A 70003-nucleotide genomic window follows, 5' to 3' on the forward strand; every position below is an offset into this window, starting at 1 on the left:
TAATGGGTAATCCACTCAATAAGCAGGTGATAATCCTCCTGGTTCTTTAAACACTTTTTGTAAGTTCATGTAATTAATTATCCGGTAATATGGCATAATTAGAATAATTATTGAGTTGTAAATTAAAATATTTATTTATGCCAAATAAATTCAAGAAGTGTGTTAAAAATATGTATTTTAGAATATCGGAGAATTTAACGATATAAAATACATATAGAGTTTGAATAACACAGGAGAGCAAAATAAATACAGACCGGGATAAATGGGCTTGAGTTACTATTTTAGTAACCAAATACACAATATATATATACACACACACACACACACACACACATATACATACACACAACTTACCAAATAAGAGAATGAAGAATCGAGAGAAAAGGAAAAAGAAGAAAGAAGAACTCCATTCCCGTCACTTGTGTAGCGGCTACGGAAAAATCACGATATCTTCTCCGTCCGGCGTCGAAATCTCGATCGGTCTGAAGGGGTGTCTTCCTAATATCCTAGGCTTTGATTCAAGACAGAAATCGCGAATTTTGAGCAAGGATACGGGTAGATCAAAGTTGTTGTTCCGGTGCTCTGTTCTGCGCAAATTTTTTCAGTTTTTGAGTTACTGCGATTTTTGTAGTTTGAATTTGTATAAATGACCTAAATAAACTTTGTAGTGGTTTAAGTTTTCTGTTTATAGCCGCTAGAATCATCAAATTACGATAAGAAACAGATTTGTTATGATTTTTCTACCAAATGTGCCAAAATCAAATTCTGCAACTGTGCTGTGCAAGACACCTACTGTAATTTGAGTTTTTGTCAATTATGCGCTCGGATTCTGGACTTGTGATTCAAATAATAGTTGTAGAGCTATGTGTATTCTTCGTAATGATATAAGATTTGTTAAATTCCATTAAGAATTGAGCAAGTTATGCTTGTTTTTCTGGAACTGCTCAGTGTATGAGATTCTGTCCGCGAATTCGGAAGTAGCAGTGTGTTCTTGAAAATTCTGAGAATAATATACTGAGATTCTGAAGATGGTTTCAACTAAATAAACTTAGATAATTGAGATTATCTTTCATTTCCAATTGGCGGATATTGATTTGAGTTAATATTGAGAGAGTTATGAATTTTATGCTCTTTTGTGCCAAATCAGACATTGGTGTGGAATGTAGTTTTCATAATCGGCTTATTGTGGTTTTGTTTAGGCCAAGAGTCTTGAAGTGAAGTTGATATTGGATTGTCAAGTTGGTATAGGTATGTTACAATTCGGTAACATACGACGGTAAAATATAAATTATGTTTAATTGTCATTCTGTGTTACATGGATCGTGTTTATGACTTGTTGACTATTGTAAATTGTTAAATGCCTTCGTTGTGATCCATGTTTATTATTATGACATATTATTGGCATTTAGCATAGAGCATACAATTATGACATTCATGTTGAGCCCTATCGTTCTTGTTAGCCCATTGTTGATATCCGTTGTTATCTGGCACTGTTGTTTATCTCGGGATCATGGTGTGGCTGATAAGCCTATACACATGAGACCGTAGATGTGATTGAACAATCACGTGGTTAGTGCAGCCTTTTGAGGTGAGCGCTGGGATTGTGTCATCTGGTTCGTTCTGTTGTGCCATCATGTTATATCGTATCAGCTGTATGGAGACCGAGTCAGGGGTGCTATTCAGTACAGTTTGGCATACCTCGCATACTTGGCAGGACGGTTTAGCTGCATGACGTTGTAGCTCCCTTGTGTTGTTGCTCGAGCATTATCCCAGTTGTCATCGTACCGTTTGTTGGCTCATGTTATCCCGATTATTCGTTGAGCCTTTCATGAATTGCATATTACATTTTATTATATGATTATTGTTGTTATTGTTGAACTGTTTCATACCAGAATCCTAACCTCAGTTGTTTTCTGGGGGGCTGCTGTGGTTGCTATTGGGCACCATGGTAGATCTCTCGAGTCGTTTTGGAGCATCAGGCCGAGGTTCCGCCAGTGGAGCTCGGGATTGAGGTTGGATTGCTTGGTTCTGTTCAGTGGAGTCTCCCAGTTAGTCTATATGTATGTCTGGGGTTTGTTTTAATCTTGTATTGTAGTTTATTTGCCGGGGAGATGTCTCGTGTATTTGTAGTGATATTTGGTTGTTTTCTTGATGTTCTGAGTCGATTCTGTGGTTCGTATGATCTGGTGAGTATTTGCTAAATTTTAAATTCTGTTTAGTCCTGGCCAGTGCGACTTCAGGTTGTTGACTTTGGTTTTGTTTTAATGACTCTAGTTGGAGTATATTTTGATATAAATTGCTGCTTGAGTTTTTCGAGATGTCCTATTTACAGGGAGGTCATGTCGAAATTTTTCTAGGCCCTGAGGTCCGTTTTAAATTATTTTAAACCATTTCCGCTGTAAATCTAAATCAAACCATTATTGTTTGATCATTAATTGTCATTAGAATAAATGGGCCTCACACTTTTAAAATAGAAATACATAAATATCACATGTATAACATGAATCAAATATTATAACAGGTATATGAAAAAAATATAAAAATATATGCACTGAATTATATTATGTTCTATAGATAAATTGATATTGGTCCTCTATATATTATTATTCTAAGTGGTGAGACCCATAATGAAGAAATCGAGACTAAGAAATAGTTAATGGTCAGTGAGCATAATACGTTTTCATGCCACTTATTTCATAATTATTCAGTGCTAAAAATTTTAAATTAATAAATTTTAAGAAAGTTATTAAAAAAGTAATTGTTAGAAAGAAATTTTAAAGTTTATTATCATGTGATGAATGCTTTAAATTAATTATATTTTTTTGTTCAAAGTAGTTAGTGTATTTAATGATAGAAGTTAATAGGTAAAATAATATAAAAAATAGACTATACATTTGAGATATTAAAAAAATATGTGGCTTTTGTATTTGGAATGGAGCGATCATACGTGTTGAAAACCGAAGTGGATAAGTATTGGCAATGTGATATTTGCAATATCACTTTAATTATTGAACATCGGAAAATAACGTTCCTCGTCTTTTTAGCTGACCCAACATGGGATCTGTACAAGCTGCTTTAAAGAAATATTAATGTATTAGACCCACATGGAGAATATAAATAAATATATGAAATAAAAAGAAAGGTGTAGACTGACACGAGTTGAATTATTATTCTTTGGAGAAATACATACCTAGGATGAATTTACGTGTCTCCGACATGTACACATAACATGTGTTTTTATTCAATTCATCAATTAGCACTGAATAATTATTTAAAGTCTAAATATCTTTTTTTTTTGGGAAAGATTAAATGAAGAACAAACACTCGAAATAAATCGGGAGCGACCAATGATATGATCAAATCGTTGAAAAAGAGCTCGAATCATCAATCGAATTCGATCTTCATGCTGTGAATGGTCACAGATTCACCGGAACTCGTCGGAACCAAAGTCACCAAAACATGTTCATCATCCTCCGCATCCAAATCCTCCAAGATATCGGTGATTGACAACTTTAATTGTGTCTTAATCTTCTTCGACTCCTTATGTTTATGCGGTACATTCACAAAACTCCCCGCGAATTCCGTATTTTCAGGCGTGGTCACCACGTCGTCTTCATCATTGATGTAAACATCGAATTTGGCATAAACATCTCTGTCCAATTCGATCCCTTTTATGACCAGAATCTCTTCCTGCTCATCCTTGTCTTTTCTGCTTCTTCTTTTCTTCGGCCTTTTCACCAGGACTTTCAAAACTTTGTCAAGTTTTGCGGGTAATACTTCTTTCGGGCCTGGCACATCTGCGGCCTTTGCTTTGACGAGTTTCTTCAGTTTCCTTAAAACAGAAGAGACCTTAGGTTTTGGCCGAGATTCCAGCCATGGAATCTCCACGTCCTGATAAACGTACCCGAGTTTCGTGGAATCCAAACAGTCCCGGACCTTGACCCGAACCATTTGCGCATTTTCATCGTAAAACAAAAGCGAAGCATCAAGATAATCACGGTCTTTTATATCCTGGCGCCTCCCTCCCAGGGTTTTCCATATACTCCACATCCTGTCGATATTGGAATGATGAGCGAAGAAAATAGGGTCCCGACCAGCGGAGTAGAAGTTTCCCATGTCCTCAAAATTTGGTTGCGTCGAATCACCTGTCCATAGATGAACCGGGCCGTGGGGGACATTTTCGATCGACCCACTTCCTGGATTCGGGTCATCACCAGCTTTATAACTGCTGCCGAAGAAAAGCTGCGGGGTTTTTGCGTTTGACACCATTTGCCTGTACATGACCGTCAGGTTCCTTGAAGTTTGCTGATTAGGATTGATGGGGGAACCCGACCCACTAAAATTCAGATCAACTACAGTTGGTGGCTGGTGACTTTTGTCCCGTAAACTGTCGAATGGTGCAGAATTCGGATTCGTGTAAATGGCAGGAATAGTCATTCCTCCGGGAGCATCCCAGTTCCAATATGGCATTACAAAAGTGGGATCGTCGATCATTTTTCCCAAGATTCTTTCAAAGAAATAGAGGTAGTATCTATGGAATGGAAAGAACAACCAGGAGCCGTGGACTTGAAGCTCCAGATTTGGAAATCCGGCTTGATCATACGCGCCGTCGCAGTAAGCACAGTGAACGTTAGCTTGCTGCTTGAAGCTGCGAGGATCATCTTCGGGGAGGGCTCTCATTGCCTCCACAGCTTTGTTGAATTTAGCTATGTAAGCTTCATCGGCTAGATGAGCAGCGGGGCGGACACGCAAGGTGGATGGCGGTGGAGGGAGCTGGAAATCAATTATTTTTCCTGTAAGTGGGGGGCAGCAGTTTGTGGGGGCTGCGCCTGGTGGGAGGTCTGCGGGGCCACATTTTGTGATATCCGGGCCAGGGACAGGAGCGGCAAAGGCCAGCGGAGAGGCAGTGAGAGCCGTAGCCCCATACAGTCCTCCTAGTCCGATAAGCACGTCCCGCCTTTCAAGCTTGGTAGGTGATGAAAATTCTTGGTCATTGATGTCTTTGGATCTGCANCATTTTCATCGTAAAACAAAAGCGAAGCATCAAGATAATCACGGTCTTTTATATCCTGGCGCCTCCCTCCCAGGGTTTTCCATATACTCCACATCCTGTCGATATTGGAATGATGAGCGAAGAAAATAGGGTCCCGACCAGCGGAGTAGAAGTTTCCCATGTCCTCAAAATTTGGTTGCGTCGAATCACCTGTCCATAGATGAACCGGGCCGTGGGGGACATTTTCGATCGACCCACTTCCTGGATTCGGGTCATCACCAGCTTTATAACTGCTGCCGAAGAAAAGCTGCGGGGTTTTTGCGTTTGACACCATTTGCCTGTACATGACCGTCAGGTTCCTTGAAGTTTGCTGATTAGGATTGATGGGGGAACCCGACCCACTAAAATTCAGATCAACTACAGTTGGTGGCTGGTGACTTTTGTCCCGTAAACTGTCGAATGGTGCAGAATTCGGATTCGTGTAAATGGCAGGAATAGTCATTCCTCCGGGAGCATCCCAGTTCCAATATGGCATTACAAAAGTGGGATCGTCGATCATTTTTCCCAAGATTCTTTCAAAGAAATAGAGGTAGTATCTATGGAATGGAAAGAACAACCAGGAGCCGTGGACTTGAAGCTCCAGATTTGGAAATCCGGCTTGATCATACGCGCCGTCGCAGTAAGCACAGTGAACGTTAGCTTGCTGCTTGAAGCTGCGAGGATCATCTTCGGGGAGGGCTCTCATTGCCTCCACAGCTTTGTTGAATTTAGCTATGTAAGCTTCATCGGCTAGATGAGCAGCGGGGCGGACACGCAAGGTGGATGGCGGTGGAGGGAGCTGGAAATCAATTATTTTTCCTGTAAGTGGGGGGCAGCAGTTTGTGGGGGCTGCGCCTGGTGGGAGGTCTGCGGGGCCACATTTTGTGATATCCGGGCCAGGGACAGGAGCGGCAAAGGCCAGCGGAGAGGCAGTGAGAGCCGTAGCCCCATACAGTCCTCCTAGTCCGATAAGCACGTCCCGCCTTTCAAGCTTGGTAGGTGATGAAAATTCTTGGTCATTGATGTCTTTGGATCTGCAAGAAATTTTATGCCTCTGTTTGAATTTTTGGACAGGGGAACATTGTGTTTGTTTGGTGAAGGGAAGAGCGTAGGGGAATGTGGTGGAGGAGCCGCCACGAATCTTGGCGGCGTAAAGGGTGGTGGCAGGATGTGGAGTGATGGATGACATGTTTCTTGGCTATGACATATTGAAGGTTCTTGGTACATTTTTATAGGAGAATGATGCTTGTTGCGATGATAAAATTTAAAAAAATCGTACTATTCATAGCAAGTAGATTAAGTAAAATATTAAAGAACATGTTGGAATAGATCGAAAGAAGAAATTTCATCAACTTCCAAAAAAATCGAGTTTGAAATTTATATAATAATTTAAATGAGTCTAGTCCAGTTATTCACTTAAAAACATTTTAATAAACCTCACTCAAAAAATCTGGCATTCTATACACAATTTCAATTTGCATTTGTCTGGTTATAAATTTGGACTTGAATCGTGATTTGCAATTTAATTATGTTGATGTTTGTATGTCCATTCCCTGTAAATATTCTCTTTTATATATATTTGTGTATATTGTAACATCTATCTATATATGTATAATATAGTTAATCATACATGCTAATGAAAATCAACCACTTTAATCTATTTTTATATGATTAATAGTTTAGAGGGTCAGGTAAGATGCGTAGAAAAGTAGTTCGATGACAGCGAGGATTAGCGCATTTAAATTTTAATAAAAAATTATATATGCAGGTCGGTTGATAACCCCGCACGATCTTATATCGTGGAAAAATAAAAGTTCACAGTAATTTTTTTTTTATTTTTTTTAAATGAGAAGTGGTTGATTCTATAATTGATATTAGAGTAAATGTCATGTTGTTGATATACGGTTTAAAATATTGGAGTTGCATTGTTATCATCAATTATAACTTTTTGGAAAAATGACAAGCGTTCGATACTTAATGGGTATTAAATTCAATTTCATATATTCAATTATCATATATTGCAAGGAATAAAATTATTGGGTGGAGGATTGTTATAGTACAATAATTCATTGTTTTTATAACCTGATCGGACTTATCAATTCGACCAAGAATTAGTCACGGGTCCTGTCCAATCTAATCATGTAAGCTATTTTAGCGGTCAAAACAGATCAAGAACCCGTGGACTGATCTTGAACGGTGAACCGATTTTAAAAACGGTCCGATCGATTCGTCTTCTTTGAAAAATTTCTTTAATTTTTATAAAAAAAAATCGATTATTTCTTATATATATATATGTTTTATATATTTTAAATTTTGATACATACATATATATATTATTTATATACATATTTAAAATTTTAAATATATTATTTTATATAATATAAAAAATTAAATTCCGAACGGTTGAACCATTTTTGAAAGATACGTAGAGCAGTTCAATCACCGATCCAGTCATGAAAACATTGTAATAATGGATCTATTGATAGAGCAATCAAAATTTAACGTTTTAGCTATTATACAACTTAAAAAATTGTTTCCACCGACTATAGCATTTAATAAAACGACAAACACTTCTCCTACATAAAACATATATGTTTACAAAATACTTTTAAATACTTAACAACATAATAATTAGTTATTGCCTCAATACATAAATATCGAGTAATATATAATAACTATATGCATTTCATGGTATAAAATTATGCAGCTCAATATTATAACTTAATAAGTAGATAATAAAATTAATTGTTGGGAATAATAATCACAGTGAAGAGGAATGATCAAAATATAATATTTAGATATTGGTAAGATATAAAATATTTAAGTTATATCTTTCAATAAAACTAAAAGTGTTCCATCTTACATAGTTAAAATAATGTTTCGGATTATGATGAGTTACAAGTAGTGCAATTGTTTGGACTGAGATTACTATAAACAATAATTATATCACTAAGAGAGCGGAATGACATCTAGACAACAATACAAATTAAATAATTTGAGTTTTATGCCATGCAACCATATGTAGTTTTTCTAAAAACAATATATGATCGATAATATATTTAATTTGAGAATTTTCATGCAAAAACGACAATCGTTCTATCTCAAAATTGACATTAAAGTCAGGTTCACATGTTCGATTCTTATGAATGGCATGAAGTGTAATTATCGAGTGTATGATTGTAAGAGTTCAATAATTGTTGTATTAAAAGATCAATCGAAACTTAATATTTGAGCTATTGTACGATTTAAAAAACATTTAGCAACAAATATAACTTTTGATAAGTCGACAAAATATGTATGTTTATAAATATTTTTTAAAACAGATTGTCAAGATATTTATCACAAAAAAAAATGTGTGTTTATAAATACTTTTAAAACAGATTCTCAAGATATTTACTGGACTCACATAATGCATGTGGCATGAAATGTAGATATAATTTGGCTACGAAATGAAATGGTTTAATTGCTGAGCTTCAACAATCTGCGAAAGACATAATTTACAAATTCTAGGCGTGGGAAAGAACTTTGCGTCCTCTGACGGAGTACTTTGCTGCATTAATATTTCATTTGGTATGCATTCTCTCCCAACAAATGGTCCAGCCCTTTGAATATTGGTTTGAATATAGGATAGATCTTTTAAAATAACCCTGACGTGGAAAAGTTCGAAGATACAAAGTCTTACAATTAATTAAAGAGTGAAAAAAAAATAAATTTGTATTTTAGTTATACTAACGGTTAGTGATGCTCCTAAAATTGTCACATCTAGACAGATCTAAGCTATCTAAAATTGGTCTAACCTGCTAAAGGCCAGAACTCATTGTTAACCAGGGTCGGAAAGACCGAGCCAACGATCTCTTCCAAAAAAAGCCGAGTCCACGAATCGTTTCATAAGAACAAAGCCCATTAGTGTGGCTGAGAAATCCGGGCCTAATGACATATAATGAATGTGAAGACATATTGGTTAGTAGATAAAAACCCTGACAAACACGTGATCTAATCGAATCTCGTCGAGATAAGGCGAAAGTCCTAGCTATCATTAAGAGTCATAGCCGTTATGATTAAGGAGTCTTTCTATCTGATGTTTCCTATATCAGATGTGATTATACCCTAGCAAGAATCATATTACAACAAGGTAAATAGCATATCTTGTTTTTATAAATATCAGATATTGGTCACGATTTTACAATAGTTTGGTTTGATAGATGGGATAATTAAAAAGACGTATAAAAAAAAGAAATTATGCATAATAAATAATATCATGTGATAAAATATATAATGTTTAGTATGTTTTTAATGTGATTGATTTTTTTTTGTGTGTGTATTTTCTTATATGACCAAAATACCCCTTTACTATTTTTTCCCGTAATATTTTTAAAAATTAAATTCAAGTTATAGATTAAAAAGTACTACTACAATTCTACATGTATAATTTAATATCCAGAATAAAGCGAATTATCTCCTTTTTTCCCTATAATTTTTCATCGATATCCTTTTCTTTTTTATGTTACGACCGAATAGTCCACAAATTCCATAAACATGAAGAAAACAGCATATTAACTAACCTACTTGCTCGGTATTTCCTTCAATATCAATCTTCTATAGCTGATAAAATGCATTGAAAAGGACTGAAAGTAAATGAAAATGAAGTAAATGAGCAGTAGTTTTTCAATGAAGTGGTCGTAGAGAGTGCAATGACCAATGAAATTTAGATTTTTGAAATTAATTCAGGGCACATCAGTAAACAACAAGAATCAAAATGGAAGACATGATTAATTTTTATTTGTTGAGTATAGCAATTATTCATGTTGGATATATAATCAAAACATGACATTTGAGCTGCTATACAATTTAAAATATTTGAGTTTCATTTTTATCACAAGTTGTAAGTGTGGATAAAACGACAAATATTTGGTCTTACAATTAGTACAAATGTCACGAGTTCGATTCAACTTGATTGCAAAAAATACAATTATTGAGAAGAATCGTTGTGGTGCAATAATTAACCATGTTGAAAGCAAAAATATAAATATGGAACTTCGACTGTTATACGATTTAAATAATTTAAGTTGCACCGTCACCACATATTATAATATTTGATAAAACGATAAACACTCGATCTTACAATATCTCTATGAATCAATAAAATTTCATGGATCCAACATTAATTAATTTATATAGATTTTACTGTGTATAAACATAATTTAAAATTCTTTCTTCAAAATAAACTATCATTGACCTGTGCTATCGCAAATTGGCAAATTCTAAGTTGGACAAAATTTATTTCAGTAATTTTTCATACAAATTTAAAAACCAGTCTGTGTTTCTTAGTTTTTTCCCCCTTTCTAGTCCATGTGGCCAAGTTTTCCAATTAAAATTAGTATTGATTTAAATAAATTTTACCAATTAAGTGTACAATAATGCACCTCAATAATCCTTAAAAATTTCACAACAAAATTCAAAAACCAAATTTAAAGTGATATATGGCCCTCACATCCTTGGGTGAGGTGGGCTGATGGTCTTGATTCCTTCCAATACTAGGTTCGCAAGTTTAAATCCGAACAAGATTCAGTTTCCTTGTATTCTTCGACAATGTTAGGAACAAGTATAATTAAGAACATGTCTCCTCTAACATATCTAAATATGTGAGATGAGTATATCTGATCTACACTTAAAATGAAAAGTAATATTTTTGATATAAAAGTGATATTTTTCATGGATCGAGTCGGATAAGAAACTCATATTATAAAATTGACCAATGAGACAGTTTCATATGAGTTTTGTGTATAATTGCACATAAAATATTACTATATAAAAATTTAATTAAAATAAAAATCTTATATATTATTTTTACATGAATTTAGTTTTTTATAATAATTTTCAAACGACATAATTTCAATATTTATGTCATTCAACTCTCATAATTTTGGTTTTTAAGATGCTAATAAAGAATTTTGATATGCTCGTAGATCTGAATAATATCCTATCTGTTGATATTGACAAAAGAGTTTTCTAGGAGGTTGTTTGATTTCAATTTAGAAATTATTTAAGATATTTAGCCATCAATCAATTGAATTAATTGGTGGAAGTTTCTCTTTTTGAATCAGTTATCTTTATTTTCAAATTCTCATATACAATAAAAAAAAAAATTTGCCCAAAAAAATCACCAAGACTCGCTTGTGATTGAAATAAAAACCAAAATTTTTCTTTGGTCGATCTTAATATTTATAATATTATACTTCCTATATAACCTTAGAGAAACTATATTTAATAATAAAATTGCAAAAAAAAAATATATAGTTCATTTAAAAAGTTCCAACATTCTTTTTCCACCATCCTATTATCCTAATCACTATTTCCACAATCTCATTATCTTAATCACTATCTCATTATTTTAATACGAAATAAAAAAGTATAATTGAATTCAAATTTATAACTTTTAATTTTAAATAATATTTACATTTTATGCACATATAACATATGTGCTCCGTGCAGTAATTAAAATTAATTATCGATATCAGTTAGTTTAGTGGATTTGTTTGAGTTAAATAAATGATAATTACAATTAGATTTATAACAAACCTATTAACTATATTTATACATGTTTTTTGAATTAAAATGAGATTAAAATTCACATAAGAAAATGAAATAAAAAGGAAAAGCCAAAGTCCACCGAGAAGATGATGTATTTTAAGTTTTGGTTATTGAATGTGAATATTTTTATTATTTGTTTGTTAATTTTATTTAGAAGATGGGGGGGGATTTTAAACTTTGATTACTTATTTTATTTTTAATATCACATGGACTTTGATTTTTTCTTTTTTATTTTATTTGTCTAGTTGATTTATTTTCTTACCAAAAACCAAAATTTAAAAATTTAATTTTCAACTCAGCATATCCGAGATTGTCAATTGAGAAATTTGTGATGGCTAATTTCAATTTTTGGAAAAAAGACCGAAATTAACACTATAAATTAGCTCATAACAAAAACAAATTTTTTAAAAATATAAATTATTACTTTATAAAAATATAAGTTTTGCTAACATATTTTGAAATTCAAATGCTTTTTTTAAACATGAATTGGTGCTGTCACCAACTTCAAAAAGGAAAAACAACGGACGTTAATATTTTTCTCCCCCAAACAACAATCGATCTGGTGTGCTAATTCCATCGCAATCGTTGAATAGAAGTAAAATAAGACCGTTCGATCTACTTAAGTTTCATCAACAATATCGATCGACGGTTTAAAGAACATAATATTTTACATCCATCACACAGTAATTTTTCTTACTCGCGTGGGGCCTGACCTTTCTTCAAATTACACCGCTCCACAGTAACGGTGAATACACTCATCCACGCGCTTTCCGAAGCTTTATTTGTACGCCGCTGTGCAATAGGCTTAGTGATTCGGTGAACTTCACGCGCTGATGGTCTCTCTTTATTTTCAAAACGTAAAAAGAATAAATAATATGCGCTCCTGTTCTCTCTCTCATTTCGAAATCATACCGTTCCCCTCTTTATACACCTCCACACCCGACCTCATCCGAGAAATTGCCGGCGCACGGCGGAGTAAGGGAGGTATTTATAGGCGTAATTCGAGTAGTAGGATTTTCTGTGGATTCACATCTCAGGGTGTAACTAAACAGTAGGAAATGTCGGAGGATGAGAAGTTGTTGAAGGAGGCAAAGAAATTGCCGTGGGAGGATAGATTAACCCACAAGAATTGGAAAGTGAGGAACGATGCGAATATCGATTTAGCCGCTGTTTGCGACTCCATCTCGGATCCCAAGGACCCGCGCCTTCGTGAATTTGGTGAGGATATCGATTGATTCTTGCTATAGATCTGAGTTTGTGATGTTTAGTCTACATATGACTGATCTTTCCAATGAACGGGTGAATGTGGAGGTTTAATGCCAGGGATCCCGGTGTTCAAATATTTTAAAAAAATTTCGACTTCCTTTTTTTTTTGTGTAGGGCCATTTTTCAAGAAGTTGTTGGCGGATTCTAATGCTCCGGTGCAGGAGAAGGCTCTTGATGCACTCATTGCTTTTTTGAGAGCAGCGGATGCCGACGTTGGAAGGTTGTTTTGTCAGAAATTATTACCGCGTTCTTTTATGTGTTGAATTTACTTGTTTTAAAATTGGGGTTTCGGAATGTTAACGTTGCTGAGTTTGTTAACTTTTCTCATTGGGCCAAGGTATGCGAAAGAGGTATGCGATGCAATTGTGGCCAAATGTCTAACAGGAAGACCGAAAACAGTGGAGAAGTCACAAGCGGCGTTTATGCTATGGGTTGAGTTGGAGGCTGTAGACGCTTTCCTTGTATGTCTCAAATTTACAGTGACAACTGCTTGGGGGGTTTTTGGGACTAGATTTTAGTTTAATGTTTCAAACTCTCTGCTATATTGTCTTGTGGTTATATAATTAAAGTGGAAATCTTAGTGTCTTCGATTATTCCGTAATCTATTCAAATTTGCTTGTTGTAAAAGGGTTCAGAACGTCAGATGAAGGTGAGTGCATGTAATATGCATGCACATGTAAGAGGTAAGAACAAAATGGATTAGTTGCTGAAAGAGTTGATGTGTGTTAGTTTATGGGTATTAGTTTTCCGTTTCATGTTTAGGACAAGCAATTCAGCTATCGCAACATGTTTGAGAATTGTTAAGGACTACAATACGCAGGGAAGAACTGAGATTGACCATTAGTATTTTGTAGAAAAATCAGGAGCTTGGCTGGAGATTTTCCACACGTCTCTAGTTGCTTATGATTGCTTTTAGATAAAAGAATGGCCTATTAAGCTTGGTTCTTATCTTCCATGAGGTTTCTGTGTTTGTATTGCAATCGAACCATGTTGTCTCTCGTATGTATATACTTTTACACATTCATTGTCTGAGTCATGAGTCGAATCTTATCATTAGGAAACCAGGTTTTGAACAAGGTCGAATCTATTTAATAGAGCGGTATGTGTGATCCTATCAGAATCCTTCCTTAGTTAACGTTGAACACTTGATCTGCTTGACCTTTAGCAAGTGTCTACGACTCTACGATCAACCTACCTTTACCTTTTTTTTCCTGTGGCTTCGTTAAGAGTTAGTTGTTATTTTTAGAAAGTATAGTTGGTAACATGGTATTTTAATTGGATGAACTTGGTGTATTTGTAGGATGCCATGGAGAAAGCGATAAAAAATAAAGTTGCGAAGGCAGTTGTGCCTGCAATAGATGTAATGTTTCAAGCTTTAAGGTGTGCACATGATATCTGTTGTCATGTTTTTTCTAAATATTTCATGTGTTTGGTTTTCTTCATTACATTGACACATGGTTGGGTGAATCAGTGAATTTGGGACAAAGATAGTGCCACCCAAAAAATTATTGAAAATGCTTCCTGAACTTTTTGATCACCAAGATCAGAATGTTCGTGCTTCTTCCAAGGGGCTAACACTAGAGCTTTGTCGTTGGATTGGAAAGGAACCTGTCAAATCGATATTGTTTGAAAAGATGCGAGATACTATGGTATGCTTTTGTAAAGTTGGTTTAGACTATTCTCTCGAATTTATCCCTTGTTTGGGAGAAATACTCATATCTTTATATTCTCTTGTAATATGAAGAAAAAAGAGTTGGAGGCTGAGCTTGCTAATGTACCCGGAACTGCAAAACCGACGCGTAAGATAAGGTGATATTTGTTTTCCTCTCCATGAAAATGAAATTTATGTCATTTCACTAGTATTGGAATTTCTCCTCTTTTAAGTCTGTTATTGTTTGGTGGTCGTTCTTGTTGTCTTCTTTTCTGCGAATTTTTTTTATATTTGCAAAGTCTGTCATGCTAATTCTACATAAAAGCAAATGGATCTTAGATTAATCTGGAATATCGTGTGGCACCTCTTGGTTTCTGGTACAAGTATGTGTTTGTTTATGAATTGGATGTTGTTCATTGGTTCAGCTAAGATTGCTGGGCGTGCATTCTTTTCTGTGACATCCCCCTTGTTTGATCTTGGTTCTCATGTTGTTGGTTCTTTTCTACTTTTTCATTTATGTTCCTCGCTTATTTCAGCTGAAGTAGTTATGTCTATTATAGTGTTATTTTCTTGTATTTTGTGACAGGCATATCCAACTTGTGTCTGCTTTCTGTTTTCTTATCTCTCACTTGGTTAGATTAAAGTTGACTGTTAGATTGGAGTATTTTTTATTTATGACTGTAACTCTTCTTTGCTCTCGACTTGATTTTAGGACTTTGAGGTGTAGAACGTTCTTTGATTTTTTCTTCAAAGTATTTTATTCTTTGTTATTTATCAGATCTGAGCAAGACAAGGAGCCAGAAGTAGAAACTGCTTCTGAGGTTGTGGGAGCTGGCCCTGCTGAAGGAACTGTAGATGATAGTATGTGCACATTCAGCTGAATTATGAAACCCTTTTGCTGTGCTTGATCTGATGTATGTGTTTTCTGTTAGCTCCTCTGGAGATAGATGAATATGAACTTGTTGATCCAGTTGAAATACTGACACCTTTGGATAAGTCTGGATTCTGGGAAGGAGTGGTAAGTGGCCCACTCGTAAATCATCGGTTATTGAGCAACATATCTTGTCACTGGTTCTGTTTTTACCATTTTTTATTTAAGTGTACTGGTTGCTGTTTGTTTTTCAGAAAGCTGCCAAATGGTCTGAGAGAAAAGAGGCTGTTGCTGAATTGACCAAACTTGCATCCACGAAACGGATTGCCCCTGGAGATTTTTCGGAAGTTTGTCGAACATTAAAAAAGGTCGTTACCACACTTTGTTCAAGTATTTTTCTGGAAATTTTTTATATTCATTTTTTTAGATATAATTTTTTTGGTGATGATGTGTCAAGCAATTGGGTCTTTGTTGTTTGTTGCTGATTTGTGCTTCAAAAGATGTGAACCAGATTCAAAATCTTCTAAGTAACACTTTGTGTTCAAACCTTCCAAAATCATTCTGCCTTCCAATTTTCATATTGTGTTATAACTAACTGCAACAGCTAAAAATTTTCTCTGATATTGTGCGGTGGATAAGTAGTGATTACATAATTGATCATGTAGGTTTTTCAGAAGACAATAAACTTCCTGTTTCTAAGTTTATTTTCTTAATGTAGGTTCTGAGAAAACCACAGCTGTTGTAAACATAATGGGTTGTCGAGGATGTCTACAATAATTAAGAAGTTGATGCTGAAGGGATAGCATAAGATATTTCTGATTGGGTCTTGCCTCTCGTTGTGTTGGCTTTTCGATAAAAAGAAATTTGAAATGGAGGCCACCTCAGATAAAAAAAGCATTGCATTAGTATAGTGGCACGTTTTGCTCACCTTGTGTCAAATTGTCCCTGAAATTGGTTTGTCTATACAAAATGGATGAAAATTAATTTATGAGATCGTGTCTTAACCAAAACATTTGGGAATTTGATTTTGAACCATCTGCCATCAAGTTAGTTCTATTTAGGTTCAGTGGCTATGGGTCAACAGAATCACCTTTAATGATGGCAAGGGTATGAATCTTTCCCATTGGTAATGCGATCTCAACTCTACCAATTCTTAAGTTCCGGAATCGGTCTTTTCTGTTTCATATGAACCATATAAGATCTCTATGTTTTCTGAAAACACTTTATGTCAAGTCATCTTAGTATTTTGAAATGCTTTATCTCTTTTTCACTGCAACATTCTTTTGCTGTAACATATTTTTTGGACTGGCCATCCAAGGATGTTTGATGTGTCTATTGAATAAAAAACTATTTGGACTTTGCAGATTATTACGGATGTAAATATTGCTGTTGCAGTCGAAGCAGTACAAGCCCTTGGAAATCTTTCAAGGGGTCTAAGAACCCATTTCTCAAGCAATTCTCGTGTCTTATTGCCCATATTGCTGGTTAGAATTATACTTCTGCGTTTATTTGATTTCAAAGTTATGTAATGCAATGATGGACATGGGTAGAGGGATGTCACAGAAAGTATTACTCAAAATGCTGCCAATGAATTTTTAATTTGCTATTTAGTCATTAGAGGTGAATGATTGTATTATGGAGAAATAATTCTGAATTGCCCAGCAATGATTGTTGTCGTTGATTTACCCAACTCCATGTGTCCTTGACTTATGCATTCTCTGAGCACCAATCTTTTAAAAAAAAAATGAGGGGTGAACTATAGAAGTAAAAATTTATAAATCTGCATTTGAGTGCCAACATCAGAACTTTCTTAAGTGAGGGTACTTGTGCCTTTAGACTGCAAGCAAAATTCTGAAACACTTGTTCAATGATGAAATTATGATTCTATAACTGTTGTGCTGGTTTAGTCGAGCTTTGTTTTTGTTTATGTATAGGAAAAACTGAAGGAGAAGAAACCAACTTTGGTGGAGGCACTTACACTAACTCTTCAAGCAATGCACCAGTCTGGATGCTTAAATCTTACGGACATTGTTGAAGGCATGCCTTATGTTTTTAAACTAAATGTTTTCCGTAAAATTTTCCTTGCGCTTTCGTATTTTGCATTTTACATAACCTTTGTTAGATTGGTTGACCTTGCTTTGCTTTTATGAGCACTAATAATGTCAGTTTTCTTTCTTTCACTCTTTTCCCTGTTTCTGCTATTTATAGCGTTCCCACATTTCTCACATCATTGTGGGGCTGTTATTTTCCATCTTTGTCACATCTTTTTGTAGTCCTTTCTGAAAATTCCATTTTTATCATTTGTTGTGAAACATGGTTTTATTGATTTCATGTCAAATTGTGTTTCTTATTTCTAACCGAGCCTTTAGTGAGTCTGATTTGGCAACTTAAAATTGGATCTTTAGACAAGTTTTTGATTTTTATCTTTAATATAAGCAAGAGCCTCAGAAGTATCGGTAGCTGCTTCTAAAGACAGTAGCATTGCAGAGAGTTACTGCCAAGAAAATGCTGGCAAGGATGAAGGGAGATATTTTAAGAGCGAGGGAATAAAGCCTTCCAACTCCGGTTGAAATTTGAACTTTTTGTAGCTTGCCCATATGACTCATTTGTCATAGTAATAAAGGACCTTGATCCATCTATCAAGTGGGTCTGGGAGAATGAGCCATCCTATTCTATCTACTCTCATTATGCCAGTTTCATTCTTGGGTACCCTACATACCAACCTTTGACCATTTTGTAGATGGTTTTTAAAGTGAATTGATTTTGGAAAAAAACACATCATACCTTAAAATAGTGCAAAACTGATTCTCGTTTAAGGTCACTCTGTACTCTGTAGTTACATGTTCAAATATTTGTCATAATTTTGTCAGGATGTTCTATAAATTAAGTATGGTCTTGGTGAAAGTGTGGTTTTCATGTTGATGGTCGATGTAATTTTAAAGACTTTTCAATTGATTGGCGTGAAATCCATTGTGAGTTATTCTTTCTTGTAAATTCTTAACTTTTCTGGCCTTTTATTTTGCTCAGCATGACATTTTATCTTGTGTTAGCATTAAAACGAAGACTGGTGTTAGTTTTGGGTGTCTGGTTCGTAAGTGTTTGGAGAAATTGAGAAGGCGCTGACCACAACTTGTTTTATTACAGATGTTAAGACAGCAGTTAAAAATAAAGTTCCTCATGTTAGATCATTGACGTTGAACTGGGTTACCTATTGTATTGAAACAAGTAACAGGGCTGCTATTCTTAAAGTGCACAAGGAATATGTTCCAATCTGCATGGAGGTTAGTAAATAGCAGCACAACTTGACTGCAACACATGCTGACTACTCTGTTTTAAATTGGGTTCTATTATTGCTTCTCTCTTGCTCAATTTGAAATCGAGTTGTCTCACAAGCATGGGCGTGAAATTTGTTTGCCTAAATAGATTATGGTCAAGTGTAGACATATTATCATATTACTGCTCATGAACTTGATTTTTGGCATCCATGAAGCTGCACCTACATATTATGAAGAATGGTCTCAATGTTCAAATTTCGTAATTTCGATATTGTGAAAATGATTTCTAACTGCAGTGCCTAAATGATGGAACACCTGAAGTGAGGGATGCAGCATTCTCTGCTTTGGCATCTATTGCTAAGGTATTTCTTCAGGGTTTCTGTCTCGATCTATCAATTTGTTTAATCTCACATGCTCAGTTTCTTCTCTTTAGATGGTTGGTATGAGACCTTTAGAAAAGTCGCTGGAAAAGCTTGATGATGTTAGGAAAAAGAAATTAGCTGAAATGATTGGAGGATCGACAGCGGACCCATCCACTGTTCCAAGCTCAGGTTTAGAATTTAATGTTTGTTATCTGCATGAATGGGATAATAGTTCCTTTTTTTTTTATTTGATTGCATTTTTCTTAACATTTATATGGATTCAAAAATAATTCCAGCTGCCAACCTATCTTCTGGGAGAAGTTTGTCTTCCACCGAGGTTAGTATATGTTGTACTTACTGGAGATTTCAGTGTGGTTTTTAGATTAGTTCCAGAACTATTACATCTGAAATACTTGCAATTTTACTCGTTTCCTTGCATATTTATTGCTGCTCACAAATGCTCATCAGTTATTTGCTCTATGGTATACATTTTCATGAATGCTGGAAAGTCAAATGGACTTCCGTGTTATAAAACAATAGCATGTATAAAAGACAAATTGAGGTGGCATTTGAGTTGTGCATCTTTTCGCTTATCACAGAACAGCCTATGGCCTTGTCTATTCTGTCGTATGTGCTTTTAATAATTGTGGGTTCATGATGTTTGTTACTAAGGTGGTTGTTGGATCCTACATCCTGTCTATTTTATGGTCACAGGCTTCTGATGTATCATTTGTTAGAAGATCAGCAGCCAGTATGCTTAGTGGGAAGAAACCTATTCATACAGCTGTAAGTTTTTTCTTAACCAGATTTTCACTTCCTATTCACTGTTTTTAGTGGGTTATCAATAAAAATTGCAAGAGAAAATTATGGAGCGCAGGACCTCACTGTCTTTCTTCATTCTGTACTTGGTTGATGATTCTTTGATCTCCCTTTTCATTGCCATGGTTCTGAGATTTCAGACTGTTGCTTAATTATTGATTGTTTGCTCTTCCTTTTCGTTGCATCGCTTCCAAATTTTCAGCCAGTTATCAAGAAAGGTACCTCCAGTAAATCGGTTTCCACAAAGAAAGGTGATGGAGGAGGACAATCAAAAGTTTCAAAGCCTGCAGAACCTGACGATGTAGAGGTAATTAATGGAAATGTCCTGATCTGATTATAGCTTTTTGGTAATGCTAGCCGGTATATATGATAATACAAGTTCATTTATTTGATTTGTGGATCTCTTGATTTACAGCCAGCTGAAATGAGTCTGGAAGAGATTGAAGGCAGATTAGGATCCCTTATACAGTCAGATACAATTTCTCAGTTGAAGAGTGCTGTTTGGAAAGAGAGACTTGAAGGTCTGTATCGTTGAGTTACTGTTTCGACATTTCTCTTTACAACTTTATTTCTCTAAGTTTGCAGGAATTTCTTCTATAGTTATGTCATTGGCTTTGGCAGTTAACGTTGAAGGTTTCTGGGCAATTTTTTGTTAATTTTGCTTCCAATGGTTTCCCATTTGTATTTGTAGCGCCCTTTTCTTTTTTGAGAAACTCTGTTTTTGTGTTTCAACCAATTTACATTTGAACGTCGCCAAAAGAAGCTCTCTAAATGACAAGTTTTTACCTCTTTTTCAGTACTGCGGTGACTTCTTGAATGTTTAATCATATTTATGTGCATTAGGCATTAGTTATGTTATAAAAGTTTTCCATTGTAATTTCCAATGCCTAGCTTATTCCGTCTTGTGATCGAATGTTTAAGACAACTTTGGTTTCTCTGAGAAATGATCCCACCCTTAACTGTATACTAAACATGCTGATTTGTGATGATTTTTTTTGCTGTGTTTTAGTGTTTGGTTGCTGTTCTATGTTGGGGTATTCTTTTATGTTAATGTAATTCTATTTGTCAAAATCTATATTTTAACTGCTTAGCTAATGTGGTGGTTGATTTGATTCCAAATAGTTAGTGTCCTTCAAATCCTGGCCTCTTAAGCATCATATAGCTTTGTTGAGTTTATGTGAATCCTTGTCCAATACATGTAATTTCTTACAAAATGGTGAATTTTTAAGCTCGGAGAGTTTCTAACATCGAACTCGGTGTATTTGTCTTTTCTTTGAGATTCACAGTTTTGACTATCATGATATCTTGAAGTGATTAACCAAGTAGATTGCTTCATTGTCTGAGTAATGCATGGTATTGATATGTACTTTATAAATTGTTGCTTGCAGCTATTGTGTCTTTCAAAGAGCAGACGGAAGCAATAATCGACCTCAACCCATCAGTTGAGGTTTTGATCCGTTTACTTTGTGTTGTTCCTGGTTGGAACGAGAAAAATGTTCAGGTATGTCTGGATCCTTACACTCTTGTTCTTAATATAGCTGCAATATTGTCACTTGAATGAATGAGCTTATCTCTGGTGGGATGTTGATGAGCAGGTTCAGCAACAGATTGTCGATATCATCACTCACATTGCCTCGACTGCATCAAAGTTTCCAAAAAAATGTGTTGTTCTTTGCCTTTTAGGTCAGCTATTAATCCTTTATCCTACTGATGTTGTTGCCTTGCCACTATAGTTCCTTTTCTTTTTCCCTCTATATCAATCTTTATTGCTGTCACTTGTGTAGTTCGATCTTCTTTTTCATACCATTGACAGCTACTAGAATTTGTTTTCCTGTGTTATTTACAGAATCAAACATTCTTATTTTCTTTTTTATCAAATGATCGACTCTGTTCTTTGCTCATATATAAATTGAAAATAACTTTAGGCTTTCACCAATTTCTGAATTTTGCAGTGGATTTAACTTGTTGATAGGTATCAGTGAAAGAGTTGCTGACATCAAGACTCGTGCTCAGGCCATGAAATGTCTTACTACATTTTGTGAAGCTGTAGGTCCTGGTTTCATATTTGAGAGGGTATGTTCTTCGAAATGCTGCTGTTTAGTATGTTTTGGCCTAATCTCTCTCTCTCTCTCTCTCTCTCTCTCTGTTTTATATTTAATCTGTGTTACTGTGGAGGATCCTCGCTAAAATTCTACTTTGGTACTGGACTTCTGGTGGTGTTCTTTGTTTATCTAGTGAGAAGATTGTTGGGGTGTTACGACTATTAATATTTAAACGCTATAACAAGAATGAACTGGAAATAACTCAACCCTCAACCGCACACTGCAAATAAAAATAGATAAGCTTCATATTTAACTTTGTTGAATCTCCTGAAATTGCAGTAATTTCAAAGGGTAAAAGGAAAATGAAGAGCTTTCGCCCCAGTATAACTAACTATTTGCTACCCTGAATTAGGCCTTGGATCTTATTCATTAACCTTGAAACTTGGACTTACTTCTCAGGTTGTTGGGGTTGCCCCAGCTGTGTGATTATTTGGGCTTGCCTCTGACCTTCTTTTTCTAACAGAGTGCATCAGTACAGATTGTGCCTCCCTATTCTGTGGAACGTCTTGCGATACGAGGATTATTATCGCAGTAATTTAGTAATTAGTTGCCTGCACTTTTAAGAAGAAAAGCCTAATGCACTGTTACATTCATATTTTTTGAATCTTCTCTTCTTGTCACTCTTCAGAAGCATAGAGACAACCACCACTGATAACAGCCCTAGACTTTGACACCTCTGCTAGCTGACCAGCTACACCTTTTGTTTCCTGCTATTCACGAGAGGAAAGAAAGCGTTAAAAACTCCTGTGTTTCTTAATTACTGTTTTCTAGCTCATTCAGTGACTTTCTCGTCATGACGCAACCACTGCTGATACCAACCTTTCACTTTGTCTCTGGCCTTCTACCAGCTGACCAGTTTTAAATTTTTGCTATTCACCAAAATAAAGCGGTAAAAACTCCCGATCCTTATTATTGTTTCTAGCTCATCAATGACTTTCTGGTCACAATTATAGGAATACATGAAGTTAGCACCAGTTTTATAGGGTGTAATACACTGAGTTGTAAAACCGAGAGGTGTTGAAGTTTGAATATTTAGATGGATATGATAAATCAACATTTGTATCTTAAAGTTTATTTTGATTAGGTCTCTAGTAGGATAAGACTACTTATTCAAGTGATCTAGGAATATAGAACTCTATAAATAAGTGCTTCGTATTCTTTATTTTTATCCTAATAAAATCGACTCTTCCCAGCCCATATGTTTTCTTCTTTAATTACAAAAGGTAATATGAATATAGGTACCTAAGTGTTTAATACCGCTGGATGATATACGTTGACCGTTGGTTGATTATAGCTTCTATCCTTTTTTTCTCGGGGTTGAGGGTAGAAACTCAACAAAGTTGATGATAATTGTTCTTAAGGTCAAATACCAGAAATAGTTTATCCGAACATCTCAATTCACAAACAGATATTTGTGGAAGATACATAAAGAAGGGTTGGCGATGAAAGAAAAAATGAAGCTTATTTGCTCCATTTTATAAATGATATCAAGACCTTGTTAATTTCTGTACTCATTTTTCTTAAGTGAGATGGTAGAACTGTTGATTCATTTTCGAATAATGCATGTACGGCATTTATTTGTTGCAATTTGATTGATCGTTTTAATTCCTTTAATGACAACTCTTCTGGACATTTTTCTTTTGTGTCAGCTTTATAAAATTATGAAAGAGCACAAGAATCCCAAGGTTCTGAGTGAAGGTCTATTGTGGTTGGTTTCTGCCGTTGAGGATTTTGGTATTTCATGCATTAAACTGAAGGTTCGTCAATCTCTTATACACAAATTTATTACTTCTGATTTTATTTTCTTCAGATTTGTGCACAAGACATGTTTAATATCTGGTGTTATTTGTTTTTACAGGATTTAATCGACTTCTGCAAGGATATTGGTTTACAATCTAGTGCTGCTGCCACAAGAAATGCTACTATCAAACTTATTGGTGTTTTACACAAGTTTGTTGGTTCAGGTGATACATGAATTTTCTAATATTATTCATGGTATTGAAATGTTTACAGGACTGACCGGATACTTTCCTTGCAGACATTAAGGGATTTCTCTCAGATGTAAAACCCGCTCTTTTAAGCGCGCTTGATGCTGAATGTGAAAAAAATCCTTATGAGGCAAGATTTAGTTGCTGAATGATCTTCCTTATCTCCCTTGAATCAATCTACTTTATGCTTCACATTTTTTATTTTTTTATCTGCAGGGGACGTCAGCAGTTCCGAAGAAGACTGTGAAAGTAACTGATGCTGCATCATCCTTGGCTTCTGGTGGGGTAGATGGCCTACCACGTGAAGACATAAGCGAAAAGATTACCCCTACCTTGTTGAAAGGCCTTGAATGTTCTGACTGGAAGGTATAATGTGTGAATATGTGATTGCTGTGAAGTTTGCAAGCCATTTAAAGTGCCATCTAGTTACTGAATGTATTTTTGCCCTAGATCCGTTTCGAGTCAATTGAAAGTGTTAACAAAATTGTAGAAGAGGCCAACAGACGTATTCAACCTACTGGAACTGGTATAACTAATGGTTATATTAAATAAACTATCACAGGTCCTTTGTATAATGTGTTGACTTGTTCTTCTTTCAGGGGAGCTTTTTGGAGCTCTAAGAAGCCGTCTCCATGACAGCAATAAAAACTTGATCATGACAACTTTGTCTACTATTGGTGTTCTTGCGTCTGCCATGGGACAGGCAATCGAGAAGTCCAGCAAGGTTCATTTCTCTGAATTTTTCTGTCATCTGCTATCAATTTTCTCAGAACAATTTTGTTTTGATTCTCATTCTATTTTAATGTGGTAACTAGCAGGGTATTCTATCAGATGTTTTGAAATGCCTTGGTGACAATAAGAAACAAATGAGAGAGTGCACTCTGAGCACCTTAGACGCTTGGCTTGCTGCTGTTCATCTTGATAAAATGGTTGACACTAAAGAACTTCTCTCGTTTCCTTTCTCGCCTCTCGCTTTTTCTAATATTTATAATGTGGAATTCTTTTTCTTTAGGTCCCTTATGTTTCAGCTGCTCTTACTGACACTAAGCTTGGTGCGGAAGGGCGCAAGGATCTCTTTGACTGGTTATCCAGACAACTTAGTGAATCGACTAATTTTCCTGATGCTATACATATGCTAAAACCTTCTGCGTCTTCTATGACAGTATTTATTTCTTCATCAAAATTTTTTTGTTTTTTTCGCAAGTTTTCATCGTTAGCATTTGTCTGTTTCAGTTTTACTTGACATCTTACTTGGTTAATCGCCAGGATAAATCAGCAGATGTTCGTAAAGCTGCTGAAACATTGTTTGGTGAAATATTGAGAATTTGTGGACAAGAAATGGTATGTGGATTGCAACTGCTTTACTGGAAGATCTTTGATTTCCCACAGAGATCATTGTTTGGTCCCATCTATTCTTCTCGCAGGTGACCAAAAATTTGAGAGATATTCAAGGGTCTGCTTTAGCTATTGTCATTGAGCGATTAAAGCCACACGGGGTTTTTCAAGGTATATTGTTTATCTTCTTGAGAAGGAAAAAGTTGTTTTGTATCTTGTAGTTGCTTTTTCAGTGCTTAGCTTCTTGCTGGCATGCAGAAAGTTTTGAGCCTGGCCGGGCAGCTTCTTCTGGCTTGACATCCAAAAACAGCTCAAAAGTCGGAAAAGCCAATGTTCATGGCGATCGTGCATCACGACATGGAAACAAGGCCGCTCCTACAGTAAGTATTCAATTTAAATGCTATTTTTTGAACTATTAACATGCTTTTTGAGCCCAATTTGGTCGGTGTAGAGAACTCTTTCTACAAAGGGCTCGAGACAAGAGTTAATTATGTCCGTTCAAGATATCAGCTTGCAGTCACAGGCTTTGCTTAATGTTAAAGATTCAAATAAGGTATAAGTGGTGAAAATTGATTCACAGGAGCTTTGGTGTTCTGTGTGCATGCTACATATATGAATTGTCTGATTCTCGTGCAGGATGATAGAGAGAGAATGGTTGTTCGCAGATTTAAGTTTGAAGAATTACGTTTAGAGCAAATTCAAGATCTCGAGGTAGTTTTTTTCTTTATGTTTATTTATTGCTTGGTTTTGGTTCTTTATGCTGTAAACTTTCTGAAGTTTGATTTTACTTTGCGACCAATAATCACTGTGAACCAAAAATTCCAAACTAATTGCTAATAACATGATTACTGAAGTGAAATAAAATATATTGCTTTCAAAACCTAAGTTTTGATCCGCAATCTTTAAGTTTGCAACTCCTTGTAGTCTCAGTGGACGAGACAGCCTGCGATCATGTCTCTCATGGAGGGATAGGATATCACTGCCTAATGAAATTTGTTACTAGTCAACATATTATATTTCTACTGAAGTGATCATTAACTTCTTCTTATGTTTCATTAGAGTGATCTCACGAGGTACTTCCGAGAGGATTTGCATAGGCGGCTGTTAAGCGCAGACTTTAAAAAGCAAGTTGATGGAATTGAGATGCTGCAGAAGGTATTTTTAGTGTCAGTTTGTGGTTTTGCTTACATTTCTACTTATTGGGCCACTTGACTTGACATTGTACTCTTTCTGCGTTGCAGGCCCTTCCCTCCATAAGAATGGAGGTAATTGAAGTCTTGGATATACTCTTGAAGTGGTTTGTCATGAGGTTCTGTGAATCCAATACATCATGCCTATTAAAGGTATAACCTACTTACAGAAAAAGCTATCAGTAATGATTAGGGCATCAACATGACTGGTGGTCTGTGCATTAAGTTTTATTTATGTTGTTCTGGGTAATATACCAGCTGGACTACGAGCAATCTAAAAAAACAGTTTATACATTTTTTAAATTTACTAAATTATAATAAGAGAAATTATGTCCAAAAAATTAGAAATTTTAATCAAAGAAGATAAGTCAAAACATAATTTCGTTTTTGAAAGGGTCAAATTTAATTACTATCAGGATTTTAAATTTTTAGCTCTCCAGTTTTGCTGCATACCAATAATTTTTACGAATTCTCACTTCTCTCTCTCACATGCCACAATACTGATGTGTGGAGAATTTGGTTTACTTAGATCAATGAATTGTTGTTTTTAGTATTGGTAAAAGTAAATCATATTTAACTTTTCTGTTAGGAATAAAATTGCTCATGCCTAATTTTTAGAAGTTTGAATATTTTGAATTATTAATGAGTGATCAAATCCTTGTGTCGTTGAACTTACTAATATATAGATCAAATGCTAGAGTATCTTTAACTATTCTGATTTTTCATCCGCTTTTGGAAACTGACTGGATGTCACTCATGTTCTTTGAAAATGTTGATAAGGTTCTGGAATTTCTACCTGAACTTCTGGACATGTTGAAGAATGAGGGCTACACAATGACTGAAGCAGAGGCAGCCGTTTTTCTTCCTTGCTTGGTTGAGAAGGTAGCAATCATTTTGGTTATCTGTGGAAGATGCTTTCATCAGGCATTATCTTCAATACTTTTTTTTTCATGGCTGTCAATACTTATGACTGCTTCCAAAAAATTAAGTTGCCTTTTTATTTGAAATCCTTTGATTTGTATTTAGTTTTTTGATTGTAATTCTTGTTTATAATATCTTATCCGCGGTAATGGTGTAACATCAAATTATTATAATAAAATTAGTTTTCTATCAAAAAAAAAAAGTTTTTATGCATTTCATTTTCCTTCCAATCTTAACCACAATAGCTTGTGGGTTGCAGTCTGGGCATAACATTGAAAAAGTAAGAGAGAAAATGCGGGAATTGATGAAGCAAATGATCCACATGTATTCTGCGACAAAAACTTTTCCTTATGTTTTGGAAGGTTTGCGTTCTAGAAACAATAGGACACGGATTGAATGTGCTGACCTTGTCGGATTCTTACTCGATAATTATGGAGCTGAGGTAATTTTTTAACAAGACCTGTGTTAGGATTTAACATTATTTTGAGTTTGGATACATTACTAGTTTGACATTCTACAAGTTCTTTATTTATTTCATGTTCAGATAAGTGGGCAGTTAAAATCCTTGCAAATTGTCGCAAGTTTAACTGCTGAACGAGATGGTGATGCTAGGAAGGCTGCTTTAAATACTTTGGCCATCGGATATAAGATTCTTGGTGAGTTTTATTGCAAATAGAAAGACAAATTTCATTAGTAACAATGTCCTATAGTGTGTAGTCGTGTCTTAATCTTTTGAGATGAATGTAGAAGAATGCGATTGATCATTTAAGACTGGACCAAGTGTGGGGCCCCGGAACCGACACTATTAGGTGATAAAAATATGGGCAAATTTAAAATTTATTTATTGTTTTAAACTCATGTTCATCATTTTTTTAAAAAATCTGGCAGCATTTCCTCTTAAAGATGAACATATAAAGACACATAATACTTGCCAACTATCAATCCAAACAGCGCGAACATACTTATCCCAAAATACAATTCCTATCAGGGGAAAAAAAGGTGTTCTCCAGAAAATAATCACATAAATAAATATATCTACAGCATGTCAACAAAATATTCTTAACATCTACATAATAAATCCTAGGCATGCTTATAATCCATAAAAGATAATTATATTAACAAGTAGCACAAAATCCTAGTATCTGGATGCCTTGCGCTTAACATATCTCTTATCCTTTCCACGAACTGCTCTCTGGAAAATTCGATCCCGTATTATCTATTGTCGATTAACATAAAAATAAGACATAGCCTGAAAATCGTTCAGTATAACCCCGTACGAACAACAATAATGAATACGAGCAGTAAAATATAGAAATGTAAACTGAAAATTGAAGTTAGAATAGAGAGAGAATTGGTGAAAACCGTATATTTCTTATTTTGAAATGTTGAGTCTACAAAGATTAAATAAACAACTAAGGAGATATGATAGCCTAATCCTAGGAATTTAAAATACAAAGATACAAATAAAGATAGAGATAAAATGATACATAAATTTCTATCCAACTAAGTAAATAAGATAAGATATACACTCCCCCTCAAGGTGGGTCGTATAGATTTATCATTCCCAGCTAGGAACACAATTTAGCAAATGTCGGACGGAACGTAGCCTTTGTCAGTATGTTTGCCACCTGTAGTTGAGTAGGAACGTAGGTGACATTAATAATCTCATCCTCAATCTTCTCACTAATGAAGTGACGGTATACCTCAACATGTTTCTTCCGATCATCGTATACCGGATTCTTTGATATGATGGTAGCTGCTTGATTATCACACAACAATTCAATTGGAGAATTTTCTTCCACTTTTAACTCGATTAGCAATTTTTTGAGCCACATCCCCTCACATATCCCATGGGCCAATGCTCGAAATTCAGCTTCCGCGGTGCTACGGACAATGACAAGGTTGCTTCTTACTTCTCCATGTCACTAGGTTTCCTCATACAAATGCAATACTTTGATGTGGAACGTCGGGTCTGTAAGGGATTCAGCCCAATCAACATCACTGTACACCTTAATTCTTCAGTCTGCAGTCTTCCTGAATAGAATTCCTTTACCAGGAGGCTCTTTGAGGTACCTCAACACACGATATGTAGCAGTCATATGTTCCTTGGTCAGGTTGTTCGTGAATTGACTGATAACACTTCCCACAAATCCAATATCTGGTCGTGTATGTGCCAGATATATTAGTTTTCCCACTAGTTTTTGATATATTCCCTTATCAATTAAGTGACAGTCACCTGTGTCACCGATGTTCGGATCCATTGGAGTGTGCCAAATTTACACCTGAACATTCATTTTTCTTTCAGAAGGTCAGTAACATATTTACATTGATAAATAAATTTACCACCGGAGAAAATATTTTAGATGTCCGCGTTCTTTCATCTAAAATTCCCCTCCGAAAGGAGTTTCACATTATCTATTTCTTGTTTAAGATTCCTGTGAGTACAATGTCATCCATATAAACAATAAGAATTGCACTTTTACCTTCTCCAGAGTGTTTCACAAATAATTGTGGTCGGTCTAACATTGAGAGTAACCATCTTTCTTTAACACATTTAACACATTCATGAATCGATAAAACCAAGCTCTAGGAGATTGTTTAAGCCCATACAGAGACATTCACAATTTGCACACCTTGTTTACTGTCAGTTGAGATTCAAAACCAGGTGGGATTTCATGAAAACTTCTTCCTCAAGATCACCGTTAAGAAATGCATTCTTGACATCGAGTTGGTACAGTGGCCAATCGGAGTTAACAACAATTGATTGGAGAACTCAGATAGTGTTGAGACGAGCAACATGAGCAAAGGTTTCTTGGTAGCCAATGTCGTATGACTGAATATATACCTTGGCTACAAGTCTCGCTTTTAGTCATTCTATATTCCCATCAGATTTATGTTTGACTGTAAAGATCCATTTGCACCCAATCGTTTTCTTTCCTAATGGAAGATCAGTGACGTTCCATGTGTTGTTCTTTTCCAATGCCTTTATTTCATTAAAGACAACAATTTTCCAATTTGGATCATTTAAGGCATCAGCTATGGTGGTGGGAATATGGACCTGATCTAAATTGGGTGTCCACATATGAGATTTGGTGAATAATCCCATGTGATTACATTAACTCCCCAACACAGAGTTGAATTAATCATGGGCCCTATCAATATGTAGCACACGAATATGAGAAGAAAATCGTGTTTTGATCATTGAATGGAAATGTTTAAAGATATGAGCATTTTCTGATTTATTTTTCATGAGGAAGACTCAAGATAGACGTGTGTGATCATCGATAAATAAGATAAACCACCGAGTCCCGCTAAGGTTGGGGGTATTTGATGGTCCCCAAATATCATTATGGACAAGGGAGAAAGACGAAGATTGTTTATAACAATTGGGTCTAAAAGTTGCACGTGTATATTTGGAAAACTGATGGACATCACAAGGAAAAGAATAGACATTTTATTACGAAATCAGTCGGGAAACAACTTCTGAAGATACAATGGACTTGGATGACCTAAACGGTAATGTCATAATAAAATATCCTTGATCTTATTGGAATTTAAAGCAGAAACAGAGTGAGGTACTGATGGTGGGGCAGAAAGTTTGTCGAAGGGAGCATCTGTCTTGAGAATGTACAATCTCGCAGAAAGTTCAGTACTTCCGATCGTCTTCCCCGATGCCACATCCTGGAAAACACACGAATTACCCAAAAACTTAGTCGAGCAGCCAAGTTCATGATCGTAAATAGTCAACGAGTTGTGTTATCAATACCAACGTCTTAGTTACTGTATAAAATATATATATGCTCAATCTTGGCTCAAATATCTTAATAAAATCTGAATACATTAACATGATGCCCAAAAGCCAAGACAAGAACCAAATATAGCTTGAATCTGTAAAAATTCGGCATACAATTAAACAGACTTTTAAACTTCATGACCAATGATTCTAGCATGTCAAGACCTCAATTTCAAACTCAAAACTTTGCTAAAATATGCCGTACACGATTAGTTTTCAATTCGGTGCCCCAACCCGACATGAACTCGGAAATAGCTCGGCCTCTTGCCAAAGATTTACATATTCTTGTTCCAATTCATTTCTAAACATCTCAAGCTATTTAAACTCATCCCAAGGAGCACATATACTACTGGAATTTCAAAATCATGGCAGCCAACACAAAACCCTTAAAGCTTCAAGCCAAAATCAACATACGAGCAAAAGATAATTCTCTTTTTCACTTTAAATATGACTTCATTAACACAATATCATCCTTCAAACACTTAATCTCAAGGCTGGAGAAATTACCAAAATTTCAAAGTCGAAATGCCAACAATTTACTTATGTCTATGCGTAGCCCATGACTGAATCCAAAGTTTGGATTGTTCAAGAATCGGGTTCTTAAGTCATGTCCATCCTAGAGAGAATGAAGTCTCAAAAATGGAGGAAATGAGTGAATTTTTCGTGGGTCTTGTCTTATTTAACGACCAAGTCAAACTGTGAATGTTAATCTTTTTAAAAAAACAGTTATTCTTGCTTCCTGCACAGGCTGCTTATGGCCCTTTTTCTGAAAAATCCGTAAGGAATTCTGGAAAATCTAAAACATGAATGTTGTAGCCTCTCAAAAGAGCTTTCCATAGACACCGAGATCATTCAATTTGGAATTGAAATGAGAAAGTTGTGTCATTTCTACTAAAATGTGTCACTGATAGTTTTCAAATTGAAATTCTTAACTTCATGCCAATTTTTCTATATTTTCACTTCGAGTTAGCTTTCCCCCTAAACATACGACTTGTAGACAATGTAATGAGCTTTGCAAAACATCAAGAATTATACCATTTGGACTTGAATTCGTGGAGTTATGCTCAATCTAACACAACTTAGTCTAGCACTACGAAATCCGGTTTACAAATCCATCTTTTCCAACTTTGTTTTCTTCAGTCTAATGCCTTGAGAATATATACAATTATATTATGGTTTATAAATTTCGAATATTAAACCAGGCTTAGAGAAATTATTTCATTCATTGTTTTTTATGCTGTGAAAAAGCCTTTGGCACTGGGTAACATAAAGAGGACGTCTGTACATGTGCTTTCAGAGTACTCAATATACACATGAGCTCATATATCATCATGAAACTACTGTTACACCCAGAAAGGAAGCTATCTTTGACGTTAGCTATCCGGAAATTTTATGCTCCTGTAGCCTGGACCTAAACTTTTTTTTTAAAAAAAAAAAAACTGTTGACAATTCTCACGTGAATATGTCAAAACATGTGCTTTAGTTTAATTCACAACCCAACTAATATAGTTTTTCCAAAATAAAAATTTTTCAGAGGAATTTTCTGTAGCGAGTGCTTTAACTTGGAAATATCGTCATGCTTTCATAAATATTGTTTGGAAAAATCCATTTAATAACACTATGATGTCTCTGATTCAGATAAGTATCGATTAGTATATCTAGCAACTAGCAATCCAGATATGCACGCCAATGCACTCCCAGTCTCTCTGGCTTACTGAAAAAACTATGCTATAATAGGTCCCTACTTCTTTGGAATCTTTTGGTAGATTTTGTTCAAGCACACACCCGAAACAAAAAAGGGCCTAATTCCTGGTGGCCTACAAAATATATAGGCATGTATGTGTGTTTTATAAAATATATATCCAGATGTGCATGCCAATCCAGATACAATTGTTACTTGCAAATAGATAATATTCGTTTCTGACCACACATTTTGAAAATAGAATGGAAACTCATGAATATGAAACATCTTTGCATTTTTCCTTGTAATGAACTGCTTTGGCTCTTTCCTTACCCAGTTTTTGTCTAATTTTTTTCAGGTGAAGACATTTGGAGATACGTTGGTAAGCTTACTGAAGCACAAAGAAGTATGTTAGATGATCGATTTAAGTGGAAGGTTAGTATATCATTATGCTAACCGTTACCCAATCTACTATTATTTATTCCTTCCCAGTCAATATTGTTAATTCATTTACTTGCAATTACAAGGCTCGGGAGATGGATAAAAGGAAAGAAGGAAGACCAGGGGAAGCCAGGGCTGCTATAAGGCGTTCAGTGAGGGATAATGGGTATGCTTTATTCATAAAGATGGCGCATAAAAAGCATGTTGCTTGTATTTATTTGAATTTTTGTGTTATTATATTTTCATATCTAGTTAAGTAGTTACATCAACTCTCTAGATGTGGCAAGACCTTATTGGTGAGGAAATTAATACGACGGAAGAAAACTACAAATCATTTGAAATATTTAAGTTTATATTTCCTAGATTATTAAAGATCTGTTTTAAAAAAAGTTCACTAAATAAAAATACCAATACCCCCATCCTCGTTGGATGGCTATTGGTTACACCTTTGGTTGCAAAATATTAAACTTTAGTTGCATCTTATATAATAAGCCATTTATATTTTTCATTTCTGAAGTTTTTTTCCCACTTTCCAGTATTTGGTTATTCGAATAAAAGAAATCATCGTTCTTGTGATCAAGTGGTTAGTAATGCTTTTGCAGTCCACTTAACTAGAGGAAGAAGATTTTGGTTTTGTTTGGTTTTGTTTTGGGGAAAATATATGCTTAATTTTGTTTCTAGGAAATAGAGTACAACTGTAAATGTCAAATCATATAAGAATTTCTCTAAAGGGTGCCGGGCTGTATAGGTGTATTTTTATTTATTGAATAAAATTATTTAAATGATAGATTATAATATGACTGTATTTTTTGCAATGATGAGAAAATTTGGTTAAAAGATATGCTAGGAGATGTGAGGAGTTGATATTTGTTTTGGGAAAGAGAATGAAAATAAGGATTGAGTTTGTTTACTTTTGGGTGAAGGAAAATTGTTTCCCTAAAATGAAATAAAACTATTCCATAAGCACTATCGTTTTACTCTTTGATGTTGCAACTTCGTTATTGTATGATGACCTCCAGGTCTGATCTAGCTGAGCAAAGTGGGGTAGTTGCTCGCTCTGTGGCTGTCCCAATGTTCAACAGGTGTCTGATGTTATTTATCTTGTTCAATCTGAAGGAGGATATGCATAACCAATCACTTCCCCTTGAGCACTTCATATTCTTATAAACACCTGCTTCTCTTCTTTCTATTTACTTTTTTTTATCCTAGGGAGAGTTATGGTCATCTTGAAGTTCAAACAGACAAGCTTCCAATTCTTCAAGCATATTCCAGTATGGGTCCCACAGACTGGAATGAAGCTTTGGATATCATAGCTTATGGTTCACCTGATCAGGTTGGTTTTGAGTTCCTATGTTGGAGTATCGTGAATGTTAATCTAGATTAAATGACTGTACAATCTTCATTTTGACAGCATTAGGGAATAGTATTTGTCTTACTCATGAATTGCAATTTTGCCAACAGTCTGTTGAAGGAATGAAAGTTGTGTGCCATGAATTGGCACATGCAACTGCTGATCCTGAAGGCAGCAGTATGGGCGATGTAGTGAAAGACGCTGATAGACTGGTCTCATGTTTAGCTAAAAAGGCAATCACCTTGTTTATTTCCTTTTTTTGGCAGCACATCCTATTTTTATTCCATGTGAACAACTCATATATTTTGTTTCAGATAGTAAAGACTTTTGACTTTAGTCTCAATGGTGCTTCATCAAGGTCTTGTAAATATGTCCTGAACACTCTCATGCAGGTAGAGGCTCTCCTTTGTCTTTCATAATTTTTCATGCGGTTCCTGCTTTTGTCTTGGTTGAGTGTGTAAACGTGAACGGTTTAATTTAGAAAGCTGAAAATTGGGGGAAAAGATGGAGATTCAATCAATTTTGCATAAATTACAATTTCGAAATCACCCTTGTTGATGCAGATTTTTCAGACCAAGACACTTGCTCACGCTGTGAAGGAAAGCACGCTTGATAGTCTCATTACAGAACTATTGCTTTGGCTTTTGGACGAAAGGGTTCCACAGATGGATGACGGCAGTCAACTTTTGAGAGCTTTGAATATTCTGATGTTCAAGATTCTGGTAAAGCTTGATAATAAAGTTCGTCTACAAGGCAATAGAGGGGTTTTTTAAAATATGTAATATTTGATCTTCAGGATAATGCCGAACGTACTTCATCCTTTGTCGTGCTTATAAATCTCTTGCTACCGCTTGATCCATCAAGATGGCCATCTCCAGCAGCAAATGAGTCACTTGTTATTAGAAATCAGAAATTTTCTGATTTGGTTGTTAAATGTTTAATCAAACTTACAAAGGTGACATTTATTGTTTAATTTGGTGATTTTAGTATCTGTCACGAGAACTGCGCTCTCTTGCATCAAATATTTATGAAATGTCTAATAATGTTCTTGATCATCAGAAAGCATAGTTTTATTTACTTATTCGTTTGAAACCTGATGATTTATCTACACCACTTTAATATGGATATAGGTTTTGCAAAGTACAATATATGACATAGACCTTGATCGCATTCTTCAAAGTATCCATATATATCTACAAGAACTAGGAATGGATGAAATACGGAAGAGGTACTAACTTCTCTCTCAAATTAAAAACTTTTCTCCTTGCTTGATGATTATGCTATGGGTGACTGAATGTATATCGTTTACATACTCCACATTCGTACTACTCTTTGCCTTATGAACTTACTGTAGAGCGGGGGCTGATGACAAACCACTTCGAATGGTTAAAACTGTTATGCATGAGCTTGTTAAGCTTCGAGGAACTGCCATAAAGGGTCACCTTTCCCTGGTACCAATAGATATGCTACCTCAACCTATTATTCTAGCCTATATCGATCTTAATCTTCAGGTATATATGGAATACTTCTTGATAAAATGGTAGCTTAACATTTCATCTAATTTGCAAGTTACCTAGCTTAACATTTCATCTAATTTGCAAGTTACCTCTACAGACCTTGGCAGCTGCTAGAATGTTGACACCATCTGGGCCTGTTGGGCAAACTCACTGGACTGATTCGACAGCCAATAACTCAGCACCTGCAACTCACTCTGCAGATGCTCAATTGAAGGTACCTGTTTTTGAGACCTGGTCTCGAGCCATGTATTTTTCTCGTCAGTTTCTCCTTTATGTTGCACATGTATTTTCCAATATAACTCTTGATGTGTGTGACAGCAAGAATTGGCTGCAATCTTTAAGAAAATTGGTGACAAACAAACTAGCTCAATTGGTTTGTATGAACTATATCGCATTACACAACTATATCCTCAGGTAAATTGTTTGCAACACCGGAAAACACTTTTACTCTGTCTTACATTAGTTACATAGAGACGTCCCTATATCTTTATCGTTTATTTCATCCTTTATTTAACTACAATCTCAACTCTGGTCGCAGGTTGACATTTTCGCTCAACTGCAAAATGCCAGCAACGCGTTTCGAACTTACATTAGAGATGGTTTAGCACAGGTCTGCATCATTTTTTCTAAAAGAAGGTATTTAAAAATATTTCTTTAACATGGTTGCGTGATGTTTAGTTTCATTCTCTGGCAGATGGAGAGAAATGCCGCTGCAGGAAGGACGCCTTCGAGTGTACCCCTGTCCACTCCGCCCCCAGTGACACTCAACTCTTCTCCAAGATTTGGAGCTCTATCTCCCGTAAATACAAATTCATTGAGCGATTCAACGAATACAAATACAAGAATCGAACCCACAAACTTCACTTTACCACCATCATATGCTGAAGATCATCGACCTGTTAATACCGTCTCACCAAGAGGTCCCACTTCCGATCAATCAGTATTCCAGCATTTAGATGAGTCGAGAAATGACATACTACCATCAGGTATTATAGCTTTTCTTAAATTTCTCATGAATGAATGGAATTCTGCTCATTTTCTCAAATTCAAGCCTGAACTTGAAATTTTTTTAGCCTGCTCAAAGCTCAAAAAATGAGCTGTTTTGCCTGAAGTGAAATCGAGATCAGTTTGGAATTCGAATTCAAACTTGATTCATGTGGTTTTAATTTAACTATGGAATTTTATGAATCAGATGTTTAAATATGGGCCGAAGTCAATTTATCGTTTATTTGTTCATTACTAAATTTGAATAAAGTAATTCAGGCATGAAAGTGTGTTTGAACTTGTTAGAGCTCGGATTGTGTTCGATAGTATCGGGAAAACAAAATAAAAATTATAAATGGCTTGAAAAGTGGATGAGCTATACGGTTCTAGTTATGAGTGTTGCCAACTCGTGCTTCAGTGTGAATAAGATCACCTTATAATTTACTTTATCTGCAGTTACAAACGGTACATTGGATGCAATTAGGGAAAGAATGAAGAGTATCCAATTGGCAGCAGCTCAAGTGAATCCTGAGCCAAGGAACCGACCACTGGTACAAGTAAATGGAAATATTAGCCATCCATATGGGGCAGAAGGGCACAGTGCCAATAATCCTACGCAGAGTGGTATCCTTCCTATGGATGAGAAGGCGTTGTCCGGCCTACAGGCTCGTATGGAGCGATTAAAGAGTGGATCATTCGACTTTATGTAATAAAACTTACTCTGAGCTTCCTTGGTGATTCTTTCTTGTCAGCGGTGATGATAATCTTAAATGGTGATTCGAAGTGGCGAATCCTCTTCATTGATTATATATTCAGGTTCTAGGCACATGAATGTGACATACAGAACTCTAAATTTTGTGTAGTTTTGATGCGGTAGCATTGATCTTAGATGGAGGGCAATGCCCTATGCTATCATACATGATACGTGTGTTCTGATGTTTGCGATTTCTTGTTTCTTGGTTTTTCCTTTGGGTATGGGATAAAATATAGTCAAGTCTCGATTTGATCGCATATTTTTTCTAATATGCTTACGTTGGATATTTGTGTATAAAGGTTTTTCGATGTTTTGATATACGATTTTTAACTGTTTGATAAGAAAAATAAATGAGAGAGACATAGGGGTAATATACCGACAATCCTAACTCACCAGAACCTTAAAAAAACAAAATAAATCTTCAGTTGTGTTTTCTAGCTTTAAAATATTTATTTTTTAAAAGGCGCCTTGGACTAATTTTACTTGTTTGTTGAAAAGAATTAATTTTTTCCTTTGTAAGAAACACTTAGCTTGAATGATCAGGAATTCGGTACCAGAATTTCTCGGTTTCGAGTTTTGTGAAGGGAGAAATTAAGTGGGAAGAAAGTTTTCTTTGTAGGATTCTTTCACCTTGATTTTGGTTCGGTTTGGCGATAGTGTAGTTTGAGTTTTTGAGGCTCTATTATTAAAGTAGAAATAGATAATTCATGCCTTAATTTTATCATTAATCTTCTTTCGGGTAATAGTTTAATGGCAAAAGATAGTAATGGTTGATTTATATGAACAAAATATCTCTACTGCCATTGAACCTCACTAATTTCCTTTTCAGAAAATATCTTAGCAAGGTTTACTAATACTGGTAATAAAATCACCGACAACACTTCAATATAAAAAACACTATTTTTTAATGTATATTATTAGTAATCAATACCATATTTTTTTAAAAAATACAAATACATACAAAATATAATTAAAGCAGTGTACGGATCTATTGTTTCAGCCCGCAATCTGGTTGAATTTCTTTCTTGTTTCTCCGCGTGAGCGAGTGTACAAACAACAAGTAACCGTAGAAAAGAACTTCTTGAATGTGAAGCGCAACCTGTATTCCATAATCCCACGCTTTACCCGTGTTTATGCAAAGAAACTGAAGCAATTTAGGAAGCTTAAAGAGCAATACACTTCTCTCTCTGGTGTCGCCGCTTTTGCATAATTTGTGGAAATTTCGAATCTTTTCCTCTTCCTGCGTCTGTTGTTATTGATCTGGTGCTTCCTTGCACTATTTTACTTCTGTAGGAAGTGGGAGAAGTTGGGATTACAGGAAAGAGTTCCATTTTTGTGATGGCTTCGACGTTGGTGTTGGTGGTTGTTTTTGTTCTTGATTTGATTGCTTTTGCACTTGCTGTTGCCGCTGAGCAACGCAGGTCTTCTGTGAGTACTGATTTTCTTTAATCTTTTCTTTTTCCTTTATCTCGCTTCGTCTTTTATTTTGTTTTAGATCATGCATGTGGGTGCGGATTTGATGTGTTACTGTGGGAGATTTATCTTTTTTATTTTTAAAAATGATGTTCAGATGCTTGCAGAGAAACGCTAATTGGTGGTCGAATTTTCGAAGTTGTAAAGTACAATTGAGTGTATAGTTATCATATGTTAATTTGGAAATTACCTATATAGCATTCTTAGGATAATATAAAGCGTAGGTTGGTTTGGGATTTTTTGGAGTATGGAGTTAGTTTCTAATCAGAGTGGCATGTTCTTGAATTTCTGACATCCTTTAAAAATGGGGGAATTCACTTTGTCTAGATTACCCTTCAAGATAGTTTCAATTCATTGTGGAATGTTTCCGCTCAACAACTTTGGAAGTAATTGATTTTGTATCTAATCATCCTTTGAAACACGGGGATTCCGCTATGTTTTTCCTGCACTTCCTAATTTTTGTTAATCCCAGTGGGATGTGGCTACTCACAAAATTCGTAAGTACTTTATCATAGTTGCTCATTCTTTCAAGGAACACATGTAGTCTATAATTCACTTTGAAAAAGTTTTTATTTATATTTGGATGTTTCCTTGCCCAAAATTCTTGAGCAGGTGATTATATTAATAGTTCTTTGTAAAAACTTCACTCCAATAGAATTCATTTCACAGGCCAGCACTAACACACAGTTTTTCATCATCTTGACAGGCCAAGATTGAAACAAATGCAAATTCTAAATATTGTGTCTATGATTCAGACATAGCAACTGGTTTGGGTGTGGGATCACTTTTGCTCCTAATGGCTAGTCAGGTACTGATTATGGCCATAAGTAGATGCTTGTGTTGTGGGAGAGCTCTTCGTCCTGGTCGTTGAAGGGCACAAGCAATCGCCTTTTTCATCATCTGCTGGTATTTTGTTCATTTAAATCAAACGGCATTCAGCATGTAGCTCAAGAAGATGAAGTTGTTTTATTGTCATTTTTATGTCCTAAATACCTTTCGGGAGGAGATTTGCTCATCCACCCAATGCGGAGTCTAGTTCAAGGCACAATGAGAATATGAGACTCAGCCTTTGTGCTTAGGTGCATGCCGAGCGCACGCCTTTGCCTTGAAAACAAGTGTTGTGTGCTCTTAAGACTTAATGCATCTTTTAAGCATGTTTTAAATGTGGCGATGGTTACTTGCGGTGAAATACAAAGTGATACCAATTTATTATTTCATCTAAACTAATGGATAAGTTCAAATTTCAATAGTTTGGACCCGTACATATGGGTAAGGTTACATATATTGAAATATTTTTAAGATCTTAGATGCTAATGAGCATTCTCTAAGTGTCTAAACTTTGACAGGAGGTGTGTCTTGCTTTGCATCTTGCACCTTAGCTCTACGATATCCATTGTTTTCATGTACCTTGCCTTTCTAATAACTATGACCCCAAATGCATTCACAGAGTTGGTCTCCCATCAATTTATATGGTGTTATTGTTAATAATGCAGGGTGACATTTTTCATTGCGGAGGTGTGTTTGTTAGCTGGTTCGGTGAGAAATGCGTACCATACTAAGTATCGGACCTTGTTGTCTGACAATCCTCTGTCGTGTGAAACCTTGAGAAAGGGAGTCTTTGGAGCAGGAGCAGCCTCCATCATCTTTACTGGCATATTTTCTGAGCTGTTTTACGTGAGCTATTCTAAAGCTAATGATGGATCCTTGCCTCAAAGTCGGGATACTGGCATAAGGATGGGATCCATATAGACAATCCCCGCTCAAGGAACATATTTTTGGTAATTTTCATATCTACTTGCACTCTTTAAACAAACTGGCAAAATATAGCACCACATACACACCAGACGTTGAAGAATATACAATTTTCCAGTTTTATATTTTATTGAAAAACCTTAACCAATCGTTTTTATTTTATCGACCAGGAACTAAATATCTGTCCTACTTCTTGATTTAATCGAGGATCAAGTCAAATTACGTGAAAATAGTTAGATGTATGTTGCGTGGTTCGATCTAATAATCTCCGAACTCCCACCATATGTGAAAGTGAAGTAGTGGTCTATGTGCACATATTCTCTTTACATATCTCGGTTTCTAATATTCATTGCATTTCAGTTTGAGTGAATTTGCTATTCATCTGTTGGTCTGTATTTTTTACTATGTTTTTTGGACTTGGCTTTAAGAATCTAGTCATGCATTTGATTTCACTGTGTATGTTGAATACAATTCAATGTTCGAGTGTAAAAATAAGTATATAACCAAGAAAAAAAGAGCATGTGTTGATTAAAAGTATGTTCCTTCGCGATTATCTTGTTTTGATAAGTCGAGTTTGAACATTTCCTACTCGAGATCTACAGTCCCTCAGATCATTTCATCGAAACAGTTCCATGTATCACTCGTTTATGTTGGATCATGCGAAACTATGAACATATAAAAGATACACTTAATTAGTCCATTTCCCAACCCTATGTAGACTAATTTTTTTAGCAGATCTTACCTTCTGGTACCCATCAGAGCACATGTTTGCTTAAACACAAAAACGTTATTAAAAAAAATCAAGAGAAACCATGCATTAATCTTACAAGAAGAACAAAATAAAATCTATGCACCAGAAATACATACATACATACATACACCAGGATTAATTCTCGATCACACATCTCGTTTACCCCACGAAGTTGGTGGCTTGTCCCCCCCCCCCTCATGCCACCCTCGTTAAAATCCACCTTTAGTCTTACATAAAAATATATTTGTCAATGATTCTTTCGTCTTCGAGAAACTGAGTAGAAGAAGACCAACTTAAATAGGAAACACATCATTAACGAAAACAAATTGAATCGTTCTACTAAAAATTATAGTCCGTCGAAATATTGTAGCCGGAATCTTTTAGCTGCCCAGATATCATATTTGGATCCCTATGCGATGTAACCAGCCACGCTACCAACACAAATATAGGCCTGAAACTGATACTAAACAATTAGCATGTATCTACTGTAATAACCCAAATTTTGACAGCACACACTAACCAAATTAATTAAATGCAAATCAATGAATATTTACAAATAACTTACTTAAGATTATAGCAACCACAGTTAGATCAAACGGTGCTGGATTTATTTCAGACCAGATTCTTGAAAAATGGCTTTAGGGTTTGATCTCTATCTCATTGTTGTCCCATGCTATATTGATATCAGATGTAGTAGGCAACTCAATCTCATTTTTCCAAATAATATTCCAATAGTTTGGAAAGTCTTCTATACCAGTAGTTCTGGTATCCGGGCCAGGCCATGGGATACTGCTAGTGGATGGAATATTGACTGTGGTAATGGTTGATTCTTCCATGGATACAAAACTGCTGGGATAGTACTGATCATATGAATTTAAGAATTGATAGGAAGTAGGATTCATAATCGAAGAAGAATTCATTTCAAATGTATTAAAACTCGAGAATGTAAATTCAGTGTTCAGATTCTGAGGCTCCGAGACATTCAAACCAGTTGTATTGTCTGTCTCATCTCTTCCCACTAAAAGCTCCGAGCTAATGCCATTTGTTGAATTATACGATAAGGGAGACGAGGGGGGGATCAAGGAATGGTAGAGAGAATTATAGGTGATTTTACGGTCATTAATATTGGCAACTGAAGAAAATTTTCCGCAAGTTTGAACTCGTGAGGTGGTGGTGGTGGAAGAGGTGTTTGAAATCTTGGGCCGCTTGTGTTTCCGGCCACCACCAACTGGAATGTTACGAAGAGTGCCACCTTTGGTCCAGTGCCTTTTGCAAGATTTGCAAAAATGGCGAGGCTGAGATTTGTTATAGTTGTTGAAGTAACAAAACTTGGTATTTGTTGAACTACACCTCGGACACTTTAAGGATTCTGATCGTGGCTCCAAAATACCTGACTGCAGCAAAGACTGATCCCAGTCCTCATCTTGATGATCATCGCAAACTTGTTTAGTACCCAATCCCATGCCTCAATATCAGATCTTACAAGAACTCAAATAGCAAATTAGATCAAGATTTATGAAATAAAGAAATATCTTCAAGCACACTCTTTTATGGATAGGAAAATGACCATTAGATTTGAGGTTTGTATATGGCAGGGTGGAAGATGGATACGTAGAACTAATCAAGAAAGGGTACGAGGAGCAATAAATTCTTGATATCTGAGGAGCGACACGGGTTGGTTGTGAGGATGTTATAACAAAGAATTGAAGGATTCAGTTCAATGGGAATCGATAGGAAGAAGGTGGTGAGAAATGGGCATACTTGGCCATCATTGTCTATCAGTATCTCTAAAAATAACGATATTTCAGGGCAAAGCAACTATTCAACGTGTAATGCCTTGATGTAATTTAGTCGACGTGGAATAATTTTATATAAGAAAAATAGTCAATTTAGTCTTGTAAGTTGTAAATATTTGTTTTTTTTTTTAATTATAACTTACAAAAGTTGTATATAACTTTTTTTTTGTTGTTTTTTATTTATATTTAGCCGAAACATTGATGTGGCACCGTATACATCATCCATTTTCGCTTGCTTTTAAATCATTGTGTCTTATCATTCAAAATCTATTTTCATTGTTGAAATTAAAATTCAAATTCATCTCCAACTTATTTACGTACACGATAATTATATCAAGCACAGTGAATTCCAAATCCACATATTAGATAAGTTAATATGATTTATATGCATATATTAACTATACTTACATGTTACATTGTTTATAACACACACAAGAAATCGAAGTTGATTCATGTGGACCATTGATGATATGGAAGATAGATGCTATCACATGCATGCACTTCTTTGTTGGGGGTGGGGGGGGGGGGGGGGGGGGNTAAATTTAAAGTTTAGATATTTGAAAAGGATTTCAGATTTGAGATAATTCCCACAAATATGACTGTCATCTCGGCATAAAATTGAAAACTAGTGATAAATTTAAAGAAAGTTAATCCAAGTAAATGAGAACACGGTTTGTAATTCGTATATCTTCAATCTTGTGTTGGGAATAATAAATTTAAAGTTCAGAAAAATCAGTTTCGATAAAAACATATCATTTCATAATATAATTATTGATCTCAGTAATCATGCATACTCTCTTGGAGTTGATCACAATCACGGAAAACTCCAAATACATGTGAAATAACAACGACCATCTTAATTCTTAACATTTTTACATATCTAACATTTTACCCCATCTATTAAAAAAAGTAATAAAAAACTTTTATAATTCAAAAATCCCTATATCATTCCAAATTTTTTCTTTATTAATATTACTTATAAAAATTATAATTTTTTTTAAAGTTTTTATAATTATTTTCTTGAGAAGTTTTCATAATTTTTAATATTAAATAGAAATTTTATTCTAAAAAAATTATTAAATAGAAATTTTCATATTCGAAAATTTTGATTACATCTTAATTATTTTTATTCGTGTGATAATAGTGTCAATTAAATTATTTATATATTGAAAGCAATTTTATATTTAAAAATAAAAATAAATTAATTAAGATGCAATTAAATTTGATAGCAATTTTAAATTTAATTTGTCAAATGTTAAAAATTTATGTTTAATCGGGATAATTCTTCAAATTATAGAAAACAATTAAATTTTCATATTTAAAATAACATATTATACGAATAAAATAGTTAAAGTGAAACTTCTAAAAAATTGAAATATTACAATTAAAATTTATATAGTAATATTAATAAAATGGTAAATTTTGAATGTTTTAGAGTTTTTTGGATTACATATATTTTCGAACAAATCAAAATTTTCAAATATGAAAATACGAAAACTTCTCAAGAAAATAAAAATGAGATCATTAAAAATTATAATTTGTTAAGTATTATTAATAAGCGGTAAATTTGGAATGTTTTAGAGATTTTTGGTTTATAATTTTTTTAATTAGAGAGGTAATATGTAAGATATACAAAAATGTTAGGGGTAGTTATTTTTTTTATGGTTATTTTGAATTTTTTGTAATTGTATTTTGAATTTTTTGTAATTGTGATAAACTTCAAGGGAGGTGAATATAATTAACTATTATATTATCTCACAAAAATTATAATGCAAGCATAACAAATCACTTGTTCTTAAATAATTTATTACTTATAAGTTTCAAGAAATTCTAGTAAGTCTAGGTTACGAATGGATTCATGGATTTAATTTGGGGGAAGAGATTCATTTTTGGTGTATTTGAAATAAACAATTACTATTGAAGTTGCTTATTAATATATAGTTGATTTGAGATTCACTTAAGCTTCATTTGGATGAAAGATTTGATGAATTTGAAATCAAATTCACATCTTAAATCTATTGCATCCACTTGAATCTAAATTAGAATAAAAGATTTGAAATCGCTTGTGATGTTTAAGTATATATTTTTGCTTCAAAGTCAAATTCATTCTCCAACATAATCATTTGTTATCCACTCATAAATATAAATTCTTCCATCCAACACAATTTAAAATTTTCGGTCATAGAAAGTTAAGAAACTTAAAATCCATTATTTCAAATTCATCAATTCGAACACAACCTAAATATGAATAATCATTTAATCAAATTTCACAAAAAAAAAAATTGGTGTTAATTGAAGCTAAGATTTACTTTGGTGTTAATTGAAGCTAAGATTTACTTGAAATATGCATAGCCATGTAAAAATTAGGTATTTCACTTTTCATGATATTTGGCAAAGATACGAACACCAAGTGACAGGCAAATTTTGTCAATTGTCATTTCTTGAAAAAAGTTTTATCATACAATAAGTAACACAAAGTTACTGCTAAAAATTATTAATATTAATATTAATATTAATATTAATTATAACACAAACTTGTGTGAGACGGTCTCACGGGTCGTATTTTGTGAGACGAATATCTTATTTGGGTCATCCATAAAAAAATATTACTTTGCATGCTAAAATTATTACATTTTATTATGAATATCAATAGGGTTGACACGTCTCACAGATAAAGATTCGTGACACCATCTCACAATATCTTTTAATTAATAATAAGTAGCACAAAAATATGAAGAGCCCCTAGGTGTAGAGTTCGTAGGGTGCTACAAAAGTCGGCATTGTGGTCACAAAAAGAATGATCGTCCATCAAATAAAATTCGTCGGTCAAGAAAACACGATTTCTTGATTTGATTGCGAAAGATTATGATCAAAGCTAGAGCACCGTGATAATTTGGCGTATTGGAAACTTATATATCAAATTTAAAAAACTAACTATCTTTCTCTTGACATCGTTTTGATTCGAAGATATGATAAAGTAAATATAATATAAAGATAAATTATACGGTGTAATAAATTATATGATATTTGATATGATTTAAAAAAAATGGTTTTGTGAAATTATTTGTAATTACTTAAATATATCAGTTAATTAATAATACATCTTAAACTTATTGGATAAATTATTTAACATTAATGAAAGAACATTTAATTTTAATAAATTGAATAAATAAAATTTAAAAAATCATAGTGATCATTACATGACAACAAATTAAAATTTGTAAATAATACTTTTGTCATTGGATTTAATTAACCAAAAGACAATTTTTTTTAAAAAAAAATTAGTTTCATAATATATTTACTTCATACTATTTATTTTAGTGATGGTATATAAAATAAATTATTGAGGTTTATCTTTTTCCTTGATTTTCTTTTTGTTTATGAAGAGAAGGAAGATGCTTTACCTTCAATTCCGGGCTACTCCGTTCTTCCTCAATATCACGGCCGACAGCCTCTTTGAAATTTTGTGGAAATTTTCAGACTCGAACGGTGAATGCAGGTATGTTAATTAATCAGGGATGACAATGAATTCGGATCAAATGGATACACAACGGTATACCCGACGAGTAGGTCGGGTAATGAATCTTGTACGACTCGACTCATAACCAACTCGTCAAATTAAATTATTAACTTGAACACGTACGATTAAGGATCAATCAAATCATCATTCCAAAATGAACTTTAATCATAATTAAAGAGCAACAAAATTATCATTAATAACATGTGTTCGTTGCAACTTTTAATGATGACTTATTAATTATATGCAACTTTAAACGGAATAGACATAACATTAATTACCACTCGCAAGTTGGGTAATCACTAATTAAGAATTATTATTACAAAAAAATAATAATAATAATAATAGGATTGGTGGGTCAGTTCGGTAAAGCCACTTTTGTAAATCGTTCCATCCCAAGTTGTCCGAAACGAATATTAGTCGGAAAGGGGTGGGGACTCGGTGCAACCCACTCGTAGATTAATATTTAAGAATCGATAACAATTAATTATATATCCATCGATGCCAGTCCTGTTCGTACTATGAACTCAAGTCATAAAAAAAATATTATTTTTATATAAAAATATCACTTTTTAATATAATTATGGACTAGATCGACATGTCTCACAGATATAAATTTATGAGACCATCTCATTTTATTGTGAGCAAGATGGCGAAAATTCAATGAGAGTGCACATGGGAGGGACTAAATATTATGAGATTTAAAGATTTAATTATATATATAATTACAACTTGAGGTTTTTGTGAGTTATCTTTCTAGTTTTATATCACTTCTCATCTAAGTGGTATAAAAGGGTAAATCTCTAATTACAAAAAAAAAAAAAATTCGTAAACATGATTAACTCTATAACATACTTGTGGTAATTTTCTTGTTTTATTTATACTAATCTGTTTAGATTAAATTTCAATTTAAATAAACTGATTAAATTACTAAATATTGAAATTTGGATTTTATAATAAGCAGTATTTATGATTAGATAGCTATTATTACATACGTGCGAATAATTCAGGTGCCTTGTGTTTTTATATTTGGTTCGGATTTTTTTGCTTCATCTTTTAATTTTTAAAATTAAACTAAAAATATGTTTGGGACGAATACTCAATTTCAATTTTCTGAAGTTCCAATTTTAAGGGGTGAAATACGATTTTTCCATTACTCAATTCAAGAATTGTAATTCGGTGAGAAAAAGGGATTTGAATTTGATATTGAGACACATAATAAATGGGAAGTTTGAAGGAAGAGGGGGACAAATGCCTTGGATCTAGGACACTTGATATGCATTTTGGACACTTACCCATTTTACCTGGTGAAGATTGTCACTTCACATGTTACGCACAAAACTTTCAAATTTGGGTAATATAATCACTACACGGATTTATAATTGTTTGATGTTTCATTTGACATCAAGTCTCAAGTTTTGAGCGAATTTTCAAATTCGAGACTCGATTATGACAATCTCATCCTACTCAAGTATCTATAATGGAATACCACGTAACATGTGACCAATTTGAACAATTGTGAAGTTTTTTTTGGTAATGATGGCAAAAAAACTCATCTGTCCGAGTCAAACGGGTGAGTGAACTAAAAGGAAAAAATAAACAATAGCAGAAGTCGCAAAGAGGAAAATGAGGCAAAACGGACAAAATTGGGGCCATGAGTGAATATTTGTTTGGGAGAATTTAATTGGGCTATTCTACCTGAAACCCAACGGGCTATGAGTTGGTTTCATTTTAAATTGTTTTTCCTACTCGAAATTGTAGCAGCAACATCCTCTATTAAGTAGTGTTAACGAATTTAATTATTAAAAATTATTTTTGCTTAATAAATTATAGTAAATTGTGAAAAATATATTAACGAAAATTAAGAGAAGTAGATGGAGAAGTGGGATGGAAATTATTAAGAGTGAAATAATCAAACAATAAATCAAATCTTAATAATATTATTTATTAAAAATAAGATTGTAATTTAAATTCAATTATTTGATTTATGTAAGATAAATAATTAATAAATGAATAAATAGTATGACAAAATAAACATAAAATAAGATAAAATAAATTATTAACAGATTAATTATATATTCCTAAAGAGTTTACATAAGCCGAGACTTGTATGCTGGACAAGTGATATTGAGTGGAAAATATGAACGATTGGTGTATTTTTTTTTTATCACATGCGTGAGGAAACCATCTTTCCCCACACATATCACAAGACAAGCAAGTCTACTGAATGGACTGAGTTGGTCCAAGATACAATTACACACTATCAAAACACGGATGCGATTCGATTTAGCCAACTCAACTCAACCTACTGTGGTTGAAGAAGAATTGCAGAAGACGCAAGAACTGATCATTATATGCTGGATAATGCTTCCCTTTTCAACCTTGAAACCTCTGCTCTGCTTATTCCACAGATGAACTGTAAAACTTTGGCTGCGAATTTGCCTTAGCTTAGCAAGCAACCATTTTGAGTGACTCAAACCATTAGGCCCCTGAAACAAGCTCCCTATTTTACTCCAGTCCACCGGATAAAACGCGATAGGCGGCATCACGGTGAAATTGTATCCAGGCCTCCCATTCAACCTCGAAACAACCCTTGAAACCAAATAAGGACCGTTGTGTCCCCATTTATTCCCATCAAATGTGAGAGCAAATTCTTGAATGAACTTGAACAGCAACGGATGACCCTCGTCAAATATCAACACAGCATTATTCAACCTGCTCCATTTCCCAGTTTCATGATCAATAGTCTGAGCACCGATCATATTTCTCAAATCCCCGAAACTTTTCAAAACTACAATATCCGTGTCTAAATAAATTCCACCAAATCTGTACAATAACCCCAACCTAAGCAAATTCGAGAGGTTCTGACCGAGAGAAACCTCTCCAGGATTTACATTTCCTTGCATCAACTGGTTGTACCAACCTTGAGCAGGAGTGTCCTTGAACAAATAATTGAAATCAGGGGAAATTGCAGTCACTTTAAACCCTTTAGCTGAAAAGGGTGTCAAGATTTGCTCCCCATTTCTTGAATCCAAGGAATCAGACACAATAATTAGGCAGCCATTTGGGTGTGCTTTAAATAAACTCTCCAAAGAAAACAACTCTCTGCCCCCATAAGACTCCACTGAAGAAATCCAAGTCATAAAAAATCGAAACTTACAAGAAGAATTAGAAGAGTTGACATTAAAAAACTCAGTTACCCTTTGTTCGAAATGCTTTGCTTTAACTTCAGAGCCAAGAATCTTAACTGAAGGCCCCATCCTTTTCCTCCTATGAGGATGATACACTGTGGTTCCGTTCATAAACCCCACCAAGTTTTGATTTTTATGCAAAAGAGGCAAACGTGTTATAAATCTTTTGTTGGTATTTTGCTCTTTCACTGAATATTTCACAGAAGATGATGGTTTTGGTGAAAGCGAATCAGATAAACACTTTCCTGATGTAGTGATTAGTCCCGGCCATAAAATCCCCGGTTCAGGTGGAATTTTCGCCGGAACTGGGACGCGGGTGTAGAAAATAGAGGCACCATTATAAGCTAAAAGGCAGAGAAAAATAAGAGAAGCCAAAGCATAGAAAGACTTCTTGGTTCTTTGCCAATGAAAAAGGTAAGCCAATGAAAAAGGTAAAAAGACGGTAGAACATGGATATTTCCCACAATTATCTCCGGGAGATACAGTATTGCTTGTAGTTTTCATATCTCAAGATGGAAACTTCCCACTCCGACACAGGTAAAGAGCAAGAAATTGCTAGAAACCCGACGGCAAAAGGGGGAGAAGAAATTATTGAAGTGCATTTTTCACTGCTTTTTCGACGAGAAGGCGGCAAGCAAAAGCAAAAATTGAAATGGGTTCTGGATTTTCTTCAAAGAAGATAATTTTTAACGATGGAATTGAATGTGTTGTTTGTACTTATCTGATGATGCTTACAAGCATTAAGTGTAGAAATATGAGCTGTCGGGAAGTGGCGGCACTCGCCTCACTTAACTCACAAATGCTTTAACGAGAATAACTATAGTCCTAGTTTGTAAGAGACTGCTAATTCTATGAATATCAGTTGATTTTTTTTAATTCAAATAAAAATATTGTAAAATACAAAATAATATAAATTGATATTTTTAATATATCCGACATAGTATAGACTGAGCTTTAGTTTGTATTGTTGACTACTTCTTTCTCTACATAAACAAATAAATATTTAACTTATTTTATAATTTTTTACAAAACATTTTTTTTCCCATTTTACATTTTAAAATTTAAATAAAATCTTAAAAACATTTCCTTCTCGGATTTCCATCCAGCCTAAAATATAATATATTAAAATTTTAAATTTTTCATTACAAACCAAATATTTATTTTTTCACCAAAACCTAAATCCAAAAACAAAATGACGATCCATTCTTTTAACTGTATTAGGTTGATGTTATTTAGAAGTTTATGATAATAATATATATAATGAGAAGTATTTATGAAAAGTAGAAGAAAATCAAGTTAAAGTACAAGTAATTATGATTTTATACAAGAAATGAACATGGTATGTTATGAAAACGTGAGTATTAAACGAGACTGGACAGTTTTTCAGACTAATCTTACTCACTTTCACAAGTTAATAATTGAAATCAATCTAGATTACACGGAAAATTATTGAACTTCAGCAACATTTGGTAAAGAAAGAAAGCGGGGAAAAGAAAAGGAAAGTAAAAGAGAACGATTGGGCCATTTCAATTAAAGAAAGGCAGTAAAAAAAACAGAAAAGAAAAGTTCCAAAAAAGTAGTCCACGAGCATCAAATGTTGGGAAATGCAATTTTATATTCAAAAAGAGAGAGTGCACTCTGCACGTGCTTAGCTTATATAATATGTACAGCAGAAATGTCAATATCTCTGTGACTGTGAGCTTAGTAACAGAAATCTCGTTGGATAATTTCGCAAACCCATTGATCATATAAAAAAGAGAGGAAATTATGGTGAATGGACGGACTCATCGGGTGTTTTATTCAAAAAAGTCATTTCTATATATCTAAATGCATGAGAGAACTATTTTTTTAAAAAATATAAAAATTTCAATAATATCTGGGGTAGTATGGCACATATTATGATTAGATTACAACTGCATCCCCCATTTTAGCTCAAAACCAATGTCAAGAAATATATCACCACCATCGCCTGTTCACAACATGGGCTGCTGTGCGCATATAGTTTGATGAGGAGCGAGTGTGTAAAGGAAATAGAGATCCATCCAAAATCTCAATTGTCAATGTCTCCTTCCCATGCTACTAGTTCAACTCCCCCGCACCGACTGTATTTAGAAAAATCATATGTACATAGAAGGCTAAAACACAGAACTACCGGCTGAAGGTAAAATTCAACAAGCCGATCTTGAGTAGTTCATCAAACAAGTAAACATAATAAACCCAGTAAAAATAATTTTTAAAAAAACAGAAAAAGGAGATAAACAGGTCAACATAGTTCATAGGTTTAACCTCTAAACCACAAGAAGCATCACAAAATTATGTAGTACAGGAAAGAAAAGGAAAAAATAAGTATGTAGGTTGGGTTAAAGTAAATCTCCAACCCTATTGTATCAACAAAAAAAATGTAGTTCAGCAAGTTTCAAACTTCAAGTGCGTACATTGGACAACAGAGGAAAAAAAAAAACAAAGTCGGACCTCATAGCAACCCCCTTCGCCTTTTGTAGTCACTGACTGTCAATGTTAATGCATGCCTCTTCCCATCATTGTCTGGAACTTTACAACCAACAGTGGCTTCAATCCACTGTTTCCTTGCCATAAATCCACCTTGGGCTCCTTGAGGCCCACCAAATTTCTGAAGCACAGTTAATGATATCTGCAGGTCAAAATTATGTAGCATGTTTGATTCAGTACCTTGATCTACTGGAGCATTCGTATCCACCAACTTCCCTGCACCAGCTGCAGCTTCGAGGGCTGCTGCAGTAGCTACCATTCCAGCCTTACTATCAGCTAAGACAGCACTTTCATCAACTTTCATTCCATCCACAGCTTCTCCTCCACTGGAATTTGCCACATAATAATTTCTCGATCTAGTCCACCTCCTAGAAAAAGGATCATACCCAGCCTCGCCAGCTTTTAAGCCTGTATTCACTGGCTTCAGTTCGGATGCATTTTTGAAATTCTCAACCCTGTTCTTTCTGTTCATTTCTGCCAACTTAAATGCCTTTGTATCTTTATCTTGGGCTTGCCGAGCTGCATCTAATTCTCGCAGCCTTGCATTGATCTTCTCCACCTCTGTCGCATCATCTTTCTCTTTGGCGATTTCCAAATCCCTCCTCAGACGATCTTTCTCTGCTGCAACATTCAGTGGCCTCCATGTGGCAGATTTTTTCTCCTGCAACATCTGTTTCACGGTGGCAGCAGAGTACACAAATGAATTTGTTTTCTTTATGGCCTCTTTCTTTTCCATGACCTCTTGTTTTGAGGGCATGTGCCCACCACTGCGCTCTACCTCCCTAAGCCATTGATCAAACTCTGTCTTGGCGGGTGGAGAATCAGAAACCATCGCCATCTGCCACCTAGCGGCAGAGCTTTCATTGCCCCAAACAACATTCAAGAATTTATGAGTGGTTTTGTTGTCAAGCTTATACTGTCGATCAGGGTCCGTGGCATCAACATTACGTACCATACAAAGCCTATAAATAGGACCGGACCGTGACTTTCCAATCCCAACTCGTACAAAGCAGCCAACAATCAGTTCGTCAAAAAAGGGTTCCATGAACCATTTTGTCAATTTTGACCTTCGAATTGTAATGTCTTTGATATCCTCATACGTTGGCAACTTGGACTCAACGGACATCTTGTCTTCATCGCTATCAGCCATACCACCGTCACCAGTTGATTCTTCCTCATCACTCCGAGACTCACTTCCACTCCTACTAGGGCTACTGAGAGTTGCTGCAGTGAAAGTTCTCCTCTTGACAGGTGAATATCTCCTTCCAGAACTCCCCTTGGCAGCATCTCTTCTTCGTTTTACTAATTCATCAAGTGCACCGGCCCTTTCAGCTTTGGAGCGCATGCCACGAGTATGTGCATCAGGAGGGATTCCTTTTCTATCTTGGCTGTTCCTTTTCTTGAATTTTTCAGTCAAATCTCGATCGCTTCTCTTTGTTGCACGGGCTTCTAATATCATCTCTCGCTCGAGCTCTGTCAGCTTTGAGAGCTTTTCCCGATCATCTTCATCCTTGTACAGATCACTCCCAAGAGAATCATTGTCGCTGTCATGCTCATTATCAGAATCATCATCTCCATCACCTTCTTCTTGAATGCTACGATCAACCCTTTCTGTGGGATCCAACCTCTTCTTTAGAGGCACCTGCGAACCAGAAGGTTTTCTATTTGAGTAAGGGCGATCATCATCTGAATCATCATTCTTTGAATCACTTCCGTCATCCGAATATGCACCCTTCCCCCTTCTTCTAGACGGAGGAGGTGAATGGCGGCTCCTCTTGGTTGTCCTTCCAGCTGCTTCGAGAAGCAATTTTTCTAAGTCTGCCATTGACACTTACCCCAAATTCTGAACAGAGAGCTGCATCAAATAATAACAGTGCATAATCAGTTGCATCAATTGTGTATTATGTTAAGATCCATGGATCGATTTGGATACAGAAGCACTTGGCTTCAAGGATGCTAGAAATAGTTGACCATATTTAAGTGCTTTTTTAAAAATCTAACGAATGGGTATGTGTTTGGATAAAGTAGTGAAAGGAGATAGAAGTTGAAGCATAAGCCAAAACAAATGTTCTAACTTCTGGCTTTGTAAGTGCCTTTTTGCCCTAAAAATGGCCCATCCAAGTATTATGTTTCTTAACAAATGCTGATTTTTTAAAAAAGGAAAGAAAACACATTTACCCAAAAGCTTCTGTATCAAATCGCACTCCAGGTAACGTGCAACACAATCACCTAAATCATACAAAAAACATTTCAAGAAGAAATATGATTTTTAAGTGTATCTGCAGAGAATCCGGATCATTCAAATCATTTATCTGATCAACCAGATATCAAAAGTTGGTGTAGTATTTAACAAATAACACATACTCATGGCATCCTTGTCATTTTTAAGAAAAAGATTGTTTTACAAAAAAGAAAGGAAGAAAATCGCTAATATCCATTTCCTGCGGCAGAAAAGGTAATCCAATGGTGCCCGGATCCTTCCATTTCAAACTATGCACATAAAAAATGATATCCACACTGATTGCAAGTTAATCAAAAAATTTAAAGCATTCCGTTAAAACAAGTGTTCCCAGATACATAACATGCCAAAAAAAAAGATACCAATCCATCGACCTAAAACTAGAAGTTTTAATACTCTTTCACGGAGCTTATTATGGATAACACCATAACGGTTTTTCAAGTTAAATCAGAGCCGGGAGGCACTACTGTAACACATGTCAGCCAACAAAGCAACTACTAGGCCGCAGTAGCCAGCAAAAAGTGTCAACATTGGACAGACATCGGGAATAAAAAAACTGCAGCAAAGTCCTAAAAATTTTCCTTGCAAACTCACACCAACACCCAATTGCGAGTTTCAATTGGATTGCTCTCCATATACACAAACTTCATTTTGGTAAAGAGCACCAAGAAATGCAATCTCAGCCGCAACTATCCTGATCTCAATTCTCATCTCCCATGAGTTATCTGTAAATTGCTGCAATTCTACCACTTGATAGTCCAATTTACCAAAACAAGTAAACAACGTAATTTAGCCTTATCGTAAAGGGTAAAACTTGGTTCGAAAGATTAAAACTTAGGCTACCGAAAACCCAGATAAAGATCCAAATTTCAACTGAAAGAAGAAGAGGAGAATTACAATAGAACTCCTTCTCGACGGATTCTAGAAAAACTAAAAATGAATTACAATCGACCCGTGACTCGAAATTATACAGTTCTTTGTGTGAGTAAAAGATTTAAAAAAATCAAATAAATAAATAAACGTAAGCAGTTAAAACATATCATGTAAGTGTAAATCAACATCAAAGTGTGCAAACCCTAAAATCCAGCAATGGCTTCCTTACCGACCCAAACACATTCGATCTTCAGGATCCAAATAAATTAAACATCAATTTCATTTGATAGACTCTTAAGATTTGTATACGATGATGAGAATCAGGGAAAGGAACTTACGGTGTATGTAGGAATAAGAGAAACCTAACGAGCAGCGGCACAAATCCGAGTAATTGGCTATTTGCAAACCCTTTGTTCACAGTGAGAAAATTTTTGATTCTCTGAACCTCAACCGTGATAAATATACTCATCTTTGGGCCTGGGTTCAGCCTTGGCCCTCCAAATTTTCATGGAAGCCCGACAACATAAATGTATAATTATAATAAAAAATGGTTCTATTTTTTAAAATTTTATGTTAATAATATGTTTGTTTGTGCTTAACGATGCATATGTTTTCATTCTTCTTTGTTGTCAGTATTTTTTTTTTCCCGATAACTCGGGTGTTCAGGTTCGTCTGACTAATTATGGAATAAGATGACATGTCTCGTTTCTCAGATGAATTCGGATGTGATCACAATTTATACAGAGAATGGATGTTCGATAAATCAATCATGGAACAAAAGTTCAAATTTTTTTAGGTTCGAATCGAGCTCGGATATATATTTTTCGAGCCGAATTCGATCCTTAAAATTTTCATCATATTCGATTTTATTTGGTTCGTTTCCATCTCTATACTCATCGACTATATAATAAAGAAAAAATTACTATAGCAAAATCCATCGAAGGGCACGCTGATGCAGTTCAAGAAGGCATTCAGATGTATCACACGAGTTAAGAAGGGTCTGATTTTGGCGATGTCTTGTACAATTTGTTATTTTTGGTTTGCAAGGGATATAATGTTTTCTTTATGGTTGATCTCCTTTAATTCTCTCTTTGATAAAATTAAGAGTGTATATAACTTATTATCGTTACTCTCACTTGAGTCAACTTGAGATAATAATATGAAAATAAAGAATAAATTGGACACTCATATTTGCGTAAAAAACCCCTAAAAATTATTAGGGTAAAAACCACGGACAAGATGAAAAGAATTCCACTGTAATATTTTACGATGTAAAACCACTCACCGTATTTCCAAAGAGAATACGCACTCTCTTAATACAAGAGAACAAGTATCTCACAAATATTATAGAACCAAGCACTCAAATGCTATAAGATAAGAGAATACTCGATGAAAAGATGATGTCAGAATGAGGGGAGTAAGCTCTATTTATAGAGTTTTTTGTCCGTGTGAAAATACGTATAAAACGCGTCATCTGAAAATTCTGTCAAATTTGCTTACTTCAACATTAAATGATGTATGCCATAAATTCTTTCTTCCACCTACATTTAATTGCGGACAATTATCTCATATCTTCGAGACATGAATATGTCCAATACATAGTTGTGCAAGGCATTCAAGGCGAGAAGTGCCACCATGCGAACCTACTGCGCCTAGGTATGCACCCAGGCTCCTCAGGCGATCCTAGGTGCTGGAAAGCTTTCCTTGAGCGCACCCGAGTGCAGGCTGCTACTTTTTTTTAAGCAAAACTTCTCTGTTTTTTTATAACAAAAAAGGGCTGCAAAACTCATAGTCCGAAATTGATTAAAGAAAAGAAAACCCAAAGCGTAAATCCCAAGGATGAGTTTGGTTGAGTGGATTAAACAAAGATAGATGAATAGTCAAACATTTATCCAATATTTGGTTAAAATTTTAAGATATTTTAATAATCATTTTGACCCGGTTTAAGACCCAATTTTGTGGATAACTATTGGATTATTAATCTAACAAATCAAGTAAGATAGCCTATCAAAACTCAACAAATTATATTTTTCTCATCTTATTTCTTAATTATAAAATAGAAAGAGATTATAGGAATTAAATTATTGATTAATAAAAATAATGGTTAGTAAGAGTTAAATTAATAATAATATATACAATTATATTAATTATAAAATAGAAAGAAATTATAGAAATTAAATTATTGATTAAATTAATAATATCATTATAATTGATGAGAATAATAAATATATAATAAAAAATAAATTTTACAAATTAATAAAAAAGAATTTTTAATATTTTTAAAAAATTACCTACTTATTTATTTCTTATTACTATTATTATTTATTTATTATGTTTAGGTTAGGTAATTATAATGTATATAGTGGAGATACTTTAGTCATTTCATGTTAATACACAAAATTAATCTATAATGTTAAAATTACATCAAACATCATATATTTTATCCTACGATATTATTTATCCATATATTTCATTTAATAATTCATCTAATTACTAATCATTTATTCATCACATCACACGTATCGAACGGAGATCAAGAAGTCAGAGACAGGACAACAACGGGCTTTGCCCTAAACAAAGGCAAGCATTCCCTGAGCAAGAAGAAGCACAACAACCACCGAAGGTCTCCAAATAATCAAACAAACAACCATTTTTGTTGATTGCACAGCTTAATTATTTCAATAAGAACAGTTTTGTCATATGATTATAAAATAGATAAATATATTTACAAAAATTAATACTGCGTCTTGATTGAGTTAGATACACATCTCATTTTGCACTTGTTACATATCTGTATGATGTATTTTATTCATTTTTTTTATTTGAAAAAATATCTCAAGTACGATAAACGATTTAAAAATTTTATTATTAATGTTTGATGCATTTAATTTTTATAATTCATGCAAACATACTTGTTTGAGTAAAGTACAACATGATTTATATACCAAATGTAGCATATGATTTCCTCTCCATATTGAGTGTTTATCTAGTTAGTTTTTATTAGTCATTGCGCATGCGTTGCATGTATATGAAGAGGCGAAAAAGCATATACAAAAATAAAAATTTATCGTTACATGATCGAAAATAAAAAATATGCAAGTTAAATAATTAAAATACAAATTCACCGTTAACATGATTAAAAAAAGATACAATGTAAATACAGAACCAAAATATAATTTTTTTTGTTATTTTGGATTGTTTGTTGTTAGATGTCCCACATCAGATGTAGTAAGTTATTCGGTGTTGTATATATAAACTTTGACAATCTCTCTCATTGAGTTGGCTTTTGAGGTGGACTTACGCACAACTCCATGATCTTAACATTATATCAGAGCTCGGACCCATCATTATGTGTTGGACTGCCTTTATAAGACATCCGTTAAAATGTCTTTTAAATTTCACGCACCATAGAAGCCTCACATCAGATGAATTAAATTCTCAGGAGTTGTGGATATGAACTTAGACAATCTTCTATTGAGCTAGATTTTGGATAAAGTTAAACACAAATTCATTGTCTTGACACTTGTTTCCATCGCAACTTTATTGTATACTCTCTTCCTCTCAATCTATATTAATTCATCGTTTTATTACACATAATTGCATTATTATGAGTGGATAGCTGAATAGTTATATTATTTGAGGTAAATTAATATCTTGTAGCATTTTCACGGATGAAGTTTCTCATAACACTGTCTCGAGCATAATATCTTGTACATTGAGATATTGATTGGTCATAATATTGATCTAGGATAATTTGGTATTTTGAAAAATCGAAGTTTGCGAGTTGTATCTATTTCATTTACCTTTTTTGTTTTTGAATAATTTGTTTTATTATTTTATAATTAAAATATTAATTTTTTAAGAACTTTTACCCAAATTTTACAATTATATGAGCAGTATGTTACTTGCACTTAATTTTAATATATATTGTATTGAAAATCTTGGATTGATTTTCAAAATTATTTTACTCATATTATCAGAATTTTAATATAAAAAATTAATAACACATGTAATTAAAAAGATAATAATTACATAAATAGAATTGGGGGGCCCACTTAGCATTAATAAATGTATGTATAAATAAATATGGATGTGAAAGCATCTGCACGCCACTTTTTCCTTACAAGAACAAGGAAATTTCTAGAGAGAGAAATGGCATCGTTCGACGCCTTCAGCATGGACGGAGACGCGTCGGCGCGTACTTTCGACGACGGCGGCGAAGTATATAACACGGCCTATGGAGATTCCTACACTGCCTTCTCAGCCGACACTCCACCATACTCAGCCGCTCCTTATACTCCAAGTGACGGCGATGCTGAGGAGGTTACGGTGGATCACGTCCACAGTCCCGATCCGTTCGGTTCGAATCCTGAGCCGTTTGTGCAGTCCGGTCCGGTTCCGATCTCTAATGGCAACGGGAAATCGCCTTACGACTTGGGGCAAGATTCGGAGGGAATATTCAGCTCGGATGGCCCACTGCTTCCACCTCCTAATCAGATGCAAGAAGAAGGACTAGCTCTTCGGGAGTGGCGGAGGTCATTATTTTTTTTACCTTGTTTCTGTCTACTTCGGTTAGATCTAGTTTTCGGTACTCGATTGGGGTATAATCTATGCTAAGTCGAGGTTTTGTTCATTGATTTGTTAGTTATGCCGTAAGTTTTCATCTACGATCTGATCATCTAGAACTATGAGCGATTTCGGAATTTCGATGGAAACTGTTAAAACGTGTAGTTAAATCCTATTGCAAGATGGGTTTTTGAAAGGCTGATTGGGTTTTCAATGAATCTTAGCGATCGCTCAGGAATATTTAAACTCGTTGCTATATAACTTATAGATCGGCCGTTGGCATAGGCTTTGACTTGGATAGTCAAAGCTGTTTCTTGAAGTTCTAGCTTGAATCTATTTTCAAGGACTACGGGTATATTGTTTCCACCATGGCTAATTGTTGGGCCGAGCTGGATTTGAATCTCAGTTCCTTTCAAAACTCTAAATTGGTGATTATTTATAGGTTTAGTCATTAAGACTAGCAATGAATTAAGAGAGAATTTATGGTATTTGATTATCCTAAGAACTTGACAAAAAAGACAAAAATTAACACATGAAATGGATATATTAATCTATTAGTCGATATAATAGCTGGAGAGGAAAATCCCAAGGCAGTTACTACTGTGTTTTGGCCGTATTCATTGTGAAGCGGTTGTATGACCTAGTCAGAAGATTGTGTGGAAATGATATTTATGGTTAACTTAGATGGATCGAAGTAATTAAAACCAATTGTTTGATCAGATTTGATGTGAATCGGACATGACCTAGATATACCTCAATGGGGTGGAATATAAAAATGGGTTCATCGTTCATGTAGTGTATTATACATCATTTTCGCAGAATTGCTTAAAAGAAAGATCATGTGCCATACCAATATTCTTACGGTTTCTGGATACAGGCAAAATGCCATTCGACTTGGGGAGAAGGAAAAGAGGGAGAAGGAAATGAGAGACCAAATCATAGAAGAAGCTGATGAGTATACAAAATCATTCTATGAGAAAAGAAAGCTTAATGTGGAGACCAACAAGAATATCAACAGGGAGAAAGAAAAGGTTCAGTTTTCAGTATTATAACCTTGATTTACTATTGTCTTTTTGTTTCTTTGCCTCAAAAAATAGAAGATAATGAGTGAATCATTTCCTCGGCATTCTATATTGAACAGTTATACCTAGCCGGTCAGGAAAAATTCCACAAAGAGGCTGATAAACAGTATTGGAAAGCCATTGCGGAGCTAGTACCTAATGAGGTTCCCAATATCGAAACGAGGGGTAAAAAGAAGGATCAAGACAAGAAACCATCAATCACGGTCGTTCAAGGGCCCAAGCCTGGAAAACCAACTGAGCTTTCAAGAATGCGAGGAATATTAGTGAAGCTTAAACACAATCCGCCGCCTCATATGTTACCACCTCCACCTCCCCCGCCTACTCCTGCCAAGGATGGAAAAGAAGGAAAAAATGCTAAAGACACTAAAGAGCCCGATTTACCTGCAAAAGATCCTGTTTCAAATGGTGTTCCCCAAACATCAGAACCTGTTGCACCAGCCAAAGAAAGTCCTGATAGCTAATTTTTTTCTAAGAATTTTTTATATACTCTTTACCAGCATGTTTTAAATATTTTAACTTTTCATTCACGAATTTCCATTTCGCCGTGCGTGCCGTTTGAATTGTTAGCTATTTTGATACGTAGCCAGGCAAGTTTCATACCTTTTGTGTAGTAATTGTTTGTTGAACATATATTGATGTTGTAATGATATTTTCACGTTCTTACTCGATTTGAGAAGCCAGCTGAAGATGGTATCCACGCTCATTACTTTTGGAGTGTAACCCTGATCAGAAAATCAGGTCGACTGCAATTCTTGATTTTCATACAGCAGGATAGCCATATCAACTAGATGTTCAGAGGATTTTCGATTCAATGGAAAAGTACAACAGTTCCATTAACAACAAATTCTTGATCTTTTGAAGAGAGACCAGAGCACCTGCATAAAATGGGCACCAAAACTGTCAAAACTCAAAAGCTATTGTTATCAGAGAATGGGCACCATCACATTATAAAAATTGCATGAAATCAATTAGCCATTACTTGTAGGTGATATGAAAATGTGGAACGCAAACGATGGATGCTAGAATTCAGATTCGGTTTGTGGACTTTTTCTGCCCGATGAGTTGGGATTTGAAATATACATAGCGACGGGATATAGGCATAGGAGGAGGGCCTTGCTTGTGATATCCTGTGTTCTTTCCATATTTGCCCCTTTGTTATCATTGTTGGATTTGCTCTCTTCACATTGATACTGCGCGCTTCAGAGAGAACATGAACTTGAAGAGACGTCCAATAATTTGAAAAATAGAACAGGGTTGTGTCTTACTTCATTTCAGATTTAATTTGTTGCAAATGCTGTGCTAGCTAGTGCCATAAGACGTGATAATTGGGTGAATGGGTCTACATAAAAATTTTATAATAAAAATTGATTTCTATGTGCTAAAAATAACATAATACAATGGGTCGAATTATATATATATTATGTAGGATCATTTCCCTCGTTGACACGCCACAAGGTTGTGTTGGGGTTGGGGGCCTCCAAAAATCCCTGGTTTTACCCGGCGCTAGCAGGGCAGTCAGGCTCAGTCGCTCTCAAAATTTTTATATCGCATTTTTCCATATTGAATAGAATAAAAGAAGTTATTTACTCATATTTCTCTACTGTAAAATTTCTAAACTCCTGCTATTTCTACCACAGATTCACTCAATGTCATTGAATTCAACGTCGCCAATCGCTGTGACCATGCATTGTTGTATGATAAGGTTGTGTTTGCATTCACCTAAATCAATTTCTTTTTACTGGTATGAACTATCAATCAATATATCTCTTTTAAGTCGACAGCAAACACTATGAGGAGTTCTTTGAAGGCCGCGAGTGTAAAATATACCAACATGGCAAAATCTTCAAATTACAATGTCTACCAAAAATGCCAAGAACGTCAGTTTTGTCATCGTCACAGAAATTTATGACGTTCTTTTATCAGATTTTTACAGTAGAACTACCAAGACTTATTTCACGACATTATTATTATAGAAACATATGTCCCGTCCTTTCTTAACTATTATCTGATGTAAAATGGTTTCAAAAAATGAGGAAAATGGCAACAAGAGAAGTTTAGAACAAAATTTTGATGAGGACCATATGAATTGCCCTGATCTTATTCAATCCACATTAACCATACCAATGGTCTATCTCAGATAAACAGGTAGATAAGGCCCCTTCTAGTTGGGGATTTCCTGAATCCAAGTGAAGTGCATCTTCAAATAAGCGTTGAGCCTGCTGCAGCAATCTCACCTTCTCTCTACTATTCCGCGGTCTCAGCCGAGACCTGTGCAGCAATACTGAGCCCCATTTGAAAAGCGCTGCAGGAAATAGGTTTTTACCAATAAACACGGAGAGCCAACCATCAAAACAAGATTTTTTGTCCTACATTTTTGGACATAATATTATGTATAGTAAATAAAACATTGAACAGGAAGGTAAAATGTGTTGGACATTTTAGTTGTAACAGAAGCTTGAGTGAACTAAAACTAGACCAGCGAGTTCGAGTTTCTGACAAGATTGGTGATTATTACAGTGTTGGAAATGGTAAACTTCTTTAGCAGAACAAAAAATTTCCATGAATATTTTATTTTTCATGTGAAGATTTATCCAATCAATCTTTGATTGTTCATTCAAAGAAACAGATCAGAGCCTTGAATAAAGCAGCCAGGTATGGTAGAGGTGGACTTATCACGTACCATCAGGGGCATAATTGTTGCCTTTGTTCATTATGGCATCAAATTTATCTATGGCAGCCATGAAGATTTTGTCGGCATCACGAGCAGTACTCTGAAAGGTGGAGAAATAGTTCACGTATTGGGTGAAATAAAAACTTCATAGAAGATTATAATAATAAGCTTCAACTTTGAAGACATTCCGTTCCAATGCAAAATACTTACTGGTCCAATATCTGCAATCAACTGTGCACGGAAAGAAAGGGCCAGGCCCCAGTTATACAAGGCTCTCATATCATTCCCGTCGATTGACAAGGCCACTCTGTACTTTCTTCCTGCCTTAACTAGAAGCTCTTCACATTCTTCACAAACATCAGCAAGAACCAACTTAATTTTTTCTTTATCAGAAAGCTGGTCTCCAAAACTACAGAGTACGCTACCGACCTCAACTGAAAAGGAATCGCTTCTTGTGAGTAGGGATCTCAGCTCTCGGCTCATCTTCAGCTTTAGTTCTCCGTGAAGAAGATACGTATTTCCCAACTGGCCCACAGCCAATAAACTCATAGGCCTCATCTCAATTGCTTTTGAGAGTAATGCTGCAGATTCATATAGTGTATTCTCCGAGAAACCATTAGCAACTTGATTCCTTAAACATCTCTTAGCTTCCTTCAAAATATCATTAGCTTCTTCGAGGCACCTATTGAATTCTAAGTCAATATCAAGTATTGGAGGAGGAGGAGAACCAAAGATGTTTGCATGTGCATGCTCTTGATTAACAAAGGAAGTTGGCTTTCCGGGACCGAATGGCTTCTGTTTCACAGAATATCTATGAGACTCTACGCGGTCATCTTCCGTGCTTTCAGAATACCAATAATTTCCATCTGGGACTTCACGCATCTGTTGGTGATCAAATGAAGATGTGTTTTTTGTATGTTTCATGGTGAAACTGAAATCGACAGACGAACACATACCACTACGAGAGGCCATTGCTTCAGTTTCATCCTGATAATCTTTGAAATAATATTGTTGGTTGGTGACAAATCTAGACTTGTTATTCTGATAGCTAAAGGCTGGCCTTTCAGAAAAAGATTCAACGGATCCATTTTTGTCAGCAAAATTTTTCTTCCAATGCTTAAAAACTTCATTTTTCGCCACAGTCCCATTCACGTGATTTTCGGATACATTTTTGCTTCTAGAATTGCTATCAAAAGGTTCAGAATAAATACCATCTTTTTGGTTTCCCAAATTTCCATTCAAAACAGAATCCAGATTTATATCTTCGACAAAATCAACAAGAATATTATGCCGCTTCTGATTATCAACATCTGCATCCATGAATTCCCCCTTACCTGAATCTTTCACTTTACCACGTTTTAAGTGACCAAACTTTTCTTGAAATAAACCTCCAAAAACTTGAGAGAAATTAAACCCATTCTCACCCAATTTCTTTCTTTTCCTGATTGTCTCATGATCAAAATCTCCCTCGTAATGTAAACAACTGTCTACAACGTTCAACGCATTCTGCAATGCCACATCATTGGATTCTATAACATCAATATAGCCTTCTAGATCATTCACAGTAATTTTATTGTCCTTGATACTTCTCTTAACCTCATTTTTTAAGCTCAAAACTTTCGCATTATACCCATTTAATACATCCTTTAAATTCCTCAATTTCTCAACGAAACCACTAAAATTTTCGTCCGGAAGCTTACGTCTATTCCCATTTGATTTCAACTCCTTTCCATCACCCTTTTTAACCAATCCGATCGAGAATCCAATTGCAAACACTACAGCACAAGCTGGAAATACAACAATGGAGGAAACCTTAACTCTAGAGATGGCCAAAGCACAAACAAACCCAAAGAGATAAACAAACAAATATTTTTTATCACCAATTCCCAGATAACTCAGAAAATTGTTGAGCTGAGTTGAATCACCAGAGTGAGTGGAGTCACCCTTGAGCCGGAAATCATCCCAACCACCATAACTAATCGAATTAGAAGTGACGGAGCATAACAGCAGGGTCTGTGAGCTGTTCGGGCAATTTTTGGGGTGATTTATAAGAAAATTCTTGTTTTTTAGGTTCTGCGATAAGCAAAAACTTGATGGTAAGTGTTGGCGAAGCACACTAAAAAAGGGTTTCCTGTAAATTAGGGTTTGCATTTTTGGGAATTCGAGTTAGCAGATAGAACCTCTGTTTAAACATGTATTGAACCAATTGAACTCACTCAGGCTGTCCTTTAGTCAACCTATGAATCCCAAATTTAGTCAAAATTAATATGGTTTAGAAGAATTCTTAATTCTTGGTTGCCTCTCAAGAATGGAAGAAACCTTTGTGTTGGAGTCCAATTAACTTTATTATAATTTTATTTAAATTCGTTATATTTTTAGCATACATACAAATATTTTGTGAAATTATCTCGTGACGCATTACATATTTGTACAATCTTGTTTATAAAATTTCTTATGAGTTATCACAGCATTTATTAAATAAATATTTTAATATAAAATATAGACAACAGACCGTTCTTGATTTCGTTTGATTATTTCGATTTGTTTGTAGGGCATTATTTTAAATATTGATTTATTAATCTAAAAATTGATCTAACGATTATGAGAAGTCACGTATATTTTTTTATGTGATATAAAATATGTCACTCTTTTATAATTATTAGATCAATACTTTGGATGTTACCAAATGTAAAGTCCTCCGAAAGATTCACGAAATTGGTTATATTTACTTCGTCAACGTCATGACAAAACTTATTATAATTATAAATGATAAGTGCAAAACATCAATAATAATAAATATATATATAGTATTTTAAAAAGCCAGGCGGCCTTGCCCCTTGTATGTATTATAGCATTCATGTATTTTTTATTTAATGTTGTTTTAAAAAAAAGAGTTCATAACATTATTCTTATCATGTATAATGTTTGTCTTCCAATTCTCTTGCTTACTCGACGTTAATTTTCTGTATTTTCTTGTGTCCCCTACAAGCGACTACAACGGGGACAACCACGTTGCAGTGGATGGGAAAATCGATGCGGAGAAGCTGGTAAATACAAATGTCGGGGTGGAAGAAGTCAAGGGCGAGAAAATAAATATCAGTTATTAAACAAATCACGTGGTATTCACGGTCAGTGTTGCCTTGTTGGTGTTGTATTTTGGGAGAAATATGTTACATTAACGAGCCAATGTGTAAATCAGAGTGCCCACCACCTAAAAGTAGAGTGCAGTTTATTTCACAATTTCGACTAAAAGTTTATGATCTTTGACACCTTCCGAACCTCACTTTTCAGTCTCATTTTGGCTACTTGAACCTGTTACAGAGCATGAACAAAATCAGGAAGAAGAATCTTATGATCGGAGTCACGAAATTTTATGAACGAAAATGAAAAATCAATTCCAACAGAAATGATTCGGTTCAATTACCATCATGCATCAACTTTGAGCCCTCGTACGAGAAAAGGCGTACTGCGTTTTGATAACTTATTTCGGCAAGCTCTTTTTCCTCGACTTCCAATAAATGTGCAACATAGGCAAGTACGTGATGAATGTTAGCAGGATGATTAAGGGTTCTTTCTGGTTGTGACGATGTATTTCTTTTTTCATCCGAACCATCATCACCAATCTCATCAGTAAGCTGTTTCTTCTCAGAAACATCACTTTCAACCAAGAACAGCGAGTCTTGATTACTTAACGTTGGACGAGCATCAGGTGCATCTGTCTCCAACAAAATCCTCTCACGAGGGATGGACTTCACCATTTTCCTCGCCTTACTTTCTTTCATCGTCATGAGAAACCCAGAAAAGGAAAAGTACGCACCCAGTTCAGAGAATTCAGGGACCATCTCTGCCGAACCTAGATAAGAATGCAGCACCAGGCCGGCAGGAAATGGACCAGTAGATTTCAATATATCAAGAAGATCGCCAAAAGCACGGACACAATGGACTGATGCTGGTCTTTTTAACTCTTTAGCGAGTTGAAGCTGCTGGCGGAAAATTTCTGTTTGATCAGTAAAATCAATCTGCTTCCCTACAGAACCTTTGTCTAAGCCGATCTCTCCAACTGCAGCTGAGGGAGTAGTAGCAAGATACTCCTTCAGTGTAGCAAGCCAAGAAGGAGTTCTCTCACGAATAAACCAAGGATGAAGGCCAAAGTTAGGAATGACACAAGGATAGCTGTCATTCATCTCCTTAACCAAATGCCAATCTTTCTCAGAGACTCCATTTACAGCAAAATGAACAACACCATTATCAAGGGCCTCTTTGATTAGTTTAGAGGACAAGTTCAAAATTCTCGAATCTTGAAGGTGACAGTGAGAATCAAATAGTTTAATCATGGGTTAACTTCGCTTTTGCCCACTTTCTAATCTTCAAAGATTAATTAATATAGCTTCAAAAGCTGGAGGCTGAAGCTGCCAATGCAATACCAAAGGATTGACGTCAGGTTATAGCAATGCAAGAGAATGGATAGCCAAAATTATTCCTTTTCTATGAAAAAAATTTTGAAGTTTACGAGCTCAAATTCAACAAAAGAAAATTAAAATAGAGCTCTTCGAGCTCGAATGATAGATGCTTGAGCTTGGGTTAATGAGCTTAGAGCTCGCTCATGATACCAGTTTGACTCACAAACTTTTTTATGACAATGTTCACGGGCTTAGACATGTTTGTCACACGTGCGGTAATTTGAGATAATAATATGAAAATAAAGAATAAACTGGACACAGAGATTTACGTGGAAAACCCCAAAAAATTATTAGGCTAAAAACCACGGGCAAGATGAAAAAAATTCCATTATAATATTTTGTGGTATACAACCACTCAATGTGTTTCCAAAGAGAACACATACTCTCTTAATACAGAAGAACAAACACCTCACAAATATTATTGAACTAAACACTCAAATACTATAAGATGAGAGATAACTCGATGAAGGGATGATTTCAAAATGAGAGGAAGAGCTCCCCGTCGGTGTGAAAACGCGTATGAACCATCTGAATGCTTCTGTCAAATTTGATACACAATGCATTTAATGCATTTCATTTGCCAACCCCATCTCCATTATTTTGCCGACATTTCTTCCACTTGGAGATTTTTTGATTGAGAATCAAACAAATCCCCACACATCCTTTCAATCTTGCCATTGTCTGTTGCTTACGTTTCCGCTAGGCCACTTGAGGATCTACACCACTCAAACTTATCAATGTTCACTGGCTTGATCAAAAAATCAACTATGTTATCTTTTGTATAAATCTTCGGCATGTCCACACTTCTTTCTTCTACTACTTCTCGAACAAAGTGAAATGAACTTCAATGTGTTTAGTCCTGGAATGAAAGGCTGGATTCCTTGCGATGTGCAAGACACTCTCACTGTCACAAAACAAAGGAAAATTCTCTGGTCATACCCGATTTCTTCCAATAACCTTTAGTCTATATTGTCTCCTTGCAAGATTGAGTTGTTGTCATATATTCTGCCTCTGTTGTAGATAACGTTACAACTGTCTGCAGTTTTGAAACCCAACTTACAGCTTCCTCTGCAAATGTAAACATATAACCAGTAGTAAATTTCTCTAATCTGGATCTCTTGCATAATCTGAATCGACATAGCCCTGAGTGTAAAATCTGATCCTCCATAACATAAAGCATCATTTGAGATATCCTTAATG

At 35.0% G+C, this 70003-nt stretch overlaps 8 protein-coding genes, 2 long non-coding RNA genes and 1 pseudogene across 21 annotated transcripts in view; 4 read left to right on the plus strand and 7 right to left on the minus strand.

The window, feature by feature from the left end:
* Nucleotides 1-3145: 3145 nt before the first annotated feature.
* LOC140964624 (aureusidin synthase-like) lies at nt 3146-5738 on the minus strand. The gene is made up of 2 exons (XM_073424485.1): nt 5102-5738; nt 3146-5015 (listed from the first exon to the last, which is right to left on the minus strand). The coding sequence occupies exons 1-2, from the start codon at nt 5736-5738 to the stop codon at nt 3385-3387; spliced, it is 2268 nt and encodes a 755-aa protein (XP_073280586.1). The 3' UTR covers nt 3146-3384.
* Nucleotides 5739-5819: 81 nt separating this feature from the next.
* LOC140964325 (uncharacterized) lies at nt 5820-6575 on the plus strand. The gene is made up of 2 exons (XR_012172871.1): nt 5820-6027; nt 6107-6575. It is a non-coding gene; the product is annotated as an uncharacterized lncRNA (long non-coding RNA).
* A 5933-nt stretch (nt 6576-12508) lies between these two features.
* Nucleotides 12509-38174, plus strand: LOC140964643 (protein MOR1). 3 transcript variants are annotated; one of them, XM_073424504.1, is made up of 54 exons: nt 12509-12841; nt 13004-13109; nt 13227-13350; nt 14190-14269; nt 14361-14538; nt 14634-14698; nt 15319-15401; nt 15473-15558; nt 15666-15779; nt 16776-16895; nt 17346-17448; nt 18556-18692; nt 18983-19048; nt 19120-19237; nt 19345-19385; nt 19763-19834; nt 20070-20174; nt 20283-20388; nt 21256-21368; nt 21463-21550; nt 21840-21940; nt 23619-23726; nt 23828-23933; nt 24008-24087; nt 24174-24323; nt 24408-24483; nt 24557-24681; nt 24773-24886; nt 24970-25119; nt 25224-25298; nt 25382-25463; nt 25551-25672; nt 25744-25845; nt 25929-26003; nt 26352-26447; nt 26534-26635; nt 27263-27364; nt 27663-27845; nt 27948-28059; nt 33236-33312; nt 33405-33484; nt 34338-34400; nt 34528-34651; nt 34780-34902; nt 34984-35061; nt 35233-35391; nt 35466-35624; nt 35800-35897; nt 36024-36120; nt 36284-36400; nt 36505-36600; nt 36725-36796; nt 36881-37172; nt 37627-38174. In XM_073424504.1, the coding sequence occupies exons 1-54, from the start codon at nt 12682-12684 to the stop codon at nt 37878-37880; spliced, it is 6015 nt and encodes a 2004-aa protein (XP_073280605.1). In that variant the 5' UTR covers nt 12509-12681; the 3' UTR covers nt 37881-38174. The 3 variants fall into 3 exon arrangements, with proteins under 3 accessions (XP_073280605.1, XP_073280602.1, XP_073280604.1); XM_073424501.1 differs by having other exon boundaries at nt 12510-12841; nt 36024-36180; XM_073424503.1 differs by having other exon boundaries at nt 12510-12841; nt 24776-24886; nt 36024-36180.
* A 739-nt stretch (nt 38175-38913) lies between these two features.
* On the plus strand, nt 38914-41601 carry LOC140964728 (uncharacterized; annotated as a pseudogene).
* Nucleotides 41319-43718, minus strand: LOC140964727 (uncharacterized). 2 transcript variants are annotated; one of them, XM_073424630.1, is made up of 2 exons: nt 42466-43718; nt 41319-42351 (listed from the first exon to the last, which is right to left on the minus strand). In XM_073424630.1, exon 1 carries the CDS (start codon nt 43361-43363, stop codon nt 42539-42541), a length of 825 nt encoding a protein of 274 aa, XP_073280731.1. In that variant the 5' UTR covers nt 43364-43718; the 3' UTR covers nt 41319-42351; nt 42466-42538. The 2 variants fall into 2 exon arrangements, with proteins under 2 accessions (XP_073280731.1, XP_073280730.1); XM_073424629.1 differs by having other exon boundaries at nt 41319-42357; nt 42466-43717.
* A 5542-nt stretch (nt 43719-49260) lies between these two features.
* LOC140965074 (uncharacterized protein At4g19900-like) lies at nt 49261-51181 on the minus strand. The gene has a single exon (XM_073425125.1). The coding sequence runs from the start codon at nt 50906-50908 to the stop codon at nt 49514-49516; it is 1395 nt and encodes a 464-aa protein (XP_073281226.1). The 5' UTR covers nt 50909-51181; the 3' UTR covers nt 49261-49513.
* A 1512-nt stretch (nt 51182-52693) lies between these two features.
* Nucleotides 52694-58688, minus strand: LOC140964416 (protein RTF1 homolog). 3 transcript variants are annotated; one of them, XM_073424184.1, is made up of 3 exons: nt 58670-58688; nt 56363-56493; nt 52694-54767 (listed from the first exon to the last, which is right to left on the minus strand). In XM_073424184.1, exon 3 carries the CDS (start codon nt 54735-54737, stop codon nt 52878-52880), a length of 1860 nt encoding a protein of 619 aa, XP_073280285.1. In that variant the 5' UTR covers nt 54738-54767; nt 56363-56493; nt 58670-58688; the 3' UTR covers nt 52694-52877. The 3 variants fall into 3 exon arrangements, with proteins under 3 accessions (XP_073280285.1, XP_073280287.1, XP_073280286.1); XM_073424186.1 differs by lacking the exon at nt 58670-58688 and adding an exon at nt 55091-55141 and having other exon boundaries at nt 56363-56534; XM_073424185.1 differs by lacking the exons at nt 56363-56493; nt 58670-58688 and adding an exon at nt 55091-55894.
* Nucleotides 58689-60088: 1400 nt separating this feature from the next.
* On the plus strand, nt 60089-62340 carry LOC140964159 (clathrin light chain 2-like). Its single transcript, XM_073423705.1, has 3 exons — nt 60089-60559; nt 61468-61621; nt 61732-62340. Exons 1-3 carry the CDS (start codon nt 60111-60113, stop codon nt 62131-62133), a joined length of 1005 nt encoding a protein of 334 aa, XP_073279806.1. The 5' UTR covers nt 60089-60110; the 3' UTR covers nt 62134-62340.
* LOC140964160 (uncharacterized) lies at nt 61980-63195 on the minus strand. The gene is made up of 2 exons (XR_012172834.1): nt 62652-63195; nt 61980-62547 (listed from the first exon to the last, which is right to left on the minus strand). It is a non-coding gene; the product is annotated as an uncharacterized lncRNA (long non-coding RNA).
* A 292-nt stretch (nt 63196-63487) lies between these two features.
* Nucleotides 63488-66592, minus strand: LOC140964158 (uncharacterized). The gene is made up of 3 exons (XM_073423704.1): nt 64554-66592; nt 64353-64443; nt 63488-63974 (listed from the first exon to the last, which is right to left on the minus strand). The coding sequence occupies exons 1-3, from the start codon at nt 66492-66494 to the stop codon at nt 63784-63786; spliced, it is 2223 nt and encodes a 740-aa protein (XP_073279805.1). The 5' UTR covers nt 66495-66592; the 3' UTR covers nt 63488-63783.
* Nucleotides 66593-67443: 851 nt separating this feature from the next.
* Nucleotides 67444-70003, minus strand: part of LOC140964724 (uncharacterized) — a 5533-nt gene continuing 2973 nt past the window's right edge. For 6 of the 7 annotated variants that reach the window (XM_073424622.1, XM_073424624.1, XM_073424625.1 and 3 more), the window contains 2 exons: nt 67768-68752; nt 67444-67655 (listed from right to left, as the gene is read on the minus strand). In XM_073424622.1, coding sequence (XP_073280723.1) covers nt 67624-67655; nt 67768-68677 — 942 coding nt within the window. In that variant the 5' untranslated portion in view covers nt 68678-68752 and the 3' untranslated portion in view covers nt 67444-67623. Of the gene's footprint in view, nt 67656-67767; nt 69121-70003 lie in introns of those variants that run through there. The other variant, XM_073424623.1, reaches the window with a different exon arrangement.

This window comes from Primulina huaijiensis, chromosome 18 (genome assembly GCF_012295235.1).
Source record: "Primulina huaijiensis isolate GDHJ02 chromosome 18, ASM1229523v2, whole genome shotgun sequence".
In the NCBI taxonomy this organism is placed as follows: domain Eukaryota; kingdom Viridiplantae; phylum Streptophyta; class Magnoliopsida; order Lamiales; family Gesneriaceae; genus Primulina; species Primulina huaijiensis.

Bases quoted from the DNA above. Each gene is read 5' to 3' on its own strand.
- LOC140964643 (XM_073424501.1), top strand. From the start codon at position 12,682: ATGTCGGAGGATGAGAAGTTGTTGAAGGAGGCAAAGAAATTGCCGTGG. The intron at 36,181-36,283 runs GTATATATGGAA...TTACCTCTACAG, and splicing joins ATATCGATCTTAATCTTCAG to ACCTTGGCAGCTGCTAGAAT. The intron at 37,173-37,626 runs GTATTATAGCTT...CTTTATCTGCAG, and splicing joins AAATGACATACTACCATCAG to TTACAAACGGTACATTGGAT.
- LOC140964727 (XM_073424630.1), bottom strand. From the start codon at position 43,363: ATGGGATTGGGTACTAAACAAGTTTGCGATGATCATCAAGATGAGGAC.
- LOC140965074 (XM_073425125.1), bottom strand. From the start codon at position 50,908: ATGAAAACTACAAGCAATACTGTATCTCCCGGAGATAATTGTGGGAAA.
- LOC140964416 (XM_073424184.1), bottom strand. From the start codon at position 54,737: ATGGCAGACTTAGAAAAATTGCTTCTCGAAGCAGCTGGAAGGACAACC.
- LOC140964159 (XM_073423705.1), top strand. From the start codon at position 60,111: ATGGATGTGAAAGCATCTGCACGCCACTTTTTCCTTACAAGAACAAGG. The intron at 60,560-61,467 runs GTCATTATTTTT...TTCTGGATACAG, and splicing joins GCTCTTCGGGAGTGGCGGAG to GCAAAATGCCATTCGACTTG. The intron at 61,622-61,731 runs GTTCAGTTTTCA...TATATTGAACAG, and splicing joins TCAACAGGGAGAAAGAAAAG to TTATACCTAGCCGGTCAGGA.
- LOC140964158 (XM_073423704.1), bottom strand. From the start codon at position 66,494: ATGCAAACCCTAATTTACAGGAAACCCTTTTTTAGTGTGCTTCGCCAA. The intron at 64,444-64,553 runs GTAAGTATTTTG...TCCACCTTTCAG, and splicing joins TGATTGCAGATATTGGACCA to AGTACTGCTCGTGATGCCGA. The intron at 63,975-64,352 runs GTACGTGATAAG...TATTTCCTGCAG, and splicing joins CAACAATTATGCCCCTGATG to CGCTTTTCAAATGGGGCTCA.